Source organism: Rhipicephalus sanguineus, chromosome 8 (genome assembly GCF_013339695.2).
Source record: "Rhipicephalus sanguineus isolate Rsan-2018 chromosome 8, BIME_Rsan_1.4, whole genome shotgun sequence".
NCBI classification, from domain to species: Eukaryota; Metazoa; Arthropoda; class Arachnida; order Ixodida; family Ixodidae; genus Rhipicephalus; species Rhipicephalus sanguineus.
In genome coordinates this window covers 71,567,554-71,628,501 of record NC_051183.1, presented here as the reverse complement: position 1 = coordinate 71,628,501, position 60,948 = coordinate 71,567,554, and the positions used below count along the sequence as shown (strand labels likewise).

The following is a 60,948-nucleotide window of genomic DNA, read 5'->3' as shown; positions in this document are numbered from 1 at the left end:
CCTAACGTACAGTCTCCGGGTGAGAGCCCCTTTGCAGTATCCGTCTCTTTTAAAGTGAACGCCGTCTCGATGGCCGAGCGAAACGTACGAGTTCCGTCGTTCTGTTTCGCGAGGTTTTCATCACTACAGATTTGTCTGCTTGATTTTATTGTCATATCGTTCGATATTAAGCTTAGCAGGACCGTTTTTTGTGTTTTCCAGTGCCGCATACTCTTTATCAGTCGAGAATCGTTGCACTCGCTAGGCCTAAAACTATTGCTCGCTTCACTGGCTTGGCGTCAGCCATCTTGATTTTGACGGTTTCTCCATTGAAAAGGGAGGAAAGTTCCTCCATTTGAAGAGGAACATTGGGGACATCGCCGTTTCTCCCTTAAAGGAGAGAGGGTCACTCCATTTTTTTTAAGAGTGAAGAGTACTGTGCATTGTGGAAGCAAACCGTGAGAGATAAAAGTTGCTTTTGTAAAGCACGCTTACATGCTTGACTGTGGTGCAGTGGCTTGAGCCATTGGCACGCATCGTCGCGGGTTTGAGAGGTCGTAGGTTCGACTCCAATCAGCGGGACTTTTTCTTTTAGTTACTTTTTTCCCACCCGATTGTGTACTTTTTCCGACGTCATTTTCTTGACGGAAATACATCAGTAACGGCTTGGTGGACCCCGGCATAAAACACTTTGCGTGTTAAAATATTGGAAGAAGGCAAGAAAGTGAAAAAAATTACACCATCTCCCGCTAAAGGGGACCGTGAGGCTATGCGAAGCCGAAGCAATCACACGATCGCGTTCCGTTGGCGTTCGTTCGGCATGCTACCGACCTCTTGCACGTTACGGACCTCTTGCATGCTACCGACCTCGCGTTGTGGAAAGCGAAGAGGAGCGCTACGCCCGCCGTGTCTTCCCTCTAGCCTGGTCGTTAATTCTCACAGGGCGAGCGGGGAACGCGGTCAGCTGGCGCGCGAGAGGGGGGAGCGTAGGAGAGGAGAGGAGCGGGAGGAGGATGCGCATGCGCATTAAGGGTGGTCACGCCGCACACCACCACCACCACCACCACCACCGGACTGAAATCCACCATAAGATGCTTCGCATCTAAAATGAATCTAATGGCTCGTGCTCACTGGGGAATCCGCCATCTACATCGATCGGAATTCTCCGGGCGCCCAAATTCCGCATCGTTCGCACTGCATGCCGACCACGCCGCCGAAACGCGATGCAGCGCCATCCGCCGTCTAAAGCGCTAACCAAGAAGCAGACGCCGAACATACCGGTTGTTCCGGCGGCTCTCCGTTGGCAATGTGTTTGCGTGTCGTAATGGCGAATCACATAAGCAGCAGCAAAGTTGTCGCACTGCTAGGCTTGCTGGCAAGCGACTTTCTTGTTATGCATGACGAGCAGAAAGATGCATTCGCCGAAGAAAAAAACGACGCAAGCATTGGTGATTGGTTCGTCATGCTTTTCAAAAGTGTGACAAGCTTGGTAGCGCCGAGATGATGCTACACCTTCTGCGACATCGCGGTATGGTGAATTTTAGCAAGGAAGCTGAGTAATGCGTCGCGCTCTCGAGCGCCTTCTCGTGGGTCGTCCTCTTTGGCTTCTCCAAAAAGAACGCCGCACGCGGAGCCCGTGTTTCTGCCTTAACTGTCGCCATTGCGTGTTGCCGCTGAGTGCCCTTCAATAAACGCCCTAACAAATTGGTGGAGGTGGAGAGAAAGCAGAGATATATTGCTACTGGTAGAACAGTCATTGTGCTTCACTTGACGTTTGGAAAGAACGTGGTGATTACGGATGACTTGGCTGTCGCTACGAGCTTCGACGTGTGTGGTATGGTAAGCGCGCCAGTATTTTTCGAATTTTTCGTGCCGCGCTACGATTCGTTCGCGGCGAAGGAACACGGCCGCAGCTGCCACAAAAATCGCTCCGGGAAGATCGGCGCGGAAAGGCCTGTTCCGGCGGATCTCGCTGCCACGGAACTGTGCTCGACGCCACTAGAGCCACCGAATCTGTCATGGCTCGTTCACACTGGGGAATCCGCCGGCCACAGCGACCGGAATGCTCCTGTCGCCGAAACACAGTGTCGTTCGCACTGCACGCGCACCGCGCCGCCGGATAGCCATATTGCGCCATCTGTCGAGTAAGCCATCAACCACGGGTTAGCGCGGGATGGATTCGCAGTTGCCCGGATGTTCTCATGATGTTGTCGCGGCTCGCAACTACGCCATGCAATTTTGCGGGTCTTCAGCGCTGCTACAAACGACCATGTACGTTTCAACGTTTTTTGCGACTAGGGCGTGCAAGGCAGCCACATCGCAATGCTTGAACTGGTGCTAACTGCATCAGAAACAAAGCCACATAGACAGCAGTACTCGTACGTACCAGTCAGTCCAAGCTCGTTGCCAATTTTATTCCGCAAATCGTCCTTCAGTAAACTGTCCTTGTGCTTCGGGTGGCGTTTGTCGTAAAGCACGAGGTAGTTCCGCACCATTTCGATTAGCAATTCCGCTATGTGGATGTTTTTCGACTGCGACGGGACGAGCGTGTCGGACTTGGCCGCCATGTTTTCAAGTTCCGCGGCGAGCGGATCCGGCAGCGGTTGCCGCTAAAATCGGTCCGGGAGCGATCCGCGCGGAGAGGGTCGATTCGGCGAATCTCGCCGCCGCCGAACCGGATTCTGCGGCTTTCCGGTCGCCGGAATGCTCAGTGTGAACGAGCCTTCAGTGTGAACGCGCCGTGGCGCGGGAAAAACACACCGCAACGCAAGGCATGATACGCAACGCATCACAAATGCATAAGAGGGTTTTGTGTCGTGGGTTGAGAACAATGCCAGTGAAAAAATTGTGAGCTTCGTAAGGCGTGCAGAGATATGTGACCAATAGCCGAGGGCATGATCAGCATTGACTTTATATTTATGCGCCCACTTCCGGCTTGTACATTATCAGTTATATGCGCTCAAACTACGTAGTCTGTTCGAAGACTTTTGTGAATGTGTTCCAATATTGATCAGCAGTCAAATAAATCATTATATAACAAAAAAATTAACAGGTCAGGATGCACTTGTTTCAGATGTGGTTGAAGAACTTTATTTTTCATTTTTAGGTTGCAGTATTCAGCACGCAGCTCGATGGCCAGGCATCTACGCTGGGTGCCGTATTGTTGGGAACCTTTCACAAATAGGCACCAGGAGTCCCCAAATACGCGATAATCATCCAGCATGGTGGAACCTGTTCCTATGTCTATGAGTGTCCTCCGATGGCCAGGTATATCCAGGGGGCAGCGTTTTATTTTCTATTATATCTCGAAGTCGTTGTCGAGCTTGTGAAGAGCTCACTCCGGGTCTTTCCTTTTTCGGCTCTGTTTCGTTAGGTCTTTTAGGTGGGCGGTCTTTGACAGCTGGATGAAACAGAATGTAAGTAAATGTTTTCGTAGGAAGCAGGTAATACTTCCAGAAAACTAAAATTTGTATGTGACATGGAACATCTATATTTGATAGGTAACAGTAATTTTCGTGCAGAACTTATTTCGCACACACATATCCTACAGTTCAATTACCGGGAATTGTGCTTTGGCTCCCCTTATTTGTGGCTGCTAACTTTGCTTACTTGTCAAAAAAGGAAGGAAGAAAGACTCCTCACGGTGGTATCTATCTGAGGGGTAACTTATATAACTGGCTACTAAAACGTTATGAATGCCTCGTTTCCTGAATAGTGATCGAAATAGGTAAGTGTACTCCAGCTCACATTTTACTGCACAAAAGTTGTTGTTGGTTGCCAATACTCGCAGGATGCATATTATTTAAATAAAATTTTCAGGCTGTGTTTACACTATAGTTATCGATGAGGTGGCAAATGATTGTTTCCTTATTTTTGTTAAGACTTGTTGAGACTAACTTTTATTCCTTACTGCTGGCAGCTTTTCGATAGCGCAGCTTTTGTCACTTTCATATTTCTTACTATTTGCGATGGACCTCTACAACACTCCTGTATACTTGTACAGACTCTAGGACTTCTCTCAAGCTGCCAGTGTTTAGTAGACACACGTTTCATGAGTTCCTGGTGCCTGAAATGCGATCAATAACTAAACTACGCGCACTACACATGTTGCTTATCTTAATTACGAAAACTGGCTTATGACGTGTTGTTCTAGAAAGAAGTCTTCTAATGAGGCCTCGCGCGCTGTGTTACTTGTCAATGCCGCCACGTGCATTGCCCCACTACGTCATCACGTGTTCTTTCAGTCTGCAGTACAAAGCAACCCTTGCACAAAAATCACTCGACTAATTCGGATTTCTTGCCTGAACGACATTTTAGGGAAAATTATACCGGTGTCACACGGTGACTTTCGATCGCGATCGGGCCAAATCCGAATCTAATTTTTCTTATCGTGATTGGCTCCCGTATGCAAGCTGCGGTCGTGAGCCAATAAATGTTTAGAAAGTTTATTCCCATCGGGCTGAACCACAATCAGCAGTGCACCGTGTGGCACCGGTATCACTGTCCTTTGGATTTCTCCTCTAACTAGAATGCACGTGCTTGCTCACTGCCGTTTGAGCGCAGTGAAACATTCGTGCCTGTACAACTGCCTCATCAATGAGGCACTTCATGACATATTCAGTTATCGCAGAACATACCTTCCCCAGTAAAATTTGTAGCAAATGTGAGCAAACGGCGACAGAGCACTTCTAAGCCCCTTGGAATAAATAAGATAGTTTGCGAATACAATTTCTTGCAAGTAATGTTGCTTTAAAGGCTCTTAAGGTGGTAGAGTAATGGAACAAAAACATTAGCTAAATGGAATACATTTTATATCTATGCTACCGGCATGTAGTAAAATGGACGTTAAAAATAAGTCGCTTCGATTGTCCGGTTCCTACTTTAACAACACAGACATGTAGAGCAAATCATTGTTGGCAGCTTTTTTTTTTCAGCGTTCAAAAAGACGGTAGTGCCCTTCTGTCGACGACTCACAACCAAATAAAAGGAGCGAACCAGCTGCATATATCTGCAATTGCAATAGCCACGCAGCCCGATGTTTTAAAATGTAATGTTTGATGCGCACATATGAAACGTTTCCCGGTGGTAAAGTAAGCGATGTTCCAGGATGTAATACCTCGAAAATGGGAACACTCCGTTTTATTTTTAGCTTGTCGCGCTGACGTATCGATAAAACTTATGTGTCTCACACTAGGCGTAAATACATGACAGCCAAGCCCATCGTATTTTCAAAGTTCAGAAGGGACAAGTATTTGACCGTGATGTGATAAGAACAAATCTGAAGTTGTATGCTTTTTTTTTGTAGAGCCAGATTTCGGCAATATTTCGGTTAATCAAGATTGCTTTCCAGGGACTACTCCTACTGTTCTAGACAAGAAACTGGCATTATTTTTAAGGAAGAGCTACCCTATTGCGATTGTTTACTCTGTACCATCAGGTCAAGTGCGTAACTAATAATTATTTGGAAAATATTTCAGCTCCATATCACTGCAAAAAAACGTTTCAATTTAAGACATGCTGTAACGAAGAAAACTTAATAAAATGCAGCTCATGATAACTTACCATGACATCTTCTTCTGCGGAAGTCGTACACAAATAATCGATTCATATCTAGCTCGCATCCTGTGTAGTAAAGTAGTCGGCGCATTTTTTTAATCAAGCGCTTCTTAAATTCAAGCCATGATTTTTGACAGGCGCCGCCATTTATAAGCCAAAATCTGCAGTTCTTATTTCCCCATTTCGGTCTTCTCACTCGCTCTGTGAATGTGAGCCAAGAGAACATAACCAGGTGAAACTATCACTTTTCTGAGCAGCGTTAATATTTATATAGCTATATATCCCGAGAAATGGCAAGGGAACAAAGCAAAAAATATGTGGAAAGTTTGAGCTATGTTGCGCAAAGCTTGGAACAGCAAAGCACGGGCCCGTCGCCGCTGGTACTCCCCGTCGACCAATAGGTCTAGCTTTGAGATGCGCGGATTCCTTCTCGGGAGTACGCGCTTTTATTGCGATAGCAATTATATAAACAGTCTCGGCTGGTTTTTGCCGTCACCGTCGCCGCCGTCATGCACCGTATATGTATAAATATGTATATGTGTACACACATACACACACACACACACACACACACATATATATATATATATATATATATATATATATATATATATATATATATATATATATATATATATAAAGTCCCCCAAAAAATAACTGAGAAAAAGGCTTCCGAGGCGCGGAATCGAACCAGCGACCTCTCGATCCGCAGCGCGTGCCGTTAACCACTACGCCGCAAAGCGCACAGATGCTTTAGGCAGCTAGCGGCGAGCGTTATATACACACCTCTTACCGCTGGCAGAACTCGGAGACGGCAGGCGCTTATAAGCGTTTCTTCAGTATCAGCGAGATGACGTGAGGAGCGCAACGGCCGCATTTAGAAGTTGTCGGCCCGCTCGCTCGCTTCTTCTAATATTTGCGAAGGGACAACCTTGCTCTTCCACTGTCTGCTCGCGCGGTAGTTGCAGCCGGGGGGCAGATGTGTAGCAGCGTGACCATCACGGACCCCTTTTCTTGCGATCGCCTTGCAGCGAAACTGTGACTTCTTTTTTAGGACGCCCCATGACTGTCTGGGAATGATCGGGGGGCAGCCAGGCTATGCAATATAAAGGGGAGGTTGCGCAAGATGTCTCCGTCGGTTCCTTACCCGACGCTCTTTTTTGCCCGACATGAAGCCTGTAAAGGGTCTTTCCGCGAAGGTGTGTCAAACACAGGTGTAGATTTCTTGTGGGAACAAAAAAAAAGTGCTGTTACAATCTACTCGCTACGCCATAAATCATCGTATATTTAAGTGCGGAGCACTTTAGGGGCCTGGGCTATCGTATGCTGTCGTATGCTGTCATCGCTTGGCGTAACGCAGGCAAAACGACGTATAGCATAGCCATCTGTCGCATAGTGAGCGCGCGCTCATGCCAAGGAGAAGTCTTCTTCGTGTTCTTCGAGCGCCTTGATGACGATATCAAGTGCGGAGCACTTTAGGGGCCAGTGCTGTCATAGGCTGTCGTATGCTGTCATCGCTTGGCGTAACGCAGGCAAAAGGACGTATAGCATAGCCATCTGTCGCATAGTGAGCGCGCGCTCGTGCCAAGGAGAAGTCTTCTTCGTGTTCTTCGAGCGCCTTGATGACGATATCAAGTGCGGAGCACTTTAGGGGCCAGGGCTGTCATAGGCTGTCGTATGCTGTCGTCGCTTGGCGTAACGCAGTCAAAACGACGTATAGCATAGCCCTCTGTCGCATAGTGAGCGCGCGCTCGTGCCAAGGAGAAGTCTTCTTCGTGTTCTTCGAGCGCCTTGATGACGATATCAAGTGCGGAGCACTTTAGGGGCCAGGGCTGTCATAGGCTGTCGTATGCTGTGGTCGCTTGGCGTAACGCAGGCAAAACGACGTATAGCATAGCCATCTGTCGCATAGTGAGCGCGCGCTCGTGCCAAGGAGAAGTCTTCTTCGTGTTCTTCGAGCGCCTTGATGACGATATCAAGTGCGGATCACTTTAGGGGCCAGGGCTGTCATAGGCTGTCGTATGCTGTCGTCGCTTGGCGTAACGCAGGCAAAACGACATATAGCATAGCCATCTGTCGCATAGTGAGCGCGCGCTCGTGCCAAGGAGAAGTCTTCTTCGTGTTCTTCGAGCGCCTTGATGACGATATCATGTGCGGAGCACTTTAGGGGCCAGGGCTGTCATAGGCTGTCGTATGCTGTCATCGCTTGGCGTAACGCAGGCAAAACGACGTATAGCATAGCCATCTGTCGCATAGTGAGCGCGCGCTCGTGCCAAGGAGAAGTCTTCTTCGTGTTCTTCGAGCGCCTTGATGACGATATCAAGTGCTGAGCATTTTAGGGGCCAGGTCTGTCATAGGCTGTCGTATGCTGTCGTCGCTTGGCGTAACGCAGGCAAAACCGCGTATAAAAATAGAAAAAAAGAGCAACCAAGCGAGCAATAGCGAGAGAGAGAAAGGAAGGGGAAAAATAGGAAGAAAGATAGAAATAAATAGAAATAAAGATAGAAAAAAGGAGAGAAATACTGGAAAAAAGAAAAAGCAAAGAAAGAGAAGAGGAAAGAAAGAGAAAACCGAAACAAAATCAAGAAGGCTGCCCAGCTCCGCACTTCCTTCAGGCTTGGCACCAATCGTACGAAGCTACCTTAATTTTTTTTAAGAAATAGGGAAGCACCCGCTATGCCATCATTCGTCATTATGCGGAGAGGCGTGGTGATATCCGCTACACATCTGTAAGACATTACCTGCACTTTGTGCTGTGGCGGATGACGATGAAGAATTATGGCTGAGCCCTTTGTAATGGGTTGGAAGCATTGAAAGACCCACTCGTTGAACAATTTGCATTGTGTGACGCCTGGTTATAATTGCTCTCCATTACCAGGCTACATTACATTTGTTAACGAGATTCCTTGCCAGACATGACGCCTGTATAGGGTCTTCTTGCGCAAGAGTTTCCAGCACGGGCGTGACTCTGTGGTAGCATACTAGCCTGCCACATAGAGGGCCCGTGTTCAATTTTTTTTCTTATTTCGCCCGAGAATGGTTACCGATACCGGCGGCGGCGGGGGCGGACAACAAGGGCGCCAAAATCGGCTGTTGTTATCTCATAACAGCTTTTGCTGTAGAATACACCATGCCCACAAAATAGTCACTGCTACCAAATGACGCTGCGCATAATGAACAAAAATCTCCCTGGAGATTCCGTCACTCTCTTAACATCAAGCACGAGTTCCCCTTCCCTGCAACGCTCAAATTATTTATTGCAAGAACTTATGCTACTCACGACAGATATTACAACACTACCGCGAAAAAGAAAGGCTACTCAATAAAAGTACGGAAAACACGGGTTCTTCTAAAGTGCGGTGCTTGAGGCCTAGTCAGGCGACTCATAATGTCGCCTTTAGTCTCCTGCACCACGACAATAATGTATTGTCAAACAAATAAATGAATGAATGAATGAATATCACATGCTGCATATTGGGGGGGTGTGCGAATGCAGCGATAAATAGAATCGCGTGGTTATGGAAAAAAAATGCATCCAACGCGAAAAATCGAACGCCGCACCGATCAGCGCCAACAGAGAGGAAAAGCATTAGACCACTATGCAAGGGCGGAATGGTTAACAGCCCACTAATGGTGCAGTTACACCATTCTATATTGTATTTTTTATGGCGATATCATTTATATAGACACTCTCGGCGGGATTTTACCATCACCGTCACTGTCATGTTTTGTATAAAGTCTAAATACCATCGCCTCCAGCATCGTATGTTCTACATGCGAGTAAAAGCGCACGGGCACTTAACTAACGCGGCTGAAGCAAAGATGAAACAAGCCGGTGTCCTGCGTCGCACGAAGGGCCCATGCGATAACATCGCCGCTCATAGGATACCTGTCGTTGATGGCTCCTCAAGCAGAGAGGAAGCGCCCCGCCCGTATTTCGTCGGGCGAAGGAGCATGAAGGGTGCCGGTGGGGTGAGGGGGGGGGGGTCTGCGTCGCTGGAGCACCAACTGTGAACTTTGATCGTAACGGGTCGCGCGCGCTGTCTCGACAGGCGTGAGTTGACGGATGTATAGCCATGTGCGTGCCATGCTCTCACTGCTTACTTCGCGTTGAGACTACAGACAGCATGGAAACCACTTCACTCGCTGCAGCGGCCGTATTGCATTACACCAGCGCTTCGTAGAGTTACGTGAGATTCAATGAAAAAAAAGTGAACTGCTAGTCTTACTTCATATAACGTTCTAATTAGTTGCTATCGCATTCAATAATTAGTCGCTGTCGCATTCAAAGCTTCAAAGTCAGTGGTCCTCATTGGTGTTGGTCAACCTTCCCTTCAGCGCTATTCTATCCGCACACTCTGAAACATACTGCTGTGTGTTTGGGTAACCCTGCATTAACTAGATAGTTACAGAGTGCAATTCAAGGTGTCATCACTTGTGACCTTGTGACTGGCGCCTGAGCGGTCTACTGAATTAATGCAGCCCGTAGCGGTTATCTGTCGGCTGCATAACCTGCGCATCAGCGGTATGCAAATTGTCATGCGGTTCACTTAAAAACGTACACCAGAGTTTAGGCTTCCTGTCAGCGTGGCTGTGCGCGTTAGTCTTTTGCGCCACTTTGGACAGGCGCTGGCACGCAATAAGCCGACCAACCAGTGGACGGCAGCCGCAGCCACCCCATCCAGTGTTCAACAAATGCAGGACAGTACAAGTGCCTGTGCAACAGGACAGTAAAAGTACCTGTGCATTTAGGCACGTACTAACGCTGAACCTAAGTCGTAGTCCTCTCTCCAGGGGCGTAGCCAAGGGGGGGGGTGGGGGGGTTCAAACCCCCCCCCCGAAATTTTTCAGTTTTCCTTGCGTGTATATACACGTACACATACAAACACACGCACGAACATACTTAAAGTATGGTTGAACCCCCCCCGAAAAAAATTTCTGGCTACGCCTCTGCCTCTCTCGAATGTCCGATGGCCCCGTCTATGAAAAGTGATCTTCAAAAGGTTGCGAGTCGGGCTAGTTGGTTAAAGTTGATATATTAAAAACGCTTGATGTGAGCCGGTGTAAAGACGACGGTATCACAATTGGCATCATGTAGCGCAGTGATTTGAAACACGCGGTCCGGGTGTCTATATGGGATGGAATAATATGGAACGAAGACGAGACTGCCTTCGTCCCATATATTTTTTTCTGAATAAGTATGTTGATGTGCTACACATACGTGACTGGTCCCAATAATTTTTTTATCGTGAGGCACTTCATGCGGTCACCGTGTATTGAAATAGAACGGGGAAACAGATACTGCATATTTCAGAATCGACGTCCAGATTGCAGTCATTCTGCAGATTAGTAAAATCTCCTTCAGAAATGACCTCCATACTAGATGTGGGAAAGCCTGCCTTTCAAATGGCAATGTCTGGTGCCATTTTGTACAATATACCACCTCTCCAACCCCCCCCCCCCCTCCTTCCTTGAACGCTTTTACCTGATTCACTGCTTCGGCCCTTGCGGGACTAGATTCTGCGACTGCAGCCCACTAGTTGAGGTGAGTTCGAGACCCCTGGTGTAGTGCTTTACTGACAACGGTAATAATTTGTTGAATACAGTAGGTAGGTAATAGCAAGGTCATCGTCCGCACACGCCGCACGTCCAGCTTAAACCAACATGAAAAGCAAATAGTGGAAGCGACAGTATGATTGAACGAAAACTAAGCCGCAGTCGCACGCACGCGAAATCGAATTGAAAAGCGCCACAACTATCGCAGAGCAGTTCTGCGGAAACCAGCAAAGTGTCGGAAAGGTTAAAAAAAGAACATTGTCTACACGCCGTTCGTAGCACGAAGCTACAAGGAAGCTCATATGGATTTCTCAGAAAGAAATCTTCTTAGTTGAACTATTTTTCTGGTGAGGGAATCGAACCCGGCACCAACGCCTTTTCGAGGTAACCTGTCTACTAATTGGGCTGAGCAGGGTGCTAGCAATTAACCGTTCTATCTCCATGCCGGTTTGCGCAGAGCTGATTGTAATATTCAATGCCGACGTGCTTCGAGTTGTCGGTTGATCACGCTACCAATGACGCCGCCAGTTTCCGTTGCTGTCTGGCAAGTAATAAGTACAGCTGTCGAGGGCGGCTATGCAAAAAGGCAATCGACTCGGACCTTTCTGCGGGCAACAGGTTTTCAGTTTTTTACCATATAGTACACATGTTATGAAGTACTGCAGAAAATGTCGCAGTGCGCGACTATTTCCTGATTACTGCGTTGCACAGCGACGATTGCACACAGATGTTCTCAGTCGCATACCTAATAAATAGGCTGTGTAATAAACACGAGGACCAGAAGGAAACGTAGCAGAGAAGAGCAAACTATCAGCTGAATTCTTATTTGAAGAAACGTGGACGCTAATACGTGGAAAAAATTGATATCTCCACCATGACGTCATGAAGCCTCTAACACGACATAAAGGCACTTTCTTTTTCCGCAAGTGCCACCGATGTGCAACTGATACACGTGTATTCTGCGCGGCCAATGTAAAAAGTCTCCAGGATCTCCATTTCTAATCTGTGTCCGGATCGTGCAAAAAATTTGGTCCGTTTAAAGAGCAGACTGCAAACGCAACGCTTTATGTCGTGTTAGATGCTTCATGACGTCGTGACGGTGATATGGGTTTCCGTGCATGAGTATTCATGTTTCTTCAAAGAAAATTCAGTTGAGTGTTTGCGCTTGTCGTAGGTGCTTCCTTCTGGTCGTAGCGTTTTTTTTTTCTTTTTGCACGGAGTATTCGTTATGTATGTTACACCAACTCGAGGGCCCACATCAAGCTCCTCCTGGTTCAGTCGCATAAATAATAATGATATCTGGGGTTTAACGTCCCAAAACCACGATATGATTATAGGAGACGCCGTAGTGGAAAGCTCCGGAAATTTCGACCACCTGGGGTTCTTTAACGTGCACTTAAATCTAAGTACACGGGCGTCAAACATTTTCGCCTCCCTCGAAAATGCAGCGGCCGCGGCCGGATTTGATGCCGCGACTTTTGAGTCAGCAATCGAGTGCCATAACGTCTAGACTACCGTGGCGGGGCTCAGTCGCATAAACTGCGCTTGCGAGTACTGCTAGTAGAACAAACAAAAATCAAGAATGGAAGGGATCTCATTAAAGGATTCAACAGGCGCTTTCTATGGAGCTTCGAATATGCTGACATTCTTGCAAGCTTAGGAAGGAAAGTATAACATTTGCAATGAAAATTTGTTATTCCTAATTAGCAAGCTACGATCAGGAATATTAAACTGCATTAGGCATACTTACTCATAGGACAACTACTTAAGCACTCTTCCTCACTCTCAAATCTGTTCTTGCAATCCGAGCATACAAATCCATTCTCGCACTTCTTACTTTCTTTGTTATAGCTCCAGCTCATGAGAATAGTATCGCAGAGTTCCACAGTTGGTTCCACTAAACATCTTGGGTGGAATATTTCTTCAACTGCATGAAAATAAAACGGTTAAAAGCACTCAAACTCTCTGTGTAGGATTGCAAGGTTTTGAATGTCATTATTAATTAGCTGTGGTATAAACAGGCGCAATACGTTAAAAAAAAAAACCAGCTTAAGTAGAATAGTTTGAACCTCTCCAAGCTAACCCATTGATGCGAAGGCAATATCGCTTAGCAGCGCACAATATTAATTTCCCCTGCCTTACTACCAGGCTGCAAAGCAAGTGTTTACAGACACGGCCACATGTTTGATAGAGTTAGCGCTAATAACCGTCAAAGATAACAAAACCGTGGCCCACCGCGGATGGAGATGCTGTTGTGATATGTTCGTATTGCCATATTCATTATTGCGCATCTTATTTCTTTAGGAAAGATCCATTACGATTTATAAACGTGTTTGAAAAGTGTGAATGTTGAAGAAATGGCTTCTATGTGGGGACACTGTAAACCATATTGGTCCCATATAGGTGTTTTTCGGCGTCTATAACTCACACCCGTACACCCCACGGAATGGGCGCAACAAGCAGGATTACACCCTTTTCATGGGCACACTTCCTGGACTTACACCCTTTATGCATCAATTTCCAAGGGTATAATATCAAAACCACACCCTTATAGCAAAAGTGCAATGGGGGACGGGGAAGAAAATTTAGGAAGGAGAGAAAAGTCACCGCTGCAGCCGACGTCACTGCTCCTCGTTTTATATCACAGACGGTGAATCAGTCCGGTATCTTTAAGAAGGCGCAGCAGCACTTTTGTTTTTTTTTTAGGAACTGTGATGGGCAGTCTCATGGTCGCAATATTTTCTCTACAATGAAACCGCTTCTGTCCATCTGATTTAGTGCAGTACGGAGGCGAATTCTTGTCTGCGTAAATCGAGCAGTAACAGCGTTTCTCTTCGCGTTTCACGACGCTTTGAAGGAGTGCATATTGAGTATCGGTGTTTATTTTGTGTTTGTTGGTGCCATCTTTGCGCGGTATTCATCATATGCGGTGTACACCCCCTTTCGGCTTAACAACTTCAGCTACCGCGACGGTTAAATCATGATCATGGGCGTTAGTCGACGGTACGGAGATATGCCACTAGGCGTCAGCGCCAGTGCGTCCTCAACAAGCGGTGCTATATCTGCCAAAGAGCAGCAGACATTGTGCAAGCTCTCATATAAAAATGCACTATAAACGATCAACCACATCTGTGACGACACGTTCCACTTTCGTGTTATACCAATTCCTATGACGGAGAGATCAGCCATCTTTTTGTTGATCAGATAAGTTCAGAAAGTATCTTTGCGTTAAATGTTTAAGAAGTATAGACCAAGAGAATAGTCGAAAAGACAGCCTTGACTTTGCAACACTACGAAGTAGACGGAAGGCGTCTCGTTTAACATTCTTTCATAAGTTGTATCACAACCCTACGCTTTATACTACCTCATTAATAACGACGCCAGATGCAACGTCTGCACGCTTCGACCACTCATTTAAAGTTCGTCAACCGTTCGGCCGTACTGCTCTACTTCGTTTTAAATGCGAAGCATTTCTTAGCGAACTTCTGCGACTTTGAGCGTATCTATCTATCTATCTATCTATCTATCTATCTATCTATCTATCTATCTATCTATCTATCTATCTATCTATCTATCTATCTATCTATCTATCTATCTATCTATCTATCTATCTATCTATCTATCTATCTATCTATCTATCTATCTATCTATCTATCTATCTAGCCGCCTACGACTTTGTGCTCTCCTGGTCGCTTGGTTCATCGAATGTGCACCAAAATTGGTATGGCGTAACATGACTGTATTACGAACATAAATGACAAGTCATAACATGAAAATCATGACACGCATGTCATGTACAGCATGATTTACATGCCACGCTCATGGTGCGCTGGCGGCCGTTTCGCTAGTTTGATATACACCAAAATTAGTATCTTGCGACGTGAGTGTGTGACGAACATAAATAACACGAGTTAACATAAAAATCATGACACGCATGTCATGCACAGCATGACTTACGTGCCACGCTCATGGAGCGCTGGCGGCCGTTTCGCTAGCTTGATCTACCCCGAAATTGGTATCTTGCGACGTGACTGTGTGACGAACACAAAAACTCGAGCTAACATGAAAATCATGACACGCATGTCACGTACAGCATTACTTACGTGCCACGCTCATGGGGCGCTGGCGGCAGTTTCGCTAGCTTGATATACACCAAAATTGGTATCTTGTGACGTGACTGTGTAATGAACATAAATAATACGAGTTAACATGACAATCATGACACGCATGTCATGTACAGCATGACTTACGTACCACGCTCATGGAGCGCTGGCGGCCGTTTCGCTAGCTTGATCTACCCCGAAATTGGTATTGCGCGACGTGACTGTGTGACGAACATAAAAACACGAGTTAACATGAAAATCATGACACGCATGTCATGTACAGCATGACTGACGTGCCACGCTCATGGGTGCTGGCGGCCGTTTCGCTAGCTTGATATACACCAAAATCGGTATCTTGCGACGTGATCGTGTGAGGAACATAAATAACACGAGTTAACATGAAAGTCATGACACGTATGTCACGTACAGCACGACTTGCGTGCCACGCTCATGGGGCGCTGGCGGCCGTTTCTCTAGCTTGATCGACCCCGAAGTTGGTACTGCGCGATGTTACTGTGTGACGAACATAAATAATAGGAGTTAACATGAAAACCATGACACGCATTTTCCTCAATGGCATACAAGACGATGTATGCAGCTCTTTGCTGGCTGCTTCGCATTACATCGATTCCGACAATGCGTGGGATCTGCCGGCTTTTCCTTTCTACATTTGGCAATCCAGGAGTGGAATCAACTGCCGAGAGCAATAGCTGAAGAAGTTAATGCTGATAAATTTTCAGAGGCACTAAAGATATTCCTGTTGCCCAGCATAAACCACTAACATATCCACAACATTCTCAGAGATTATGACACATTCTTGCTTTATTACGGTGTATTCAAGTCCATCAATGAAATCATCTCACGCTTCAGTATATATATGTCCGGATCGTTGTATTGCTTTCTGGAAATACTTGTTGAAGATTATTTTGCTTGCTTTTCCCACATTTTTTTATTGAATTGTATACCCTTCTGCAAGTGTTTTGTGTATATATTTTTTCTTCTTCTTTGCTTTTCCCACGTTTGTGGGTGAAAATTATATACTTCTTCTGCGAGTACATTATGTAAATATTTGTCTTTTTTTGCATATTCTCACCTTCGTGACTGAGAACGCATACGCTTCTTCATACAAGAGTGATTATACTAGTGTTATTAGCACCGCTATATTCTTTTTCTGTGTATCCAATATTTGTTTTCATTGTACTAAGTTACCCCCCCCCCCCCGATGTAATGCCCAACGGGCCTTTATGGTAAATAAAATAAAAAAAAGAATGAAAAGATACTTTCGCATGCGAGCACCCCAAAGTTTTAATGTAATTAGTTGAAAGCAATGTTCAAAAATGAAGGATAGTTTGCTGTCCTCCGTGGTGATTTGGTGATCGCAGCTTTGTAAGGAGTTTGCTGCGACGCTAAAATAATGTTTAAAATTACGTGCACGCACACGTTCCTACATTAGATGACTATAGATAGGTGGTGGTAATTAACGTATTTTTCCCTCGATCATTTGCTCCTGTCGTGACTGAAAATCTAGATACCTCACGCCAGCATCGTCACTTTGAAAGAGAAAAGTGAACATACTTTGGAAGTACGACAGTTTCAAATTTTTTTCTAAGAGCCATGTGCCACAATTCAATGCCCTTCGAGTCGTTCCAAACTTGCAAATCTGAATAAGAGCGTGAAATACGCAGGTATTCCTCGGCAAACCCAAAGCATCAAGGAAGAGCCATATGTTCGTCCTGTAGAGGAGTCTGTGACGTTTAACTCGAAAACCAACTCAATTTTCGGATTTCCAGTTTGGGTAGGGTGCAATTGGTACTGATCGTGACGTTCTATTTGCCATTCCAATTAATCTAATTCTTCTGAAGGGTAGCATTGTGAACAAATCCTATGAATACAGGAAACTTCGATGGAAACTGCAAAGTCAAGCGCTTCAATTTTTTAAGTTGCCCGCAAAAGCTGTAAACCGTATTGCACATGATTCAATACATTCAAGCGTAACCTGTGGTGTACATATCTGCTGACAAGAAGTAGACTCTTTTTAGACAGCGAAATAGCAAGGAACCATGAAAATAAACGTAGCTACACGAGCTTAACAGCACTGGCTCTGCCCTACACTTGTGTCCTTGTCCGCTACGGTACAGTCACATCAAGTTAACATCAAGTTATAAGGAACGCAGTTACCACAACTTCAAATGACCAAGCACTTAGCTGATTGCAACGGCGGGAGAACGATGCTGACAGTGAAAATGAGAGATCTATACAGGTGCTGTAGTGAAACTCTTGCATCGTTCTGCCAACGAAGAGGCCGTTATGTACATTCGCTATTTTTTAATGCTCAAATACGCTGTCACATACTAAAAGCTCCCAGTGGAACTGAGCCTTTTAATTGAAAACTTTTACCGATTTGATTCCGCCTATGGGCAGACGAGGTTTTATTCTAAACGAATTTGTTGAGCGAGGACGATGTCCCACTGCTGTAATCACGGTTAGGCATGTGTACACATTGATGTTATTGCAGCGGAAAGAGTGACAGAGGATAATGTCGTGGTCGCTACTAGTGCGCCCCAGTGCCTGACTTACTGGTGGCGCCATATGCTCTTTCGTTACGCCACCTTTATGTTAATAAAGGGGGGTCTTCGTTCTGGTCACGAGCTGGCTGGTCGTCTCGGATCTCGCTCCTGGCTCGCGCCTCGTTGCCTCTTGCGTCCCGACATGGTGTCAGAAGTGGTTGCAGCTGAAATAGCTGCATAGATAGGCTACTGCGCATTCCGGAGCAACGCGGAAATGGCCCAGGACGAAACCAAAACGGCACAAGGTGACGGCGATTACGTTGAAGCACTGTACCTTCGTCTGTCTCTACGACGTATGACCTTGGGCGCTGAGCCTGGCTCAGTACTGTTGCCTGTAAATCATCTGGACGTACCCAAACTCTGTTCCCCGGTTCTAGGGGTGGCAATGGTCGAGCGCGATGATGATCATTGAAATCCTTTTCGTAACGCTAGTTACGCGCATTCCGGAGCAACGCGGAAATGGCCCAGGACGAAACCAAAACGGCGCCTCCTGCAGAATGGCTCAGCGCCTCTCTACGACAGCCGGAACCATTCGACTTCTCCAACGCAGCAAGTTGGCCGTCTTGGAAGTCGCGTTATGAAGATTATGCTGCAGTGTCAGGAATACAGCGAGCCACGTCCGACGTGCAAGTACGTTCTCTCTTATACTGCATGGGATCAGAAGCGCGTCCACTACTGGAAACGTTTTCTCTCGACGAAGCATCGGGGCGTTCCTATGACACTGTGGTCGCGTGTTTCACGGAACACTTCGTTCACCCCGTCAACGAACTATATGAGTCGTCTCGCTTCCACAAACGGACGCAATTACCGGGCGAAAGTGTAGACGCATACTACGCCGAATTATGCCGGCTCGTCAAACGCTGCAATTACCCCTCTGCACTTGCCGAAGAGAGACTCGTCCGTGACCGGTTTGTGGTAGGCCTAAGGGATACCCGTCTCTCAGATACCCGTCTCTCAGATCCAGATAAGACAGCTCTGTCTGAATGCTCCATTAAGCACAGAAAACCTTTTGTGCAGTGTGTGACTAACGTTGTATACCGCATTCCTCTGTCTTGTGGCCGTGCTTACATTGGGCAGACTGGCCGCTGCCTAAATGTCCGGCTTGGAGAGCACTGTAATAAAGTGGGCAACTTCCCACCTGACGGCTTCCTGGCGCAACACTGCCATAGTTGTGCGTGCAAACCGAACTTTCAGGGAACCGTTGTCGTCAGTAGGAACCGGTCCGAAATTACTAGGCTGTTCATTGAAGCCGAACAAATCGATTATCTTGGAGACGCTTGTGTTAGCAATCCCTCAATGTCCCTGAGTGCTAAAGAATTACAGTTTCTGCGCATGAATAATTAAATTTGCTTGTCATTGCCTGTGCATCCTGTTTATCTTCTCGTGAGGTGAATTCCCTGGTTGTTATCAAATTGTTGTTTTTTATGAAAGAGTGTTCACGTGACTGTAGTGCGCAAAACTGGTATATGAATCGGCAGGAGAATGAAATAAACCATTGTTGTTAGTAGCGCCAGTGTGTGTACGTCTCTTCATTCTGTCCGTGTCCTCGTATGCGCTCAACTCATTCAAGTCTCAGAACAACTTTGCCGAAATTCGAAGCTCTCACTGAAAGACGCCTAGGTACAAGCCCGCCAAGCCGAGGATGCCGAAAAAGAAAAGATGGCTCAAGCAAGCTACCCCACATCGTCGCATATCGAGATTGACGCTACTCGGCGTTCCATGGCAAAGCCTCGTGACGCGCCCATCCATAGCCGTCCAGACGCTTGTTCTTTTTGTGGACGCTCACTCCACCCGCGGTCCGAACGCCCGGCACGACACTCACTCTGCAATAATTGTCGTAAACGCGGACATTTCGCAGAAGTTTGCCGCTCACGCAAATCGCACGGGAAACAAAACAAGCTTGCATCCATCCATCTGCACACCCCCGAGTCGTCAGCAAACGCGAAGTACATCGACGTCACGGTGGACAACTACACGGCTTCGTTCAAAGTGGACTCTGGGGCAGAGGTTTCGGCAGTGCCACATGACTTTCCCAACCTGCCTTCGAAGCTCGATCGCGTTGATAACCAGCTAACTGGCCCAGGGAACCAGCCGCTGCGAGTACTTGGCTCTTACACTGCGCAACTCATCTGGCGAGGCAAGACCAGCGCTCAACGCCTGTACGTCATCCAGTCGCTCACCGTACCGTTACTGGGTTTCCCAGCCTTACAAGCACTACAAGTAGTGAAATTCCTCGGCGGCGTTGACACTACCGCTGCTCAGACGCCTCAACCAGAGCTTCATGCAAACTTGTTTTCCGGGCTGGGGACCTTAAAGGGGCCCTGCAACACTTTTCGAGCATGCTCAAAAAGCGCTGCCGATCGGTAGTCGAGGCTCCCGAGAACAAGCGAGCCAAATATTATAGCGATGCGCACGGCCTGGAATTTACAATAAATTCTCAAGGTCAGCTGAAAATCGCTCCCTCTTCTCTCGACAAATGATGTATTAGTCCGCAAAATATGACGCGATTGTCGGCAGTTCCACCATTGGCTGATGTTCTAATCACGATAACACCCTCATTATTACTTTCGTTGTTAATTTTCAGTTCAATAAGTAGATAATATGTATGTTTATATTCTGTTATCGCGTTAAAAACACCGAACAAACATTAATATTAGCACTTCCGGTCTCACCGACAGCTCGTCTGCTCGTAGTTGCGTGGTTCCGTTTTCTTCGCCATGCGCAGTGCCGAAAACGTGAATATTTCTGTGGTTTTGACCATCGCCGGTTGCTGTTGAGAGTGGCAGCCGTTCGAGTGTTGCCTCGTCAGCTGGGAACTGCATCGTCGGCACGTTCTCACGACCGACCGAGGCAGCCGTGCAGCATGTCTCCGATAACAATGCTGGCGTCCGGTAATGACGGCGCTTCGGGGTCGTCTGCCAGTGCCGTCTTACGAGGCGGTGTATCGGAGTATGGGCCGAAACCGATCTCAGCTGTCATTCATTCCAAACGAGCGCGCAGGTTTGCTTCCATGGTTGGCAAAGCGATGAAAACACTACAGCGTTCGAGGTGCACACCCAACATTACCAAACCGACGCGCAGTTTTCAAGCACGCGCGATACGGCTCCGCTCGACGAGAACGACGCAAGCCGACCGGAAGTGGCGGCACAGACCGCGTGGTTGCGCCCAGACGTCAGAGAGAAAAAAATGAAGAACAAATTTCCGCCGGCACTCTTGGGCGGAGCCTCGCTCGTCCGCGCTCCCACCCTCGACTCGCTGCCTAGCTCTCCGCGCGCTCGCTGCGTTGAGTTGAGGGAGAAAGCTGTGGAACGTGATCTCTATAATTTGGTAACGCCACTTAGACTTGACGGATTCGAAAAATTTTTGCGGCATATGACTCGTGAAGAGTCATACGTCAACAATGAGACTATTCCAATATAACTAAGAAAGGTGTTACAGGGCCCCTTTAAAGGAAGAGTACACTATTCGACTGAAGCCGGATGCAGTGCCCTTCTCGCTGAGTGCTCCTCGACGTATTCCGATTCCGTTACAAGCAGAAGTCAAAAGTCAGCTCGATAAGATGGAAGCTGACGGAGTTATCCGACGCATTGACAAACCTACACCTTGGTGTGCTGGACTAGTGGTAGTCCCCAAGTCCTCGGGTGGCTACAGACTTTGCGTAGACTTGACTCATCTCAACGAATTCGTGCTTCGTGAAAGACACATCCTACCCACCGTCGAGCAAGTTCTCGGTCTACTGGGCAACGCAACGGTCTTCTCGAAGTTAGACGCAACGTCCGGCTTTCACCAAGTGAAGTTGGCCGAGGCTTCTCAAGAATTCACTACATTTTTAACGCCTTTCGGACGTTACTGTTTTTGTCGCCTCCCTTTCGGTATAACTTCCGCCCCTGAGTATTTCCAGAAACAAATGGCAAGGATACTAGACGGGCAGGAAGGGGTTGCGAACATGATCGATGATGTCCTGGTTTTTGGACGGGACAAGAAAGAGCATGATATCTGCTTGCAACAAGTACTTTCTCGTCTGGAAAAGGCAGGAGTCACACTCAACTCATCAAAGTGCAAGTTCGGCGTCTCGGAGGTCTCTTTCCTAGGTGTCATCGTTTCGGCGGAAGGCATCAGGCCAGATCCCGCTAAGCTCGAGGCTCTACGCTCAATGGAGCCGCCCGAAGATGTCGCAGCTTTACGCCGTCTCCTTGGCATGGTTAACCATCTGGCTCGGTTCCTTCCCCATATTTCGGACGTTACTGCTCCTCTGCGCATCCTCCTGAACAAGAATACAGATTGGACGTGGCAGCGCGATCAGGAAGCCGCCTTCCAAAAAGTCAAAGATCTTCTCACATCCGACCGGTGTATGGCAAAATATCACCCTGCTTTCCCAGCAACCATCTCAACGGATGCCAGTTCTTTCGGTTTAGGCGCAGTGCTGCTACAAATCCAACCTTCAGGGGAGCGCAGACCGGTGGCTTTCGCATCCAGATCCATGACTCCTACGGAGCAACGTTACAGCCAAACCGAGAAGGAAGCCTTGGCTGTAACATGGGTGGTGCAGCGGTTCGACGAGTTTGTGCGTGGAATCAAGTTCGAAGTCGAAACTGACCACCAGCAGCTAGTATCACTGTTTGGAAAAATGGAACTGGACATGCTTCCGCCCCGAATCCAAAGGCTTCGCCTGAAACTGATGTGTAACCAGTTTTCCGTGCTTTACGTTCCAGGAAAGTTGCTCGCCACCGCCGACACGCTGTCTCGGGTACCCCCTAAGAAGTCTAGTCCCGTGGACCTTATATAGCTCTTCGCAGCTGATGCTGTCGTTTGCAGCTCCGAGGTTCTACCGATAAATGTAGACGACTTGAAAAGAGCGCAGAACTCTGATGGCGAGTGCCAGATTCTGGTAACTTATGTCCAACGAGGGTGGCCACCGAAAAGCAAAATGCCACTTCACCTTACGAGGTATTACTCAGCTGCCAACGAAATCTCAATATGTAATGGCCTTCTACTTAAAGACACCTGCATTATCGTCCCTCCTGAACTGAGGCCGTCTGTGTTGATACTTCTCCATGAGGGGCACCAAGGTATCAATCGCTGCAAGGCTAAGGCCCGTGAGTGCGTATGGTGGCCGGGCATCTCTGCGGACATCACTGCATTAGTCTCCAAGTGCGAACGATGCACCTCGATGCGTGCAAACCCTGCGGAACCTCTCATTCCGACTCCCCTACCCGGAACTCCATGGGAAGTCTTGGGCATGGACCTGTGCCATTGCAACGGACAGACTTTCGCAGTTGTCGTGGACTACTACTCGCGATACCCGGAAGTTGTGACGCTCAGACGCACTACGCGGGAGTGATCAGAGAGATCCTCAAGAGCTTGTTTGCTAGACATGGCATTCCCAGGATCTCTCTGATCCGACAATGGACCACCCTTTTCCTCACACGAGATGGCTGCTTTCGCACGGTCCTATGGGTTTCAACTCGTAACAAGCAGCCCTCACTACCCTCAGTCAATGGGGAAGTGGAGAGAATGGTGCAAATAGTCAAGAACTTGTTCTCAAAAGCCACAGACCCCTATCTCGCTCTCCTGGATTATCGAGATACACCCGGCAACAGCGGATAATCTCCTGCACAACTATTAATGGGAAGGCAGCTGAGGACAAGGCTATCAAAGACAGAAGAGTTGCTCCAACCAGTGTGGCCGGTGCCAGAGCATGTAGCCGAAAGAGACAAAGCCAACAAAAAGCGTTACGAAAAGGATTTCAATGATCATCATCGCGCTCGACCATTGCCACCCCTAGAACCGGGGAACAGAGTTTGGGTACGTCCAGATGATTTACAGGCAACAGTACTGAGCCAGGCTCAGCGCCCAAGGTCATACGTCGTAGAGACAGACGAAGGTACAGTGCTTCAACGTAATCGCCGTCACCTTGTGCCGTTTGTCAGCTCGACTGCCCCGAGTAGGACTGAACACCTTACAGCGCAAGGAAGCGAAACTAGTGTTGTGCCCCCTAGCTGTCCTACTGCCGAACAAGCCGGTGAGCAACGAGACGCTGACGGTGGAGATCCCGTGGTTCGCACAAGAAGCGGTCGTCCGGTAGTTCCTCCAGACCGTTTGAACTTGTAGTATGTGACCATCACTCTGAAAGGAGGGAGATGTCGTGGTCGCTACTAGTGCGCCCCAGTGCCTGACTTACTGGTGGCGCCATATGCTCTTTCGTTACGCCACCTTTATGTTAATAAAGGGGGGTCTTCGTTCTGGTCACGAGCTGGCTGGTCGTCTCGGATCTCGCTCCTGGCTCGCGCCTTGTTGCATCTTGCGTCCCGACAGATAACAGGAAGGGCTGTTGCTGCTCGTGTTCCTCGTCTGTCTGACCTCTACTGCGTGGCAAGCTTGAGCCTTCGCTATGAATTTTGTGGCGAGTGAGCCGTTTCTTCGCCGCACAAGATTTGTAAGCTAAAACAAGGTTTCACGAAATTTGATTAGGAATAACATGAACACAGATTTCAGGTCTAAGGTGTCTAACAGTCTCACATTGCAGGTTTAAGTGGAGAAGGGAACGAAAAAAAAAATATATTGTATCCCACTGCGTCATTTGCGCAATGCTGAGAGATACAAAGGAGTTAAAACGGCTATTTCGCAAGGCGCTGTCACGCACTCAGGAACGTCGTGCTTTTTCTTTTCAGTGTAGAAAAGAAGCAACACGCCATTCAAACGGAATCTTTATGAAACAATATTAAGAGTGTAGCAAATAAGAGGCAGAAAACACTTGTATGTAAATGTGTATTTAACTGGGCATAGTGGGTGACACTTGGGTGGGCTTAAGAAAACACCAAACGAGCGTGTTGTCTTTCCTTCACTATGGTGCTGTGCACAGGTACTTGTACATATATTTAGTACAAAAAACGCACTGGTTAAATATAAATACCCATTCGTTAATTATGCTTGAAGCCAACTCACCATGGTCACCTTTCGAACCTTTTCGAATAAGCCTTGGAAAAAGGAAAGGGGGGACACAAGCAAATAAAACAATCTGTAATGGAAGCGCATGACCCATTTCATCAAGGGACCATGCCCAAGGACGCAGCTATGCGGAATTATCGGCTTCCCACTTCGCCGTCTCCAATTCACAGTCTTGAAACAGGTCACCCTCACCGAATGCTCGCACAATGCTCAATATTCAATTTCGTTGAGTTAGTGACGTTTGCGTCACAATTAGTTGAGGTACAGGAAATGCGCGCAAGCTGAGAGCCGCGGTATTCTTTTACGCTGACAGCGCGTGCGCATGTTTTGCAGCCTATGCATTTTTAGAACAACGGTTCGTTTAAACAAAGCACGTTACTTGAGGGTTTTAAAGATACCTGCCCTATATAACGTCCATATAAGAAAAGCAAATACGGCTTGTGCGTGTCTCCGCAGCTGCATCGCGACCTTTTTCGACACAATCACCAATGCAAGCCGTACATGCGTCGTTCTCGGGTAATGTGACGCAGCATCGCCAGCTACTCCAGAATTTTTTCGATATGTTCTTTGGCTCGTTATTATGTAATCATGGAAAATTCTTCAATGGGTTAATGATACTAGAGTCATTGGCCAATTGACCGAATGAAGAGACTGCATGGAACAAACACAAATGCTGGATGCTTAGGGCCAACCATGGAGAGTTTCTATTTTTAAAAGGGGGGCTGTTTAAGTTGCAGCTTGCCCATGCGGCGTTGGCAAAAAAAACTCACCTCGCGATGACGTCACAGCGCGTTGCCAAACGACCACCTGGCCCAGCGGCGCCAAGCTTCGCAACGCCGCGCCGATCCTCGCATAGCTTCACGCAACAAGGGATCGGAAAGAAAAGTGAGGGTGAGGAGAAAGGAAAAGATGAGGAAAGAGGGTAAAGCACTGCATAGCCTTCTGTAGTGTAGTATTGCAAGGCGGTGGGGAAAAGAAGTACTCAGGATGTATGTTCAGGCATGCATCTAACGTAAAGCGCTGAGAGATGTGCTTGTCCAAACACAAGGTCAGAGTTCAACTATCTTCGCGATGTCCATTTTACGGAGTTTTCTGTTCATGCAGCATAATAAGCGCGACTTTAGGCCACGTTCTTCGCCGCTTCAACAAATCTCTTAGAATACTTCGTAGCGCGTTTACCTGTACAGCAGAACCCCTCTGATGCGTTCCCGGGTGTGTGCTACGTTTTGCTGGCTGTCACGTAGTTTTCGGCCGGCCCCGGCATAGCTCCCATAAATTACGATGCATTGGGACCCCGCGGTCACTTCGCAACTGTGGTACCATTCCCGCATTGTACGTGGCAAACCGGCATTCGGAGACGGCCCAGGCGGCCATGTTGACTTTTTACGTGGCTTGGCTTGGCCCGCTTGGTGGCTTGACGATTGAATTGGCCGACAGAAGCGGCGAGCGCGACATCTATGATGCGTTTTATACCTCGCCACCTGAAACAAGACCTCCGAGATCTTTATTTTTCAGTTAAACCTGGCATATACCAAGTGTTCGGGTGCTAAAGTTTCTTCATTTGACGACGCCGTCGCCATCTCCGGAATTTTTTTCATCGACGATATCGTGGCCTAGTGTGCTGATGCGTGCGTCAGTGATGACGAAGTTGAGGAGCTTTTGACTGCGACTCTCACTTCTGACTCTCACTTTTGACTGCGAGATGCACGCGGTTTACATATATGCATAGATGCCCTATATTTACAGGCAACCTGCGGGCTTCTGTTTTGTAACCTTGCGTTCTCTTGTGTTAATGTCTGTATGACTTTAATTTCTAATAGCTCAGCAAGTCTATTCTGTCTCTTGAAATAGTTACTTAATTTTCATCTGTTGCCGTCTCTTCTTTAAATCTTTAGTAGTTAGGAGAGCTTGCCTAATTTCTACCTTGGTGCATTATCTGCAAATAGAAATGATACTTCAAAATTATTTTACTTTAAGTTTTTCTTCATATCCTCTATGTCTTCATTTTGTTCTCAAGCATTGTATATCTTCTCATTTGCAATTGTGGATTCATAACAAAGTAATTAGGCACAACTTAGCATTCCATCATTCACGCACACGTAGGACGTACTGGTAGACATCATACGAGACGTGTGGACAAACTTCACCAGGCAGGTCAATTCCTGTATTTGTGACGCGGTGAGACGCATTCAGTAAGAAGGAGGAGGTGTGGCCCTTGCTGTGCATCGTGTGACCGAACGCAGCTTTTACTGAGAAAAGAAACTCAAGAAGAGCGCCACAGACAAGGAGTGGAGAACACACACACGCAGCGCTGTGTGTGTTTTTCGCCAGTTGTTGTCTGTGGCACAGTTATTGTTTCTTAACCAACCAAATGTTCTTAACCAACACGCCCAAACTTCCACCCTTCATGATGAGGTACCATATAGGTTATGTTGCATAGGAAGGTGTGGGAGCTAAAAGGGAAAAGTGGCACACTAGAACAGAAGAGAAATGTTAGAGAAGAAAGGCAGAGAATAAGAAGAAAAAGAGCAAAACTGTTTGTACTGTGGAATTTCAATCGTGACCTTCCAAACTTGCCTAGGGAGCTTGGCAAGCTTGGATAGCCGGATGGTCGTGTCTGATTGGCGTTTTAAGCTTTAATCTTTCGGCTTGCTTATTGTATTGGACTTCCTGTTATCTAAACATAGTAGGAAGGCTATATAGGAGGAAAACGCTTTAGCGTTGTTTTTTTAACACGAAATTGTTCTATGCCGGGGTCCACCAAGACTTCAGTGACGTATTTCCGTCACGGAAATGACGTCGAAAAAATGGACACGATCAGATGACAAAGAAAACTGAAGAAAAGAAGTTCCGTCAACGGGAGTCGAACCCACGACCTCTCGGTCCGCGACAACAGATGCCGAGGGCGCTACCACTGAGCCGCGGTCATACACAGGGGTCTTACAACCGCGTCTTTTATATCTGACATTTTCCTCTCGCAGTGCTCTTGGTCGGCGGGGTAGTGTCGGCGTCTGTTAGCGTTAAAGTGAAGTTATGCTTCATGGCTGCAGCCTCAGCGAAAAGCTCCTGCAACGCGTCGTTGCTACACATCCGTCCTATTCTGTGCGTTTCGAATAGGAGAAGTGTAGTTTTGTCAACGCCTTAGCACACCAAGAGGTGGCGACCTTAGCCCAAGCCTCGGCCTCACTCATGGAGTTCATCCATATTAAAAATAGCCCTGTGACACGGTTCTGCATCGCCTGGCTGTAACACCGCGTTTTCCCGCTGAAGCTCGCACCGTGAAAAATGGCGGCCGGGCTAGAAAGGAGACACGACGTGCGTTGCGTTTTCCTCTAGTCCGGCCATTACCGCAAAGCTACCACAAATATTTGTTTTACTTTTACGTTTTACTTTTGTATCATACCGACTCCTATGACGGAGGAATCAGCCATGTTTTTTTTGTTATAACTAAAATATTTGCAAGAATGGGAAAAATCATTAAATATGCGCTTTTTTAGGGCTTTTTCGCGAAAGTGGCGCCGCTTTTTTCCCATGCTATTTATTAAGAATGTGCGTAATGTAATACATAGCGAACAAAACACTCAAGGACGCCTCTACATGCGTGCAACAAGCAGTACACAGGAAGAAGGTTCAAATAGCACTGTGTCCTAGGAGGGTATTAGAGCACTGTATTTTGTGAACAGTGGGTACCAGTCCGGCTGAAATTGTAGTTGATGATAAAAAATTTTCAACTGCAGAGCATTGCCTAAAGGCAACATGACTTCATAACCAGGCGACACGTGCTCCTCTGCTCATCGCCTCTACCTTGCAGTTTTGGGCTTGCAAACTAAAGACGACTGCTTTTGCATGGTCTAGAAGCGTTTCTACTACATTGAATTCTTGTCCTCTAATTCGTTTAGTCCCTTTTTTACCACTGTCCTCTAAATGCCACGTGGCCTAGGGGGTAAAATGAACGACAATGAAATACAGGTTCAGAGCGCGCCCATATATTGTAGGCCCTTCCCGAATGCCACCATCTCGACATCTTGCACATCTTGACGCCCTGCAATGAACGTGCAGGGAACACAGAGATATCTACCCCTACAACGTCAAGACATAGGATTGTGACGACAGGTACAACGAGTCCACCTATTCGTTTTTATTATTTGCAGTAGTGTAATAGTGCTGTTTGTCTACGTATAATATATTCCAATCTTTTGGTGTATTTAATGACTCTTGTTTCAGCCACTCCCTCATTTTCGTCTATGTATGTAGTAGAGGCGCATTGAGATATCTTCTACAGGAGAATAATTGCTGTGTAGTTTAAGAGAACGGTTGCTGCCTATCAATATAGTATAAAGAAGTGAAAAAAATTGATAATATTGCTAGACAGCATGGTATTATCAGGGTAAAACTTTTCACTAAAAATAAAATCATTCCGAACATAGCGATGCCTGATGTTATCGAAATAGGCGTAAGCTATATAACATAAGGCTCAATACAGGAATGGCACAGCAATACAATATGGGCTGCTTATTCTCCATGTCACCTCTTCTACTTAGTTTAGATATCACTCTACATAAGTAGAGCTTGCTGTGGGAGCGTTGTCTGATGATCCTGAACTGTCGGAATGGGTGTTTGTCCTTTGGCAGGTACTTCGGGCTCTTCCTTCTTTTGTCCTTCAGGCCTTTCGTTGCCTTCGTTGAAAACATCTTCTTCTCCAGTCGGGCGACGCTTCACAGCTAGAAGAAAGACACAGAAGAGTTATCTTACGGAATACAAAAACGTGGGCGTTCAAGAAGACCACAATTTCAAGAATGAGAATAGAGAGGCATGTGCATTAACAAAACAACACCGTCTGTTTCTGCATCGTGCTCGCTTTGTATTTGGCATCCCGCAGGAAAAATTATCTTTGTTTGATCATCGCCATGATGACCACATGTAGCACTGGTAAATAAGTTTGGCTTTTTTTTTTCAAATGAAATCTTTATTTTGCATATTATGGTTACAGCGTTAAGGATATACAGAAGAGGGTCCCAAGGTCAGAAAACCGTACCGGGACCCTCTGTGCATGATCGTTAGATAAAAATGACAAAATAAGCACGAAAAATGAACAAATGAAATATCAAGTCAACCTAAAAAAAGAGTGCAATAGTTATACAGGGCAACGATGGCTAACACCAGGCTTCCCATTACTGGTGCACACAACAGCGCAGAAGCAAGCTGAACGACAATAATTCTGCTTATTTGCTAGATAATTTCTGTTTATGGAGGCTGGTGCTTGTGCTGCTTTCGGTTTACGCATCGAGCGTGTCAGAGCGCCGTCAGTGGTTTCTAGGTGCTGCCAATAGTTTTCGCTGCAACAAGATGCCTCTCCATTTTAGATGCGAAGCAGCTTTTGCTCGGGGCTGTGCCTGTCGTCGGTGGTGGCGTCCGCGCTCCACTGCACATGCGCCTACTCTCTCCCCCACTCTCCTCCTTTACGCGGGTGTTCGGTCGCCTTCTCTCCTCTCCTCCCCCGCGCTGCAGCCGTGGCGCAGCCTCTCCTCCCACGTGATGCAGCCGCGCCACGGCCAAATATAGCCTGTAACCCACTCTCTCCTCTCCCTCCCCCATTTCATGTGTATATAAGCGCGTGCGCTCGGTCGCCTTCCGTCATGCTCGCTTCGCTCCCGTTCAGATGAGTTGTGACGTCAAGGTCGGCGGCACTTGTTCACTAGGCGCTAACGGAAAGCAAGAAACAAACAGAACGTAATGATGACACTAACTACAAACCTCACACACTAACGGAAACGCCGAGTGAACGTAACGGAAACTTGGTGCGCGCCCCCAATGCTGCTTCGCATCCACTCAAGGTTTCTTTGAGTGGGAGATGGTGTAATTTTCACATTTTACGACTCCCTGAATACATTATGACAGGGGCCCCGAAAGGTACTGCACCACCATGTGAGGTGCAGAAATGCTCAAGGGAAGGTAGGGGGGAGGGGAGTTTTCAGTCGGATGAAATCGACTGAGAACGCCAAGTTAATTTAACGCCTGTGTGTCATACTGTGGCTCATAATGTCATGCGAGACGGCTATTCCCCGATTGTATAACTTAGTGCATTACAATGTGATCAGACGAATATCGTCTTCTAGTGTTACAGAGAGTGCAACTCGCTGCCGAAATTTTTGTATTGGACAACAATGCTCATGAGGTCTCTCATATAAGCCAATATTAATCATTACTATGCAACGCGGCAAGTAAGTAGAATTTAGTCGCGGTTGAAACATACATCACATATAATTTAGAATATTGTTCATATTATTATTTCACCACATTGAAAAAAAAAATACCTATGGAAGGACAGCCCGATATATTTATAAAAGTAAGCCAAATGCAATATTTTAACCTTAGCAAAGCGCAGAGAATTCGGCGGCGAAGCAACAATTAGAACTATTTTCATATGCGTCGGTATTTTATTTATGTGAACTCGGTTGCTACACGAACGACCCGACATTCACAAGAACGCGCTCTTCTGCGAAATGAAATACGTTTGACAAACGTTATCTGCCGTATGATATATTTTCTACTACATTTCAATTTGATTTTGACGCTGCTGGTTTTCCGAAAGAAATTGAAACGCATTGTGTTACACGCGGAAGACTTTGTCTTCTATTTAACGTTGGGGCAATATTTTGAAGCGAGGGGAAATGCAGTCTCCCAATTACGTGAGTTTTATGGCTTGGAGACACTGAAGTTGTGAATACTCAGTGACGCATGCTTTAGCCTGCACACTTACGAAAAATGGTTGTGTACCCACGCATGCACATTCATCGCCTGCAAGCATAACAGTAGAATTTATGGAAATCTGTACAGAGCTTCTTTCAATCTACTCTGACCGTTCAAAATGTAAAACCAGATGCCCGTCGTGTCATTCTTCGTGGCTCTTCCTCTTTTTATGATACGCTCAATGACAATGTTTCATGCTTTTAAAACGCACAATATTTCATGAAAGATAAATATGGAAGCCAGGTTCTAATTTAGCATGCAGAGAAGGCATGTTTTTTTTAAGAACAATAAGTGCCCCTAATAGCACGCCTAGAGACTATTCGTCAACAAACTACAACAGGCAGCTCTTTCATTCAAACGTTTTTACGCTGACTGAAGCACTGTTGCACATGTATCAAGTAAGGGTTTCAGGTAACAGGCAGTTTATGTTAAAGTCACTGCTCGTGTACAACCCAAAAAGACTAACAGGAATTCCTTGGAGAACTTTCGTTTCAAGGCAGATAAAATGAATCTACTCCTTCTACTCACCATGACATTTTTTTCGAAGGAAGTCGTATACATATAAAATTCCCCAATCCCGCCTACAGCCCGTGTAGAATAGCAGTCGGCGCTTTATTCCCTGTTTGTTTTTCTTGAATTCCATCCAGCTATGTTGACAGCGTCCACCATACAACAGCCAATATCTGCAGTTGCCCCTTTTCCTTCCTTTCCCTTTTTTTCCAGGCTCTGCAAGAGAAGATATAAAAAATACGATCACGTCCCCTTCAAGTGCCCGCTCTTTTACATGTAATATGAAGTGTATGAATGTGAGTAGCTGTGAAGCGTACAAATAAATAATATAATCAATCTGGTTATATATATTTACCCGTACCTTACGCAAAAGAAATAGATCGAGGCGACCATAATGTTCAAGTTAGGTGTCTGGTGTGGCGCGAGTACGGAATGCGGCTACGATAGAAACATACATTTAAAAGTTTTTTGCTATATATATTTTTTATTTTTTCTGCCTTCCTTGTGTACTGTCGTTTTTTTTTTGTTAGAAATTTCCTACTATTCTTTCATTCTTTAAATTTAACTTTGTTTGCTTCCCTGGTTCATACCTGTTTATACAATGCGCGAGTGAGCCACACGTCATCTTAATAACGCGATAGCGTTAAGAAAACTCGTTATACCCAAATTCCGGTGTCCGCCTCGCTGGTTGTGAGCGACAAGCCAGCTTTGTCCATGATCGAAAAATTCAGAAAGATGGAAAAAAAATAAATATTAAAAATTGTTGGTTCGAGTGAGAATCGAACACGGACCTTCTGCGTGGCAAGCAGGTGTTCTACCAGAGAACTACGGCATTGCTTTCGACTGCTTCGGAAAAAAGTACTACAAATGAATGTCACGTAGTGGAAGCAGTCTCCTTAAAGGGGTACTGACACAAAAATTTTCGCCTCGCGTTTTTTTGCTGCAATGTGTTGCTGGGGGCCTGTTAGTCATAACACGGTACATCGTTTGCTGCAGCGCGCGACAGATAATTAATTACAGGCTCCTCATTACCGACCAGTGTCAGTTTCGGTTTCAAAAACGACAAGCCTCCGGGTGCAACTATCACCACCTAGCGGCTGCAGCGCTCGATCACGTCAGCACACAGAAGTGTGACGCACTTCCGCGCTGTTCGCGTCGTCTCCTCGCATTCGCACGCTTGCCGCACGTGCTGCGCGATGACGTCGCCATCATCGTCCTCGTTGTCGTCGTCCTCCTCATCGTCGTCTGTTGGCGACGATTTCCTTGAGACACCAACAGCGCAGCGGCGAGCGCGTCAAAACAAAAATGGCGGCTACGACGTCATCACAACTCCTTGTACCGGCTACAACGGTTACGTAGGGGAAGTAGGGGGGTCACCTCGGGTCACCTCCGAGGGTGTCAATGCAATAGGTGCGCCCTATAATGCTGGATCGCGCACGCGAACTTCAATATTCATATAAAATACCTTCCAAGCTTTATTCGCTGTCGATATTTCGCAGATGGTACACGCACGTACACGGAAATCGATCCAGCAGGCTATCTCGGCCGCGAAATTTTGTGTCAGTACCCCTTTAGTGCAGGTAATATCACGTGGCAGCAACAGAGATTTGCTCCAGGCGCCAAAACACGTTTTTGTGCAACCAGTGAGTGTTTTAATGGCCCACCCTTCACAAAGCGCTTAGACATATCTAATCATCATCAGCAGCACAAGCATAAACAAAGTCAGCAGCTGCATAGGTTTGCGTGTTGTCTTACGGACGCGTAGTGGGTCCTTCGCTGATTCGTAAAAGGAAGAATGATGGGGTATTGGGCACTTAGCAACTGCACTTGCACTAAGCATTCTAGGATGGTTTGAAACGGCCAATGTTACGCGCACAGACGTACGCTTCCTAGCGTCAATGTTGAGCCATGCACCGAGAACTGAAGCGAGCCTAGTGATTGTGAAGGCGATGTGCACGAGGCCTGATTACGCTATCGCGTTGTACTCTTGAAGGCCAAGCTCAAGCGTCTTCTAAGCCTTTATTGTTAATCGGGACGTCACTGACCATATGTTATGGATGTCACGACTTATCAGTCATGTTAGTCGTACCATTTCATGCCAATTATTGCATATACCGAGCAAACGAGACGCGAGTTTTTTCGCGGATTTTCGTTTCAAAGCAACTAATCCGGAAGTAGGCAGGGGAACCGCATGTGCTGCGCAAGAAACATGAGTGTCGCTCGGCGCGTGCGTCAAAAAAGCACATTTATTCCAAACATCTAAGCAGCCGCGCAGCCCTAGCGTATAAACTGTTTTTAAGGACTCCCTTTAAAACCCTCGCAACCACCACTGTCTACCACTGTCGCAATCTACCTTCTTTCTATATATGTATATTAACTCGATTTAAAAAATGCAGAAACTACCCACTAAGTTGCGCAAAGTTTCACACAACGAAGCTAGTTGATTCTCAGCTCGCCGTGTTCCAGCACAGGAATCACAGCGCCGGCGGCGATTGGATCCAGCGTGCATGGCCGAAGAAGCGGCAGCCAAGAGACGGCCACGGGCAGATCTGGCATTCCCGCAAAGCTTGCCAACTCTGAATGCGTTGAAATCGCTGTTCTTGAGCTACGGTGTGAGAAACTGTGGTGGTTGCTATGGCGGCGGCTCCGCGGCGGCTGCTCCTCGGCGCGGCGGCGGCTTGGCTGCTTTTAGCACAGGCACGGCGCAGCAGGGGTTTCCTGTTAACGGACGTCTTACTGCCAGCTTTAACAGTCTCGATGTTAAACGTTATGATGAAAAGTTTTAGGCAGTTCCTCCAGATACTCACATCAAACAGTTATTACTGCACAGTAACAATCAAACTTCACTGCCTCATCAAGAAAGTGCGCCTGCATACAAGAGGTGTTGTCACCTGGTTTTGCTATTGAAGATTATTTAAAAAAAATTGCGTTTTGAAAGCCTATTTACACAACGCTTCAAGGAACCACAGGCTTCAGTAGAAAGCTTAGCTTCCTCTCCTGGCTGCATTAACACCCTAAAAAAACCGATTTCTTGCAGTAAGTTGTGTGATATTTACACGCAGCGTTTATCAAAAGAACGTGTGGCCCTTCACTAAAAAGACGAAAATGCAACTGCGGTACTTAAAAGCTTTGACAGAAATGTCATTGACAATTACTTCACGATCTTGCTGATGTTCATTCATTGTAATATGAATGAGCATACGATTACATGACTTAGCGTCGAATAAATCTGCATAGTTGAACAACAAGGGTTCCAAACCAATCCTTTTTTTTGTGCTACCCACTTACTAAACTCATCACTGACCAGCAGTTTAATGTGGATGATAACCTTTGAGCTGACTGCGTTTATCTAGTGCACAATAATGCATTCAGTTGCATTGTTCTCTGCCTCCTAAGCGCTGTGCGACCTGACCTTGATCTATTACTCTCCTGTATTCTCATCTTTTTACCGTCTTATTCGTTCGCAAATAGTACACTGTGGTGAACAGTTTCGATTCATCATCTCGGTCATTTGGTCTTTCCAGTCAACTCTGTCATTTGGTCTTTCGAATATGAATTAATGAGCTGTTTTCTAACGTTCTTCCGTGCGTACGACTACTTGCGCACGAACTTCATGTACAGTTTTATTGCCACCAAAGTCAGAGCGATAAAAACAGCGCACCGCGCTGGTCGCGCTTCTTTCCGTCCCCTCTGCGCCTATACTTAGTTCAATAAGGTTGAGAGCTGGGCTAGTTGGTGACTGATCATTATACCTATATGGTTGGGTAGCGCACTTTGGACGGGGACAAAAGAAATAAGAAGGATCAGGTGATATTGAGGTGATCAGGTGATATTGAGGGTTAGTTCATTTCTGTGTCACTCGGGGGTGCTTGGGTGCATATATATTGAAGTATTTTTCCTGAAATAAATTCAGTTGAGAGTGTAGCGAGTGTCGTGTCCTTCTTGTTTCTTTTGTCCCCGTCCAAAGTGCGCTGCCTAACCCTATAGGTATAATGATGGCGTATACTTAGTCTTGCATCTTTCATGAAATCCTTAGGGGAATGCGTAGGTTACCATCCGTGAAAAAGGGTTGCATGAGCCTGGATACTTACGCGCAAACTTGCGTGACTGCTCGACCGCCATGCGCTAACTAGCATACTTAGCCTTCCTCCCCCTTGGCATTGCGTCGTCAGCCTGACGACCTTATTGAGGCTACTCATTCATAAATTTAGAAGCGGTGAACGCTAGAGTTATTCGATTCAGTTCAGGTAACTGTGGACGTCATTCACACCTATCAGAACAAAGCTAGATATGTATATAGTCATACATCGAGTAATGTTCCTTCTGTAGAATTTTAATAGATATTACCCAAATACTTTCATACAAAAATGCAGTCATCATCACCCTTTAAAAAGCCGTAACAGGTGTGACTGGCTGCGTGCTGACGTGTAATGCAGAACGTTACACAAGTGGTTGATGGACTTATTTTCATGCGTTGTAGCATAATGCACTTCCCGGCGCCTTCATAGTCACCTCACGCTTACGATATCACACTTGCGCCTCAAGCGACAGCCCTTTGAACTTATCTTCCATATACTGTCGTTTTATTCAGCAACGGCGAACATTTCCTCCAGCCGCTTCATGAATTATACTGCCTAATGATATAGTTTTCGCTACAGTGCCTGTTAATTGTTCATGCTAGTTATATGTTTTTACAAGCACATAACTCACGCGGCCTGTGATCTACCTTTGAATAAATACAGAATAGCAATTTGAAAACAATGTAACCATACTGTTTGGTGTTTTTACTAATTTGAAACTGCTTAAAGAGGACAGTTTTAACCAAAGCATGAGAATTCTAAAAGAGAAAATGAGCAACAATTTTTGTCAGCTGTTTCATGCGCAGTCTCTTCTTTAGAACGCTGCAAATGCAGTTTTTATTATCATATTAAATGCGCTGGAGCAGTTTAAGGCGAAGTTGGTGCCTAGATATGGCTCCGGCTAGTCTTCTCTTGAAGTTGTTATTGGCAACTTCATGATGCAAATGCAGTTGCTTGTCCCGTGTACGCCCGCCATGGCAGGGATGATTTTGATAATTAAACGTATATGCCGTTCAACGTGCGTTAGTGTTACAGCCAAAATATAAAAACAGCGCTCAGACGCTTGCATAATATTACTCTGTGCCGAAGCCATTTGTTGCAACGGTAGCATGAATATTACTTGCGTCTCGGCCCTTGACTTCAAGGATCCATGCGAGGTATTCGCGCGTGTGGCAACAACCTATGACTGAGAACGGTACCTTGACCTTGCAATCAATGGAAAATGCAGCTGTTATGTGCATTGAGCACATTATATATCAACGTTACACTTTTCTTGCGTCTGTGTTTTACACGCCTATGCAGTGACTGATTTTATGCCTTTCTGCAGCCAGATAAGACGCAATATTCATGCGGAATGTTCAACTCGCATGATGTGTCATAGGACGTTGTCATACTGGGCGCTTGCGCGAGAAAAACAAAAAAAGAACATTTCTCACCTGTCACACAGTGAAGAGGGTTACGTTACCCAAGCTGTGTTTTTACGAATAATCACCTGCACCTAATTTACTGAACATAAACACTGACATAACCTAGCTATACCCAACGTTAGTGCCAGTTTCATAATGATGCTGATCGGTAAAAAAATGGAAAAAACTATATGTGACCCTTGCTTGCAACGTTTCATAAACATAATCATTAGCGCATTTTGCACTATGTCGCGCCAGCTTGGTCGCAGTGGAGCTGGTGGGCACCTAACTGGTGCCCTTGCTACACCTTACACTGGTACAGCTGGTACCCTTGTTATACTGTACACCCCTTGCTATACTGTAGTATACATGGCTATGCTTTCTTTCTCTCTATTTTTCTATTTATCTTTCTGTCCGTCTTGCTTTCTCTCTTTCTGTAGTCGTTCTCTCACCTTCCATCTTTTTCTCCCTTTGTTCTCTTTCTTTTCATATATTTTCTGTTTATTTTTGTTTCTATCCTTTTCTTTCCCTCTCTGCCTCTCTATGTACTCATTCTCCCATCCTCCTTAACCTCTTCGACACATTCGCTTCCCTTTCCTACCCCCTTGCTATATTACACAATACAAGGCCATGCTATGATCCGCTAGAGTGCTTGGATAGCCGAGCGCTTAGGACGCTCGCCTTTGCATCGTCGGTACGCGGGTTCGAATCCCGCCTCACCAAGAAGTTTTTTTCCACAACAATTTCTGTCCTTTCCTTTCTATCTCTTTTCTATCTCTTTCCCTCTATTTTTATCTCTGTGTTTGCTCGCTCTCTCGCCCATCGGAGTCATTGCATCCCACTCCCGACAAATTGGCGCGCGTGTTCTGGGAACGAAAGAGAAGAGGAAGAATGCGACGACTATGAAGAAGAGAGCGCGTGCCGGTTCGGGGTGATGATAATTTTCTATTTACGACGCACGGCAAACCTCGAGCATAAAAGCTCTGCTGTAATAATTAAAACCATACTTCAGGAGTATACTTACTTTGAGGGCAGGCAGTCGCGCATTCAAGTTCAGTCTCAAACCTGTTAGGACAGTCCGCGCAGACGAAGCCCTTCTCGCATGCGTTTGTTTCATTGCTATAGCTGAAGCTTAGTAGAATGGTATCGCAGTTTTCTACCGTTGCTTCCACCAGGCATTTCTTGTCTAATGCTCTAGCACCTGAGGAAAATGCAAAGGTAAAACTTATTTCAAAATTCGTTAGCATACAAGTATTAAGTTGGTATGATTAGCTGATAGTGCAGAATTTGTGATAGATAGATGGACGGAAAGACTTTATTATGGCCCATCGGAGCACGCTCTAGTACGTTGCGGGCCGCTCCCACGACGGAACAGAAAGACTAAGTCTATTTGGTGCGTTGCGGGTTCGTTGGAGTGCCCATATCTATTGCTCGAGTCTGGGGCCGCTAATAGCACCCTCCCATTCGGACGACATCTCGTGAGTGAGTGAGTGAATAAACTTTATTAAAAGTCCGGGCGAGCCGGGGGGAAGAGGGGATTAACCCCTGTCCCGTTCCACTCTCCGTCGATGATGATGGCGTCAGGTGACGGCTTGAAGTCCTTGGACCCGGGCGGCATCCTCGGCCTGCCGGACGGCCCAAAGTTGGTCAGTCAGCTTGTCACTGGTGAGTGCCGCCTCCCAGCGGCAGCGACGCCGACGCAGCCGATCCGCATCAGTGACCACAGTCGCGGTGGCGGTCGGCCGCTACCCTCGCGCGGTGGTAGCAGTTCGTCCCTGCCTAACATGCGTCGCGAAGTGAGCGGCGGCAGCGACACTCTCAAAGCATGTGCCGCAGTCTGGCTCTTTCCCCGCACGCTTTACACGCGTCCGTCGGGTATAAGCTTGGATGACAGATGCGTAGGATCGCCGGGATGGGGTAAGTGTCTGTTTGTAGTAATCTCCAAGTTACGGACATCTCGTAAAAATTTTATTACTGGAGAAAACTATTCTAGTTAATGACAACATTGATGCAACGCTATTGTGGTTAGTGCTCGTCGTACCATTAAAGAGCTCGTTTCGCAGAAATTCTGGTGTCAGCTCGTTGGCTGTGAGCGACAAATCAGTGTTTCCGTGAGGGAAAATTCGAGATATGTGAATGATAAAAAATAATTGGTGAAGCTTGCACTAAGCGGCACAAGGCTTGAGACAGCGAAACTGGACGATTATGAAGACTAATCTGTTTGCTTCTAGGTTCTTTCTAGGCCATAGCTAGGTGATGCAGGTTGTTTCTAGGTTGCTTTTCGGTCGTTGCTAGGCATTAGCTAGGTGATGCTAGGTTGTTTTTACGTTAATTCTCAGCGCAGAGAGGTTCGAGTTAAGCCACAGGCAGTCACAGAAACGACACGGAGGTCCAAGCTCCAGAGACAAAAGCTCGCGCTGACACCAAGCGTTCGCTCCTCTCACAGATGTACGGGCACATCGTCGTTGGCGTAGGGCTTCCATCGCTTCCGGGTCTTCTCGCAGCCGCCGTTGCCTTTCCCGTTCCCTGCTGCTGGGCTTACTGCTGCCTTGTTCCTTTTAGGGGACCAGTGGTAAGTGGTGGGATTCTCCCAATTTTTGTGGCACATACCCGTTTGTGATGATGATAGTTTTCTGATCGCTAGCCGCGCAAATCTGTGTGACATATACCCGTTTGTTGGACTAAGTGTTGGCTTCTTCCTTTTTAGTGCACCAGGGGGAGTTTAGAATAACAGAGAGCTGAGCTAGTTGGTAAGTATTCATTTTAAAAAGACAGGGCGTGCAAACACGGACACAAGAAAGAAGTCAGGACATCACAAACGCCGACTAACAACTGAAGAGACGCACAACGGCTGAAAAGAAAGAAGGCACGAAAACGTATCTGCGCATGCCCATGCAACAGGCGAACCTATCAATCCGGCACGCGTGGTGGTCTACGTGGAAGATAACTGTTAAGGCATTTGATTTCATCTTTATGCAAGTTAATCGACGGTTGGCTCACGCAAGCACTACCACTATTCTCGATATGCCATGCTTCAATCATCAGGCGCGTTTCTTCATTTCTATGCCGGTACAACACTGCGCATTCATCAAATTTTGGCGTGCACTTACAATCTCGACAATGTAAAGATAGATTAGAAGGTGAGCCTCCTGTAAGCGATCTCTTATGTTCCAACAATCTCTGGTTGATGCATCGGCCCGTCTGTCCTACGTAGAAGCGGCCGCAGCTGAAAGGAATCTTATGCACCACACTCGTACGGCAATCAGTGAATTTGTTGGTGTGTTTTACGAAACAAATATCGGTCCGCTTCTTGTCTTTTACTCCCTCATTCTTCCTCTGCACAGCGGCACAAATCTTACCTAGCTTATTGGCAGCCGTGAAAACAACATTAACGCCGTATCTAGTTCCTACTTTCTTTAGCCTGTGAGATACGCGATGAATGTACGGTATACCTACGACACGTTTCTTCCTATCGCTTTCTGCAACCATCCTTGGACTTAACACAATAAACTTCTTTAAACGCTCAGCGACCGTGGCCACTGCGTCACGAGGATACCCTACATCTAAAAGACGTGTAACCTGTGCGTTAAAGCTATCACTCATTTTGTGCTCACACGACTTGGTGAGGGCTGACTTAAGGCAAGACATGGCGATGCCGTTTTTTACAACTTTCGAGTGCTTTGACGAAAAATTTAACAGCGGTTTCGAAGATCTAGGAGAATACTGCCAACACACGTGGTTCTTCTGGAACGTTAGGGAAATGTCTAGAAATTGTATTGCATTATTCTGAGGCACCTCTTTAGTAAAGCTTAGTCCTCCTCCATTTAATTCAATTTTTTTGCTAACGGAAGTTACCACCTTTTCAAAGTCCTCACCACTACAAGAAATCAAGTAATCGTCCACATAACGGAAAACCTTAATAACCGAATTACCTAAGGCGCCTTCCAGTGGGGAGCAGTGCGATTTACCCAACTTCTGTGGCACATACCTGGTAGGTTGCATGGGATTGGCCACGCAGGATAAGCCGCAGAAATTACCACTGCCATAAAGAGCTTCGCTCTTATAAAGCTCGCAGTTTGCTTTCGGCCACGCAAAGCGAAGGACAGAGCGAAGGTGACTGATCGTCTGATTATTGTAGTTGTAGCTAGGTTGAACTCTGTAGAACCTGGCTATATCGTGGTTAAGCTAAGTGTGGCTAGGCTTAGCTTGGCTATATCGAGGTTGATCTTGGTAGTAGCTAGGCTGAACTTGGCTATATCGAGGTTAAACTTCGTGAGGCTAGGTTGAACTTCGTATTAGATAGGTATGGCCGGGGTTACGCCTAGGCGTTTATTCCGGTAGTTGTGACGCAGACGATGGATCAGCTTCACTGTGTCTTTAGCTTTCCGCGACTGAGTGCAAACTGCACGCTTCTATTAGGCTGAAAGCCTAGCAGAATCAGGTTCGACTGGGGTTGCGCCTACATTAAACCACAGAGATAAGTGTGGAGATGTTTTTATTTGTAATCGTCATCGTAGTACCCGTTGTCAAAGTCATCTGGCAGTGTTGTCTGGTTGTCGCTGCCTCGTCCGCATAGCAGCGAGCCTTGCTTCGCTAAGCGCAGCGTCTTCTTCGGGAGTCATGGTAGCGCGGTCTCGTTGTCGCTGATTTAAGTCTTTCCGATACGCTGGATCGTGGTGCAAAGCCCGCATGCGTGCGACATTCGACTCACGTTCACGGCTGGCGTATTGGGAGTCTTCGCGTCGCCGCCGCCTCTTGTTCTCGGCTGCTATGGCTGCTTACTGGGGATCGGCTTGACGATGCCGCTGCCTCTCTCGCCTAGCAGCGAGCCTTGTTTGGCGAAACGCAGCGCCTTCTTCTGGAGTACGAACTGTCCTCAATCGCACGGTCGGACCCATGGTTCGTTCCACTGTTGTTACTGAGAACCAGAGGCGGCCGCACACTTTGGGCCAACTGTTGCCTTCTTCCTTTTTAGTGGACCAGTGATGAGCAGTGCGATTCTCCCAATTTCTGTGGCACGTACCCCTTTATGATGATGACAGTTTTCTGATAGCTAGCCGCACAAACCTCTGTGACATCAACCCGTTTGTTGGCCTGTGTGTTGTCTTTTTCATTTTTAGCGCACCAGTGGTGAGTGGGATTTGCTCAACTTCTGTGCCACATACCTGATAGGCTGCACAGGATAGGTCTCACAGGATAGGTCACACAGGATACACTGTCGGATAGGCCACAGAAATCACAGCTGCCTTAAACATCTTCGCGGTTAAAAATCTTCGGTACGAGTGAGAACCGCACCCTGGCTTTCTGATAGCAAGCAGATCTTCTAACACAGAGCCAGAGCAGGGCTTTAAGCTGCATCGCTATAAATGCTCTAATAATATTGTTGCGCACACAGGAGAGGTGCGTGGCAATATTTAGTGCGAGGAGTCTCCTTAACATATGTTATATTGCGTGGCCGAACCGAACCGTAGAATCGCCCGAGGCTTCAAAAGATGCGAATTGCGCGATGAGTGGGTAGTTTAAAGATGCCCACCCATCACAAAGTGTGCAGCTGCGCAGGTGTAGATGCGTAGTGAGCACTTCTCTAATTTGCGAAAGGTACAATTATATCGTAGTGGGCTTTTCGCCACCATAGGCATTCTAGGATGGTTTGAAACAGCCAATGGTACGGGCAGAAACGTTGTTTTCCTTGCGACACGGTTAAATGTTATGCACACGGGGCCCGATTACTCTGTCGCGTTCTACTCTATTGGCGAAGCTCAAGTGTACTTCAAGCTTTTGCCTCGTCTGTAAACTGCACACTACTCGCGAATTACTAGGCTGTAGGGGAAGTATACGATAATATGAAGAGTGGGAGATCGATATGGTGCGGCCTACCTTAAGTGTGTTGCGAACAAGACACAAAGAAAGTGATAAACAATATAAAAATTTTTAGCGCCATTTGATTTAAACCAGTTGGTTCCTCCGCAATAGTTAACGAATCGTTCCCCCTTGCTTTTTGTTCGGTGAGCGCACTGACAATACATGCATTATTTCAAACGAATTGTGGTCAGTTAAAGCTGTGCTAGATGTCGGTATCAGCTTTGCTGCTTGTGTCCGTGGCTTGGGTAACTGAACAGTGGCTTTAAGTTTCCTATGATGTAAGTATAATCTACAGATTTTGCAGAAGCTGACCACCCTTTTCCAGACCGCGCATAGTATAAATACTCAACAGACTCGTCTGTTCGTTGCTTAGGCTGCTGTGCCACTCTGCCCAAGAATTGTGCTAACGAGCCTGATGCGATAGGTTCAGTTTCGCGCCTTCTACAAATTATTCTAGAATTTGGGATTCCCCTACGTGATGCTGCGATTCGTCGCTGTTCCTAACGCGACAGTTACAGTTATACCCGTACCCCCAGTTTTGAGCAGCTGTTGAATATCTATCAGCCTGTGGTGGTAGCAGGACGCATGACCCTGTGTAGGGTGCTAATAGTCACTGAATCCGGATACCGTAGAAAGTTAGGTATGGTATGGTATGGAAAAACTTTATTTGTAGAAAGTTAGGTGGTGCGAAGAAATATTGAAACCTAGAGGCACAATATGAAATCAGCTTCTCTTAGGTGAAGTCAATAGGTAGTGGCCTCGTACTGCCATGGACATAAATATTTGCCAAATATGATGACTCAGGTATTTACGGGGAAGTTAAAGCTATCCATTAGAAGTTTATGGAGATACATGCTAGATTACTTGTCTCATAAGCAGATGGAACATTAGTTTTATATTCCAGGCATGTCAACACTACCAAATAATTTAACAATTTGTAGTGGCTTGTGCCCCGATCACATTTTTTCACGGCTTTACGGCATTCCAGTGCGGTGTGGTGAATTGCGTTCTACTAAATTTAGCGCAAATGATGTACACTTGTTCGCTAAAAAATCCGGAGCAGCCGTAAGGTTGCATGTGTAGTTCACTTACCTTTTGAAGCGTCCTCTGCAAAAATAGAGGGTATGATACGAGCAAAGAAAATAAAATATGATAATTGTGCACGACCCATATTAGTAGGCGGACGTATCTTGGAACAGCATTACGTACAATTGCGCACTTTCCACGAAGCGCTTCTGCATTATTTATTGTAAAAGGCCCGAACTCTCGCCCCATATTCCCATTAAAAAAGGCAGACTCGATACATCATCTGTGCAGTGGACTTCCCAAGAGAGTTTAGCTCATAGTAATCTGAGATTTAACAAGCTCCTACGTAAGGACCCCTCCGCATTGTCTTGAGCAGCTGTATCTGCACACGCTGTCGCTCTTCAAATTTCAGAATAACATTTCTTTAAACAAAACACGTCAAAGATGCTCTCGATGCCCACTGGCTTGATACAACAGCATCCCATCAAACCGAAAAGGACTTCTTTGTTCGAAATTTTCTCCGCACTGCGTACGAAGCAGATAACGCGCAGTATACTGCAGCGACACAAACGTCAGCAGCAATTTTGCGATGCTTGCGTCATACTGTGTACGTCTATGTGGAGGAAACTGTATTGCTGCGTTTATGTGACGTGCGCGTCATCCCACCGAAAAGATTTTGCGTGCATTGATGATGCAGTGCCACTGCAGAGACGACAATAGAAACGTAGACAAAATTTATCCACGCTTTGCCTTGCCCCCCATATCCGGCATTTGTGCACAGGGATTAAGTGTCCTCTTCAACTACCGTACCAATGTAATCGAATGCACCTGTTTTGCCTATAGACATGCACGGTTGTACTGTCGTAAAATGAAACGTGAACACGTTAGGCTTACTCGCTGCACGTTTAGAAAGTGGTCGAAACAAATGACTTGCGGTTGTGCATTTTTGTCACTATCGCTGATAAAAAATTGTGACAAAGCAAACATTGGTTTCATAGGCATTTTTTTTCTAACACGACAAAGCACATCCGACCTTCCTTCGCGTCGCAGTGCTAGGGATCGACTCCTCAGCTGCCACGATGTGACATTGTTTTACAGGAATTCCCACCCAATGTACCCCCATCGCCTAAATATCATCCCAGAAGTGACTACCTTCTGTGGCGCAGAATTCAAACGACCGCCGTCAGGAGTAGGTTACTTCTCTGTTATAACACACAGTGAAACCTCTTTTCCTCACTGCAACATGTGTCCTATTACCGCAGCCGTCTTTTATCACATCTGTCTAAATTTCCCGAACAAATCCAAGACCCCTTGGCAAGGGCCAGAACACCAGGAGTGATGGGAGGCTGCTGTGCGCAGCTTGCAGCCGGAGGTACAGCTTCGGACAGTGAGCTGGCCCACAGAGGTCGCCGAAGCACAAAGTGCCCGGTCATTTAGTGCGGCCAGAGGCCCCATCGTCATCCTGCTTCGAAATCCCCTCCCCCCTCACATAAATCTCTCGTGAATCAATAAACTTTTTAGCTGCCTACCTTCCTTAGATTACATCTATTCTTGTGCTGTATAGAATATGTTGTATATACTGAAAAAAATACTATACTAGAAAAGAGTACAAGAGAAATGCATGGAATATAAGCAACCCGTTTAATATCCTTCGCATAATATGACAAAGCATTAGGTTCGGTCGAAATCTCGGAAGGCTTACATGCACTACAGTGCCAGGGCATCAGAGAGTCGTATATAAGAATACTGGAAGACATTTACGGCAGCTCTACAGCCAACGATGTCGCCGAAATGGAATGTTACCTCACTTTCACACAAGTATTATTTTAACTAAGTACGTATCTCGTACGCACATCCGAATTCGCGTACACATGTTTTATGGATAATAAACGAAACATTTTTGGAGCGTGGTAAACATGGTAATTTTATATAATAGTGTTTGGAACTAGTTGATGTTGCGCAAAAACACGAGACGCTTCGCTTCTGTAGATGTCATAGCACTGCGAGGATAAGTTGTCCATGCGTATACAAGATCTTATGAGGTGCATTGTAGAGGTCGACTATGTTGTCATGCATGTGATGTTTCGTAGAATACCTCTATTGTCTTCGCATACATTTACATTTTTGTGTTACTGTTATTCGTGCAATACTGCCGACGTAGTTGACCGGTACGAAGACAATGCCTCCTATAAGCGGGACATTGAACTTTTTCAATATTTTCCCCACATCTTATGTCACATCTGCGCAGATCACCGTTACGGTGATGTTGAAGGTATCAAATATTCTTGGGGCTGTCACACAACGTGCTTCGACACGAAAGCGATGCGGAGGACCAGATATCTTCTGGTGCAGACTGAGGTGGCCTCACAATTGTCCAATTTCACGGCCAACTGAAAGAGAGAGCGTTCTTAGATGCATGCAGCACAAGGAACAACATGCAAGGTCGATCGTCTGCAGCGATCGCAATTATGAAGATATGAATGTCTGATTTAGATAACGAGATGACTCTTAAGGGCCCATTTTTCTTTGTTAGACATAATAATAATGAGAACTAAGAGACAATAGTGCCAAGGAAACAATAGTGGGTGTTATATGTAGTATTTAGAATAAAAATGTGAAGAAAGTACAGTGTACGAAAAGATAACTTGCCGCCGGCAGGGACCGAACCTGCGACCTTCGAATAATGCGTCCGATGCTCTACCACTGAGCTACGGCGGCAGTCATCCTCCCATCCACTTTATGGGCTACATATGTGCCTTTAAACCTAGGAGTGTTACTCTGCGCCAATAGCAGCCATGGCGACGAGTGTAGAACACTCTTTTTCCTGCCTGTAGGCGTGACGTAGCACGTGATCTTTTTACGAGCTAGCAGCTGACCCATAATCCCTCGCATACTACGTGAAGGCGTCAAGTCTGCCAGAACGAGACCCTCGCTATGAATGAAGGAAAGGAGATGACACTTACAAGCTCGTTTTTCTTTGTTAGACACAATATTAATGAGAACTAAGAGAGGACAACGCCAAGGAAAGTATAGTGGGTGTTATCTGTAGTATTTAGAAAATAAATGTGAGGAAAGTAAAGTGGGCGAAAAGATAGCTTGCCGTCAGCAGGGACCGAACCTGCGACCTTCGAATAACGCGTCCGATGCTCTACCACTGAGCTACAGCGGCGGTCATCCTCCCGTGCACTTTATGGGGCACATATATATGTGCATTTAAGCCTAGGGCTGTTATTCAGCTCCGATCTCAGACATGGCAGCGACTGCGAAACACTCTTTTTGTGCCTGTTGGCGTCACGTAGCACGTGATTTTTTTACGATCTCGCAGCTGAGAGAAATTGCACAGCCCTCATAACTGATATTGCTATTCGTGAGAACATCGCTATGTGTGTGCCCCAGTCTCCTGAAGGTACTGTAGAATTAAAAAAGAAATTGATGTTTGCACTAAGTCGGGCAAAGTTTTGCACAGCAAAGCACGGGGCCGTCGCCGCTGATTCGCAGCTTCCTCCTCGGGAGTACGCAGTTTATTAGGACGTGCCGTGACTCTGGACACGATCGGGCGTAGCCAGGCTATGACCTATAGAGCGGAGGTTGCGCGCGATGTCCCCGTCGGTGGGGCCGTAATGGTGGGCCGTAGGCCGTAATGTGTCGACCATGCCGCGAAACTAATATTATCATGAACGGATACAGAATTTGGGCAAATCGCACTACTCTCCGCTACGGCTTAGCCTGTATAACCCTGATGAGTGAGAGAACGAGCACAGAGAGAGAGAGAGAGAAAATGAAAGAGATAAACAAGCAAATAGACTGAAAGAAATATATAAAGAAGGAGAAATAGAAAAAATTCTTGACTAAAAAAATTCTTCACGAGGCGGGATTCGAACCCTTGTACCCTCGATCCGAAGGCGAACGTCCTAACCACTATGTTATCCAGACACATTTTTTTTCTTCATTGCAATGGTTCAGTTTTCAACAGTGATAAGCAAGCGCACATTTTCTACAATTGTTCCATGTACAATACAAATTCCGTACGAGGTACCCAATCGGGTACATCTTTTCGTTTTTTTTTGCAATTCCAGAACCTAAGTGTGGGCCTCTCAAAAGAATTCTATAGCTCGTCGAGCATCGACAACAGCATGACGTAAAACCACGTGCGACCTTCGAATACTATGCAGAGCCAATAATACGGTAATGTCACAGGAAAATTCATCAATGTTTTCATTGCCCATATACCCTATGCCCTGTGCGTCCGGCTGGAAATCCTTCTTTAATGTCCTTTGCAGAACATCGCAGAAGAACACCCCGTCCCGCTAATGAAGGAAATGCCAGGCCTGCGCGGAAAGCGCAGCACAGTCACAGCGAAAGCTGGAAGAGCGGCATTTCTAGAGCCCGTTGTAAACTCTCTTGGGGCTACTAATACAAGTACACTAGCAAGGTCCCCACTATGCCATAAATAATTATTCGTCATTGTGTGCTCAAGCGAGCTCAGCCCTTTGTAATGGGTTGGAAGATTTAAACGGCTCACCAGTTACGTAATTCGCATTGTGTGACGCCCGGTCGCTATTTAACTCTCCCACCATGCAATATAACATACATTGACGCGAGAAAGAGAGACAGAGAGGAGGGAGAAGAACTTTATTGAGACCCTGAGGAAATGGATGATGGGCTCATGGGCTTCCTTGGCAACCAATGCAAGTGCACTTGCGAGGAACCCACTGCGCTATAAATCATAATTTCTGTGAAGTAGGGCAGCAGCCACTATGCCATTTTTCGTCATTCAACGGAGAGCCGTGGTACCCGCTAAAAACATGTAAGGCATCATGCGCACTTTGTTGGTGTTGTGCCTGATGACGATGAAGAATTATTGCAGAGCCCCTTGTAGTGGGTTGGAAGCATTCAACAGCCCACTCGTTGCGCAATTCGCATTGTGTAACGCCTGGTTACAGAATTCGCGTTGTGTGGTGCGTGGTTGTTATTTCACTCTTCTACCACACTAAATTACACATGTTAATGTGGTTCCTTCTGGACATGAGGCCTGTATAGCGTCGTTTTGCAAGACAGTTCCAAGCACCGGATTGGCTCTGAGGTACAACACTGGGCTCCCACGCAGAGGACCCAGGTTCGAACCCCGTTCCATCGTGGAAATTTTTTTCTTATTTCGTTTTTTTTTTCTTATTTCGAGCGATAGTGGTTACGGACACCGGCGGCGGCGGCGGACAACTACGCCACCAAAAACGGCCGTTGAAATGATCTCATAACAGCTTTCGCTGTAAAAAACATGCGCTATAGCCGGTGCGCGAAGCACCGACAACGCCGCCTGCCGCCCCGGCTCGGAAGCGTAGGCGGACTCGGGCGAGCAGTGTTCCAGAGAGCGTCAAGGCAAGTGCTGTAATTTTTGCGAGAGTTGCGTTTTACATCGTAATTTAACGCTTCTGTCAGCCTTCAGTGACGCCCAGAGACGACTGCCGCGTAGTTGGCTGATCGAACAAGTACAAAAACTCGCCGCAAAATACACTTCTACAAGTTTCCGGAGCTGCTTCATGAGCAAGAGCGACGGCGACGATGGATTGCCGCTATTCGACACAGAACGTAAGCAATCGCGCTTTGTTTACGGCAACGTTAGAACTCTACCATGTTTACAGTTCGTCGCCTCATCTAAATTCTATAAGCCACAATGCACATGGAGTTGTATTTCTCATGAGGCGTTTCAATTTGAAAAAACGAATGATGCTAAGCGCAAAGCAAAACAATGCGGAGTAGAGCTATGAAGAACTAATTGCGCTTAGACGCTCTAAAGTGAGGACTCCGTGTTAAAAAGCAGGTAACGGCGCCTTCGGAAAAGCGCCGATTGAATCTCGCACGCGCTGCACGGAATCGACTGTGCGCTCAACCTATCAATCGCACTGGCATGTGATATTCGGTGCAGAATGTTCGCTGTGCGCTCGGCTCAGCTATCTGCATATTGGCTGTGCAACCTGACACCTGTGAGCAGTTAAGGCTTTGGACAGGACATTAAATTTCATTTTGAACCGCCGTGCGCTCCTAACATGACTTCACGGCATTGGGAAACGTCTTCATGTCTGCCACTGCACGTTCGCTTTAAAAAAGTTGTATGATGCATGAGGTCGATTCTGAAACCTTCAAGTTTCTTTTTTTTTTATTCTTGCTAGTGGTACTAGCTACTGCTGTTTTTTTTCTTTTGCATGAAAATGGTTCTCGTTGTTTCATTGAAATTTTGTAGCTACTTTGAAAATAATTGCAATGAGCACATGGTTTACAGGCAATATTTATGACCACTCTTCGCATTTGCTTTCAAACTATTAATGTTGCAAATATGTACTTTTAACTAATTGCTTGCTTCTTCCCCACTTCTGTAATCATTGGACCTTTTTCAGTATATGGGAGCCCCTGGGAGCGTGCGAAGAACACCAGGATATGCAGCCAGCGTTTTCTGAATGGCGAAAGATCAAAAGATCCGGTAAACCCAACTGACGTAATTATGCCGGAGTCCAATACGTGCTATTTTTGTCAACTTTATAGTGCTGCTTCGGAAGTTTTACCAACGCTGACATTTCACGTCGCCACAGCTGTACAAACCATTCGCCGGCGCAAATGGTTTGTTGCCGCCCTCAAAATCTACTATAAGACACGCAGCATCTCAACCAAGCTGGTGTGTCCATAGAAAGCGACGGTACACGCGTCCACTAATGAAGTCATTGGCGGTCGGGGCGTTGTAAAGAGAGCGGCGTATTTACCACTAGCGCCACTCCGCAGGGAAGCTTGTTGATGCTCGTCTGTGCATGACCCCCGAGATTGCGCGCCGTATCTCGGAGGCCATGGTCTGTGGAAAACATTTGGCACGTATGGTGATAATGTCGTCCCATAAAGCCGCGAAATCGAACGCATGTCCACTATTATAAGGTGCAGTGCTTTGGCGCACACTGTGACCGCAGAAGTAAGCGGCAAATCGCGTGCACGCCCATCACCAATGCCTGCAGTGAAAGCAGGCGTCTCCGGCACGAAGCCCGCTTATGGCTCCAACGGCCGCCGCTACGGGGCTTTCGGTGGCGCCCCTATAGGCGCTGCGCACCGCCTATTGTTATAAAAAGCAATGATCACCCCATAGAATGAATGACCCTTTTTCAGACAACCACGTCTTATTTTCTTCGTTCAGCGAACTGGGAGAGCAGGTAAAATACAAAGGACCTCGCTTCGTCCTTTGTGTTTTTCTGCGCTCCCAGTTCGCTGAACGAAGAAAACGAATTACCAACTTGCCCACCTTTCGGTCCTCCTGCAACCATGTCTTAACTGGCAAGACACCAGCATGAAGCTTAAAGGGGCCTCCTAACACCTTTTGAAGCGCCTACATCACTGCCGACCGCATCAACACGTAGTGGCGCTCGCCTGAACTATTGCGGCCGGAAATGACTAAGATGAGCGCAGGCCTATGATTGCATAAGTGTAACGTTAGAAGTAATCACAGCGTTGCATCACAAAATGGGTTATTACTGGGTTTAGTTTTTCTTTAGCATGCTGTTTTCACTGAACGCCAAATGGACGAACGTTCCAAGGGGGTTAAACAAAAAAATTGCTGGAGTGGCGACTATTGCGCAAGGCCCGTATTCTCAAACGATCGCAAAAGGCGATAGTATCGCGTTTGGTGACGTAGAATTTGATGCGTTCAATAAGTAAAAAAAACACTTGCCTGTGACGTCATTGTTGCAACTGGCTGTTGGTCCTACGAATGTCTTACAACACAGGAGTGAGCGCACCGTACGAGCGCAGAGCAACCCGAGTGCGGCGTTTCCGAGCGTGTGCTGCTGCTTCTACGCAGTGGCCAGGCTTGGCCGGCTTGGCTGTGGCTACTTGAAGTATAAGACGTGTTGAAGGTGCTTTCAACGTTTTTTGGTTTGATTATTTAATACACAGTATAATATTTAAAGAATGAAACTTTGCGTGAAACGTGTTTTCGTTGAGAGTTTAACACGGCGTACTCGGAGAGTTCAGCTGTAGCGTGCCGCCGCAGCGACATCGTCTCAAGAGCTCAACATGTTGCCAGCTCGCGATAAGCCACGCGAGCAACGCACGGTTCGTGTTCCTGGCACGTTCAAACCACGAAGAAACACGCGCTGGCATAGAACGAGTGCTGATAACACCCCAAGGTAATGCTCGATGAAAGCTTCAGCGTAAAAAAATGCTGCGTACATCCCCAGAGGATTGAATACTAGAAGCTACCGCCTACGTCACTGAAATGCTAGACTTCACCACGAACCGACGGTTAACGGTGCCTTCGTTTATTGCAAATATGTTGAGAGCACCGTCGAGCACCATGACGCAAAATTGACGTCGGCGGAATTACAAGATGGCGCCCTAACTTTCCCGGTTTGCTCTATAGCCAATCAGCGCGCACCAAAGACGATAGTTTTGCGATTGTCGCCTTTTGAGAATACGGGCCCAAGAGTGAAGCCGTGCCCACCACAAGATGGAGGCTGCGCCCACCATCTTAGTAGGGGCACGATAACCCAACGGCGCTTGGCGAAGGAAAGCGAGCGTTTTCAACGCACGCCAGACGAGTTTAATGTGGCAACTTTTAGGGGTCAGATACTGCTCCAAGTGTGTCTTTTTGTTACTAGTTTTCGCAAACAAGTCTCAAAGTGATGGCAAATTTTATTGGAGATCAATCGTCAATACTCCTCTCGAAGGGTTACTTTTGTCGGCAACAACGATATCTTATTTTATAATTAACGTAGTATTTACACTAACCGATCAAACCCATTCGATCTCTAAGTGGGCACCATCAGAAAAGAGCACGTTTCCGAGCTTTTTGGTGGGCAGAAGCTGGCTTCACTTTTGCTGGCAAGGCGTTGTGAGAGCTTCCACTCCAGAATTTTTTTAAACCTCCTTGGAACGTTCTTAGACTCTTTCAGCTTTAAAACTACAGCGCCCGGCAAAGAATGCGCGCAACGCACGGCGCTGGAGGAAACGCGCTGGGGACGCTCTATGCGCCGTTGTTTCAAGAAACTGAAGGGGAAAAAATATAAGAGCATTGATATAGACACCATCGCAAAAAGAAAGACGACTAAAACTACAAAACATGACAGAGGCGTTCGTGATCTGCCTCGCTTCGCACGTCCAGTTCACGCTTCATGCACCAGATTGTTTGTTACTGTCGCACCGGCATCATTCAGTTCATTTCATCGGGGTGCCATCAAACGTCACAGGGCAAGTGAAACGTGGTCAGGTGACCCGCGAAAATCAAGTTGATGGTAGGCCTCCATTTTATTGTATTTTGAGTGTTCTAGGCTGAATAACTTCGGAGTGCGTGCCCATATGGCAGCCGTTCTTGCTGCACTAATCTCTTCAGCCTTCAGTATATGCAACCCGCAAGTAAAAAATGGAAAACAATGAGACCTGCAAAAGTGTTAGAGCTTCCCTTTAAAGAAGAATGTTTCGAGCCGCGGACGCACAGGCATGCTTTTAACACGCGTTAAGACTTTGCTTCAAGTTCCACCGCACTACTGAGAGCGGTACAATGGAATTGGAAGAACAACATCACATAAATCTTTACATAACTTTTACGGGAAACTGTGCTGAAATATTCAAAAGAAAATCGTGCTTTTAAAGAGACCATCGTGCTTGATGGTCTCTTTAAAGTAACCCTTTGTTCGACCTTCAAATCTAACAGAAGACACGACAAACTCAGGCAAAACAATCGCCAAGTGCACTTTGCGGTCATCCAGGCAGGCTAGCAGAGGAGGATAGCCTTGTATATACTAAATATAGTGCAGCGAGGGGGCGAGAAAGGGAAGTGAACATGAGGGGAGAGAGATGCGACGGTTACCAGGAGGGAAAGGAGGAGGGGAGAGAGAAAGAAGTAGAGACTGAGAAATAGAGATAGCAGGATATAGAAAGGGTAAAATCATTGCAAAAAATTCATCAGAAATTCTTCTTCACGCCGACCGACGGAGACGTGACGCGTAACCCCCGCTCTATAGACCAGAACACAGCGAATTCCATGCGCATCGCCATATTTGCATCGCGCGTCGCGCCATCTATCGCACACGCGACGAAACAATGTGCGCGGGCTGCCACGCTAGCAGACGCTGCACAAAGCAAACGTGAAACTCTCGAAACTCAGCGCGTCGGAGAGCGTGTTTCGCGTCTTTTCTAGCCTGGACATTTTGGCTGTTTTTATTGGAACATCAAGAACACCTTGCTCATGCAAGTCCACAATGTATACAGTACGTGCTGAGCAGGCTGCGGAACCAATCTCGTCAGCTACGTACGCTGTTACATTTGTAAAAAAAAAACGCCCTCGCTGTAGTAAGCGTGAATCGTAATTGCAGCGCAGCTCGCGAAAGAGTGAAACAATGTTTTGTTGCCCCATATTACAAGTTGTGCACAAAGCTTTGTGAAAGCTCATCATTCCAAGATGCAACGCGTAATAATTAGAGTACGCTTTAAGGGTAGTTTCGCGAAACGTAATTTTTGTTTCAAAAGCACTCTTACAATAATGCGTCTTGCTCACAAAAGCGTGCTTTCAGGAAGTATCACCTGCAGTATCGTTCATCGATCCCTTTTGGACGCTACCTGCGCGATTTTAGTCTTGTAACGATGACGCTTTACAATGCGAAACTGTGCTATTAAGCCGATATTGAAATGGCCGGAATCCAATTGTCTTTTATTAAATGTGTGCTGTGTAAATATGCTAAAAATTTAGCCGCTTGAGCTAGCGCTACGCCTGCGACGTAAAGGACACTGGCGCGAGTACGGTTTACTTACGTGCCAACACATGCATTATGTGCAGCTGGATGCCTCGCGTCCAAATAAATGTGGAGACATCAAACACTGAAATGAAAGCACGAGATTCTGGCCAGCTGTTGAGGAACATCGTACCATTTATTACCTTTTGAAGACGAGATCTTGAAGGCGTGGATGCCATCAAAAGCACTGAAGCATTAGACTAGGTTGAAAGTGGCAAAGCATGCTGGTTCCTTGTGCTTGAAAGTACTACCTTGCACTACATTTTCGTCAAAGGAAACGCTCAAAGGCGTGAAGTGCACCCCAACACAAAGCTCGCGCCTGCTTTCAACCCAGCTGCGTGTCACGCATATTAGGTCCGTAAAATGAAATAGGTGGGCATCACAGTGCAGAATACACGCAGTTAGTGTATTACTCGCGCATTTTCATTCGGCACCTAGTTTTTCAGCTTGAATCACAGTTATCCATTCGCGGCGAAACTCAAAACACCGCGTTGGCGCTATCCCCGTGGCGCGACGTGATCGCCGCAGACAACGTTAGGTAATATCCTCCTGTTGCGCTGCTTGCTTTGGCATCCAAAGACGACTCAGTAGTGCCCAGACGAGCTCTTATACGCTGAAGCGGCGTGAACGGGTACTTTTTCGCACTTCAAAGCCTCAGAACTGCAGCTTGCCCTGTTTACTTGGTGCAACTCGCTCGCGCCTTGGCACTCCGGCCAGCCCGGCGTCTGGGTGCGAGCAAAACTGCTAGCCGGCCTAGTTGGAACGAATTCATTGTAGTACTTGCGCGAAAACAAACGGGGACGAAGAAAGAAGACACACGGACAAGCGCAATCTAACAACTCTTGTCCGTGTGTCTTCTTTCTTCGTCCCCGTTTGTTTTCGCGCAAGTACTACAATGGGTGCGAGAGTATCCGCTCGGCTCGCCAGCAGCCTGGGTGCGAGACAGGCGTGCTCTGGTGTATAGCGCATAGCCTGGCTGGACCCTATCGTCTCCAGAGAGTCGTGGGTCGTCCTAAGAAAGAGCGTACGGCCGAGGAGGAAGCCGCGCATGAGCGGCGACGGGCCCGTGCTTCGCCGTGCCAAGCTTTGCGCGATTTCGTGCAAACATTAAAAAATTTTTTTTCGACAAGAAATTGCCGAAGGCGAGGATACGCGAACCCGCGTACCGTCGCCTTCGGATCGAGGGTATACGCGGGTACGAATCCCGCCTTGCGAAGAATTTATTTTTCGGCAAGAATACTTCTCTTTTTCTTTCTTTATATCTTTCTTTCCGTGTCTCTGTTTCGCTTTTTCTTTCTTTCTCTCTCTCTCTCTGTACGCGTTCCCTCACCCATCAGGGTTATTACAGGCCACGGCGTAGCAATGAGCAGTGGGATTTGACCGAATTCTGTGGCACATACCCGTTCATGATGGTGACAATTTTGCGGAAGGGTCGACACTTTACGGCCGGCTTAACCAGCTTTGCTGTTAAAAAAAGATAACAATAAATCGACAGTCATTTTTTATTGCCCTCATGAGATTTTAGCTATGTGCTTTTCGTGAATTATTCAGTCAACCAAACAGTTCTAATTTACTTTAAAGCACGTTGGTGTCAAGAATACGTTTTTCGCACGATTTACCTTAAAGGGACACTAAAGAGAAACAACGAATTGGTTTATACTAATAAAGTGTGCTCGGATAACTCTTGTGTAGTTTATTTCACCACCATAGGTTCAATATTACAGGAGAAAACCAAGTTCAAAGTTTCATTTTTAAATTTCGCGGTGAACTTTGTAATTCGTGACGTAAAAGGTTTCAAAGAGCATTTAACGTATTTTGGCGCCACTGGCTCGACGAAATTTCCACAAACTCGTTATGTCAAGTCTCTGGCCCCCTCAGAGGACAATGTACTTCGATTTAACCGATTAGGAACTACGTAGGCCCAAGCAGGCGCCGTCAAAAATATGTGACGTCACGGCAAATGGCGCGGGAATTCCAAGGTGGCGTCGCCACCTGTATTTTCTTTTTGCGCGTTTTCTCGCTTACTAAGCGTGTTCTCGCAGCAAGCCTGGTGTTTTTGGTATCGTGGAAGACTCCTTTACTAATGCGAAATAAATCGTTTTGCTCTTTAGTGTCCCTTTAAATTAGTAAGCATTTGGAATAACTGGAGTAGTTCACAGCCTGCATGCGCTCGACCTATGTAAATACTCTGTCCAGCGTCAACACAGGCGGTAGCTTGCCCTACGTTAACGCAGGTGGTAGCTGTGTTAACACAGTGTTAGCACAGGCACTAACACAGGCGGAAGCTTGCACTACAAGTTAAGACTTATGTAAAGGAGATGGTGCCTCTCTACTTTCAGATGATTAATCTTGTGCAGTTCAAAAATAGTCACAATAACAGTCGAGCGTAAGACCTTCTTCCCAGACGAAAGCCACAGGGCCATTGTTATGCCGAAGCTGCGTATTGTAAGTTTGGCCCATTAGGCACTCGTAGCTTGAGAAAAAGAAACCGCAGCCAAAAGAAACAAGGAAAAGATGCGCGCAAGTTCTGTGTCCTTGTTCTCGTCCTTGTTTCTTTCGCGCTACGGTTTTACTTTTTCAAGTAATGAACCCACTCGACCAAAAACACGTTTACTAATGCAATCATAGTTCTCGTTAAGGCGTAGCAAGCATACACATTTGCCGAAGAGTCCACTTACATCATTTCTTCTGTCCTCTAAATACGAATTGAGAGGACAATAGAACCGGTAATTACTGGTTGTGTAGTCTGTGAACCATACAGTCAATTTTCTTCTGTAAGTATAGCCCGAGTGAGAACTATATTTTTTTACAGGTAACCAGTGGCATTCCCATTATTAGCGCCGTTATTTTTTTATTCCCCAATCGACATTGCTACCGATAACATGCGTTACTGCAGGTAAAATCTTCAGGCATTAGCATAGCTAAAGCATCTCGAGTGGGCAAAAGTTCAGTTCATAAGAATAGCTTCCATGCGTTTGCCTGTGTGCGACCTACGTTAGTTACTCTTGAACATCAAGAAATTGGGGCAGCAAACACCACCAGTATTGGAAAATATTTTGCTGTTTTGTTCGGATATCTGTGTTCATACACACATATATTCGGACGTAAACATACGACTATTTATTTGACTATGTAATGAGTGCACGGCATCCCTGATGAAGAAGCGTGCTGTTTTCTTTTCAGCATCACTTCACCGAAGCCCCACGTAGGAAACGCGCGGTAGAGGAAAAATGAGGAAGAAGTACACGATGCGTACAAAAAGCCAAGGGAAATACAATGAGGAATGCGAAATACAAGGATGCTTAGCCTACGCATTGTCTTTCTTACAGCAAGGAGGCTCGAAAATTGCTTTTTCCACTACACATGTACAAAATTTCTGCAACAGTATCGTACGCAAATTATACGAATAATTACCCTACGTGTTTTTATCATGCGTACCATGTGTATTATATGTATGATGTGATATGTGTGCATACCATTCAGGAAAGGTCCGGTCAGGCCCGTAGCCAGGGGGGGGGGGGCACCCCCCCCCCCGAAATTTTTATGATACATTGTGTTTTACCGAAAATATATAATGAAAATAGGCGTTTTTCTCGAATAGTCGAGGCTTTCAGCAAGTGCCCCCCCACCGCCGAAAAAAATTCCTGGCTACGGGCCTGGGTCCGGTTATGTTATCTATATGTCGCAGAAGGCGATGTCTCCTTAAGGCTTTCTTCAGGCCTTCGACGAACCTAATGTGAGTTTGCGTGCACTGCTACGTGCCAGAACCACGCGTTTCGTTCAGGTATGTATGTACCTGACGAAACGATCACACGTTATTTATAATCTGCATATAACAAGGCACAAGGTAGCAGGCCCATAGCATCGTGGTAGAATTGCCTTATTTCCTCCGTAGCTTTCTTCCGAAATATGAACGCACGTTTACCTATGGCAAATATATTAAACAACGACCAGAAGATATTTCGAGGTTTCGTCGTTTCATTTAGGATATTTCTTTCGCCGGCCCAGGTACACTGAAAAATTCAAATGCTGCATGTGAATATACATAGACACAAAAATGAGGATGCTGAACTAAACGGGCACATGATTGCCTTTTTTTTTCAGCTTTTCACTTTGTTTCCCATGCCTGCGTACAAAATACTGAAACAATTATCTGTGTTTATGGCACACAATTGAGAGAAGTGTAAAACATAAGACGAGTCCAGTTGTCGAGAACTAGCCCAGTTATCGATCCTTTTGTTCTATGAGTCATAGCAGTACCTTAATTTATTAGTAAAAGCTTCATTTTCCACTCCCTGGAATGCGTTAAATATTACATTGCCTGATTGTTCCACATAAAAGGCAGGAAAACAACAACATATTGGCGAGTCTAAACTCATGGAAAATGATTGAAAGAATTTTCAACACCGTACAGCTGGTGAAATGTAATTTACACTTCTCACTGAACAGAAATACTTTTATAATATCCCATTTCGTATGCTATAATAAAACAGGGATGCAATGTGTAAAGCTAATAAATAAATAAATAAATAAATAAATAAATTCGCTGCGGCGTCTTCGAGATCTCACGATCCCATATCATCAAGTTTCGTGACGACAAATCGTCAAGGGTCGAACGTGGTTTTCGGAATGCTGCTTTGTCATGACTCCTTAGTCTTATACCTGAAACTGAGTCGACAGAAACATCTGGATGCATTATAAAAGTCGTACTGCGAAAAACACCGCCACTAGCGCCCTCATCGCAGCCCTGGCACTAACTGGGTAGTGCTAAGAGAGCCAGCCGCAAGCGAATGTACATAGGCCACAATAGAACACCCTCTTTTGTTGGTGTCGCAACTCGTTTTCCTGAAAATCAATGACTTAGAAAGCTTCCTCTGCTAATGGACACTTCAAAGCTCATCAAAGCAAACTGTGGGCACTATGCAAAAGAAGTTTCAGTGATTTCGGCGCGTTGCAACTAGCAAGTGCAAGCGAGCATCGCAGGACATCGAGTTTGAGACAATCCCTACGACGTCGTCCGTTCTGTAGCGCCTAAGTGCGTTAAATTTGGGTATACACATAATATCAAAGCGATGAAGTACTTACTTGATCAATTTAGTTAGCTATGTATCTTACGAACAGTGGTATAAAGATTGGTTTATCAGGGACGAATGGCCCCGACAATTTTCGCCTTTTTAGTTGCATTCTCCGTTCAGCTCGCTTCCTGTGCGTCGGACTGTTTGTTTACGAATCCTCAAATGCTCTGTTGAGGATTGTCTTCCGTTTGTATATGCTGCAAATGGGGATACGTGCGGGTCCACTTTCGAGGGGTTCAACCGAAGGCTTACCCAACAGTAATTTGCTTACCCAACACGTTCAATGGCCCGTATCCAGTGCTCTCGCCTTTCTGCTTCGTAGGACAGCTATAGAAATCGGTAAAACTGAGCGTTGATATTCAGTCCTTTACGACGGGGACAATTCACAACGCAGCAGTAGCGTTGATTGCAGCGTTTCGACGTAACGCGCTGAGCTGTCGCGTATGCTGCTGTTTTCGCCATCGTTTTGGCGAGGGATTAACAAGCACTTCATGGCGGTTCAGTAGTACTTCCGACTGACACAGCGAAATTCATAGCTCTCTTTCTCAGTGTTAAATACGCATACACATGGAATGTTAAGCTCAATTGTTGTTTTGCACTCGCTGGTTGCACCTGGTTCTACAGCGATCTTTGCAAGGGAGTCGGAGTTGGAACTACTCAATTCCTTCCTTTTCGCTCCGACAGGTGGCGTTACGCGTCTTGCGAAACTCCATAGTCTGACGCCTGTAGAGCGCTAGATGCGCATGTCATTGTTGCTGTTTGTATTCCTGA

The 60,948-nt window shown here is 46.4% G+C and overlaps 1 protein-coding gene, 1 long non-coding RNA gene and 2 other non-coding genes across 4 annotated transcripts in view; all 4 read right to left on the bottom strand.

Annotated features, from left to right (window-relative positions):
• Positions 1-3,037: 3,037 nt before the first annotated feature.
• LOC119402079 (uncharacterized) lies at positions 3,038-24,916 on the bottom strand. Its single transcript, XR_005185627.2, has 4 exons — positions 24,707-24,916; positions 12,842-13,018; positions 5,542-5,736; positions 3,038-3,379 (listed from the first exon to the last, which is right to left on the bottom strand). It is a non-coding gene; the product is annotated as an uncharacterized LOC119402079 (long non-coding RNA).
• Positions 24,917-28,850: 3,934 nt separating this feature from the next.
• Positions 28,851-44,637, bottom strand: LOC119402078 (uncharacterized). The gene is made up of 4 exons (XM_037669176.2): positions 44,409-44,637; positions 38,479-38,655; positions 31,988-32,185; positions 28,851-29,430 (listed from the first exon to the last, which is right to left on the bottom strand). Exons 1-4 carry the CDS (start codon positions 44,485-44,487, stop codon positions 29,264-29,266), a joined length of 621 nt encoding a protein of 206 aa, XP_037525104.1. The 5' UTR covers positions 44,488-44,637; the 3' UTR covers positions 28,851-29,263.
• A 2,351-nt stretch (positions 44,638-46,988) lies between these two features.
• Positions 46,989-47,060, bottom strand: Trnam-cau (transfer RNA methionine (anticodon CAU)). Its single transcript has one exon. It is a non-coding gene; the product is annotated as a tRNA-Met (tRNA).
• A 9,316-nt stretch (positions 47,061-56,376) lies between these two features.
• LOC119402077 (uncharacterized) overlaps positions 56,377-60,948 on the bottom strand; it is an 8,871-nt gene continuing 4,299 nt past the window's right edge. The window contains exon 4 of the transcript XR_007417151.1: positions 56,377-59,115. This is a non-coding gene — a transcript (uncharacterized LOC119402077). The remainder of the gene's footprint in view (positions 59,116-60,948) is intronic.

Bases quoted from the DNA above. Each gene is read 5' to 3' on its own strand.
- LOC119402078 (XM_037669176.2), bottom strand. From the start codon at position 44,487: ATGGGTCGTGCACAATTATCATATTTTATTTTCTTTGCTCGTATCATA. The intron at 38,656-44,408 runs GTAAGTGAACTA...CATTTTCCTCAG, and splicing joins TGCAGAGGACGCTTCAAAAG to GTGCTAGAGCATTAGACAAG. The intron at 29,431-31,987 runs GTGAGTAGAAGG...TCTTTCTTCTAG, and splicing joins CCTTCGAAAAAAATGTCATG to CTGTGAAGCGTCGCCCGACT.